We start from the raw sequence: 67879 nt of genomic DNA, 5'->3' as shown, positions 1-67879 counted from the left end.
TCGAAACAGTGTATGGCCTTCTTTAAGTAACAATTGTTTTGTAGACTAAATCTTATACGCTTTTTTCTTACTTTGTATTTACCAGCTCATTGAATTTATTATGGTCTGTGTGGTGATTTTTCTACCAATGCATTTATAATTTCTTCTGCATATTTTAAAAGTTAGTTTATTATATGCCTTACTGTTCAGTGATATTCAGTTATTTTTATTACAGCTATTTTTATTACTGTTATCAATTAAAATGTACTGAAGAATACTTTCTACATAAAACATTAGTGTAACGCTTTCGTTTAAAATTTTGGTAGTTGCTGAAGTGTTTGCAGGAGGTCTGGACACACTTTCGAAATCCCAACGTATCTGTAATTTTTTCTTAATTTTATGGCAACTTTTAAAAAATTTAATAACATTACTATTATTACAATTATTATTATTATTACTAGAGATTTGTGAATTTATAAGTTCACCCTGTTCCAAAGAAGTTAAGCATATTCTATATTTTTGTCTATAGTACCTCGCACAACTCGGAATACGTGTCCCTGTATCCATACCAGCTCCCGCCCAGTGCACATTATGCAATAAAAACAAAATGTGTGTAGGTTTTGTCGGGGTTCTGTTTCACCCACATTCTTTAATCCGCATTTTCTTTCGTTCTCATCCATGACGTATCCTTCAGCTTAGTCGACATAACCATGGAACCTAAAACTTAGAAACATAATTTCTCTTCCGGCTCTTGTGAGTTTAATAGACGTAACTTCTACATGAAATTCGACATGAATTTTTTTTGTTTGGCATTTAGATAGTTATAGGGAGGAAGCAGCGGATATGCCCTGTTGGTCCGGACACTTCTCTTCAGTGCCGACTATTTTGTAACTTTTGCCTAATGTTAGGAGTAACTTTACAGATATTAGTACAATCTGTCCTCACACGGAATTTGTGCTCTATATTATCAGTATTATTATTATTATCCCTGAAGATTTGAGACCACAATATTCCCTCTTAATGCAATGTAAATAAGCATACTGCCTTTGATAGGAAAAGAAGAAGAAAGGATAAGGGATACTTTAGTATGATTAGTGTGCGAAAAGAAACGAGGGGGAGGAAAAAGATGTCAACTTCTGGACAATATGAATATCGGAATTTCGGATGCGTTAACAGAAACTCCGGAATATACTTGAACCTGCACACACAAAGTAGGGTGATGTATATGTTTCTTGAAATCTTGGGTAAAGATAAGATCAAAACGGTTACCAAAATTGAGGAGGTCTCATGCATTCCACATGAGGGCAGCACATTACTCATTTTCATTAAAATCTTTAAGCGTGTCCATAAAGTAAATTGCAAAAGCACAAAATCTGAAACGCTGAGACAGATATGAACAGAGAAAAGCATGTATGTCATCATTTCAAAACTACAACGTATCAAAGTAAAATAAATTGTCCCAGGATCACCCTCTGGGTCCAAGATTTGGTCCAACTGAAAATATTTAAATGGAAAGGGGTCCCACTTGCATATCGTATTAAAGTTGGAGTTAAATGAAAGAAGATAAATCAAGTTTCGACTCTCTACAATACACCTGTGTAAAATAGCAGTGGGTCAAAATATCAACACAATTCTCATTACAAATGTCTTTGCCCACTCCTATAAATCTGAAACGGTTATATGAGTGTAAAAATAAAACACGGATATGTCATTGTTTCAAAAGTGTAATGATTTAAAGTAAAATAGTGTTTCAGGGTTCCTTGCAGGGTCTCAGACGGGGTCCAATTCAAAATGTTGAAATGGGAAAGGGATAAAGCTGAGCTTCCACATGATGTGTTTATGTGCTCCCATTCGCATTTGAAATTTTTTAGTTGGACGCCGTCTGGAATTCTGTGGGTGACCCTGGGACATTTCTTTTTACTTTCCTATATTCTAGTTTTTTTTGTTTTTTCGTTTCTTTTTCGTTTGTTTCAAATTAATAGGAGTGGTCGTAGACTTTTCCATGGCGCTTGTGTTGAAGCAATTTGACAAAGCTTATCATCAGGATTCGAGACTTCATTCATCTTCTTTCAGTTCACATCAGTTTTCATACGATACTCAACTTGAAACCCTTTCTCATTTCAACATTTTGAGTCGGACCGAGTCTGGTGCACTGCGTGGGATAATGGGACAATTTATTTTACTTTGACACGTTGCATGTTTGAAATGAAGAAATACATGTTTTCCTCATTTCATATCAGTCTCACCGTTTCAGATTTTTTACTTTTCCAACCGACGTTATGGACAGGATTTAAGATTTTAGTAACAATGGTGAAGTGTTGCATCCAAGTGGAATACATGAGACCTTTCCAATTTAGTACCCGGTTTTGATCTTAACTTGACCAAAGCTTTCAGGAAATACATTCATCACACCCACTTTCTGGGTTCAGGTTCAAGTACCTCATTGTTAAGTAGGACATTTCGTCATACGATGCATAGTAACACACTTTATTTGGATAAAATACTTTGGAGTATGTATGCGTTATATTGATATTTCAACACGTACTAATATAAAAATAGTTCCTATTTACAAATTTTGGTTAAATGGATATATGGAACCTGATACAACTGGCGAAAGAAAATATTATTTCTAGCAGTACGAGTAATACACAAAGACGTTCGGAATAATTCCTACGAAACAGTATCATTTTAGACACATTTATGTCTCCTACTAGGCCTTATGGATGGCCAGTATGTGTTAAAGAATTATGTGTTAAACTTATCACTTTCTCAGAAAGTACGAATCAAGGTTTTTACAGACATGTTACATCACGTTGTTAGTATTTCCCCTGTGAAGAAAGCCGTTTCGACTCTAACTTCTAGAGTCACAGCAGCGGAGATCATACGAAACGAATGCTTACACGACTAAACAAATACTGGTCTGTTAAATAAGATTCAACAGACACTCGTGTATGTAGAAAATTTCACACGTTTACGATAATGACGAAACCACTCTTATTTGGGTCATGATAAAATACTATATTCGAGAGAATTCAAATTTAAAATATCAAGTACATAAAGAAATGGTTTTAAGATGAATTGGAACTCTTAACTCTTACCTGGTACCTCAGACCACTGTTTCTTCTGATTCTCCGAAAATATCTCCGTAAATTGGTTCCAATATATTTTGTAATACTCGTTTTACAATTATCTCCACTAACCTTCAACGACAGGGAAATGAACACAGATACATCGAGCACATACAATTTCAAAGGATTTCCCACCTGGAATCGAACACGAGAGCGCAAGCTCTGAACTGTCTGAGGCTGGAATATTGGTGGTTCGCTTCTAAGGCGAGTAAGCTTGAAGTGGATAACATTGTACTCGTGAGTTTTCTCGGGACATTCCAGTTTCCCCTCACTTTCTCCTTCCAGCAATGCTCACTTTCTCCTTCTCCTAACATAACAAGCATAAGCGTGGGATATTAAAAGCAAAGGTCTCATTTCCAATCGATTAAGCGAAACGAAACCGAACAGAAAAACAGCTGCATTTTCCGATACTCATTAAATTCTTCTCAGAAAAATATACAGAGAGAAAAACATAGGGAATCGTAATTTCAATCAAAAGTAAAAAAGCAGATTCATAATACCTTAACTAAAATCGAAACCATTACATATCGTTCGGAACTTTTCCAACATATCTGTGGATGTTTTGAAAAGTGCCAGTATAGTGTCTGTTTCCAAAGGAAACTTAACGAAATTACGCTACGGGTTCTGAAACAATCTGACACATTCTGTTTCAACCTTAAATCGAACCGAAACCAGATAACCGGGTTGCTACAAAATGAAAAAAAAACACTCATCCGTAATGTTAGTATAGTTTCTAATTTAACATTATTTTCGGTAAGCCTTCTCTTTTGGGGGCAAGTGCGTATAACGGTAGTGGATGGAGGGTTACCAAATTAACAAATTGTAGACTGTGAACGCCAGTAAGCGCCAGTTTAATCACAAATGACACAGTATTAACCCTACGATCCTCCTTGCACTTGCCAGTGACTGATACGTGGCTACAGACCTTCTTTTAAAAATCACATTAGAGATAATCATAAATACCCGTAGCAGCGAATACCAGAAGGTTTTTGCTTTCAACCAATTAATGTGAAAATGGGTGTTAGTGTAGTAGAAATGTAAATGTATTGTAATACAGAATGTTATTTTGGTAACGCACCGCCTTAGGGGAACACAAAGGCGAAGCCTACGATGGTAAATCTTTATATGGGTTACAAATTTTATTCTGGAAATCCCATTGAGCCTGAGATTAATCATAAATTTCGGAGAATTAATATTCTGATGCTTCATGCATGTGTCAGTGACTGGTATTTTGCTACGCCTCTCGTCTAAAATTCATATGAAAATTCAGTATAAATATCCTTAGCATGGACATACAAGGTATGGAGTTTTGAAATCTGGATTGCTCTTTTGGTAACGTATCGCTTTAGGAGCAATGGGTGCGCAGCATATGGTGGTGAATGTTTATAAGAAATCCAAATTTTATTTTGGAAATGAGAGTTAGCGTCAGAGTAATCACAAATGCCACAGAATTGATATTCCGGTGCTCGTTGCATGTGCCAGATACTAGTATTTAGAGTAGTAGCCTCCACCACATTTTCCAAGATATCTACCAGATGACATGAAAGAGAGTATTGTCCAGAGTGTAGAGATGATCACTCCAGATTCCTTATATGTGTCCACAATTGCTGTGCCTATAGTAAATCAAATTATTTTGTATTGCTCGTTCAGGATATCATACTGAGTAAATGTAAGTAGATTTTGTCTGTCTGATACTTACATATAACAGTTCCCAAGTGTGATATTCCGATTTTGATGAAATTTGGAAGATAGATACTACAATAAAATAAACGAATACGTATTTTTTAATTTTCTGCGGAAATACTGTTTTACGGGTCAAAAGACCCCAAACCAAAATTTTAAAAGTTCAGAAACCGAGAGTAAACAGAAATCGATACCCATTTTGTTTATAAAGATAAATATTACAAGGGTTAAAGGCACCAATCTAAATACTATAAAATACACTCTAGGTAAGAAACCGCTAGTGATAAAATAGTTTTGCTAATTGATAGATGACCTAAAAGTTAGAATCAATAAAGTGAATTAAGAGTATCTCCTGCTTCCACTCTCAAAGGTTCAAGTTCAAAGACTGAATATTGCGCCCTCTAGCTTTTTCAAAGAAACAAGCAAACAAGTAATTATTCCATAAACAAAAACACGAGTCGATTTATTTTTTAAAAAAATTGGTTTAAAGTACCAAATTTGGATCAAATCTAATGGTAATAATTGGGAAAAACGAATTGCCTTATTTTACATATACAATATCCACAAACAATTTCATTTGCTTCAATCCACTTCTTCCTGCACTTCTAAGATGAAATTTAGTTTCTTCCCAGAAGGCCTTCGCCCCAAGACTGTTCTCAGCACAAACTAAATACACGCGTTCGCTTACTTTTTGCGTATTTTAACTACACAAAGTTTCGTTGCAATTCTCCACATTCTTTAGACACTTCTGACGTATACTTATTAGTGCTTTTGATAATTCGTAGCCCAAGTTTGGAAAGGTGCTCCACTCAACTGTTTTTTAAGGAAAATACTAAACACGTTTTGCCTCATTTTAAGTATACAATATCTATGCAAAATTGCATTCACTTCAGTCAACTTGTTCTTTCGTTCAGGATGTCAGTTTTCACAATTTTGGGTTGGGGCTTTTTCACTATAAAACAGTCTTGACCTCTAAAACAGAAAATAAAACAGATGTGGTCATTTACTACTTGCACATTGGCGATAAACAAAGTTTTGTTACAACTCTACATATCCCTTAGGCACTTCTGACATTCTGTTATTAGCAATTTTGAAATTTCATGATCAAAGGTTTTAGTGGAGTTTGGGCCCAACCAACTGTTTTTCCATGAAAATATGAAACTCATATTCCCTCATTTCTGGTTTAGAATACCTATGGACAATTTCGTTCGCTTCGTTCCACCTTTTGCCTTTCGAGTTTCAAATTCAGAATTTCGGTTGGAGGCTTTTGTTCTCTAAAACTGTTTCTGCAGAAAATAAAAACACGTATTCGTTTATTTGCGCATTGTCCCTGCAAAATGTTTAGTTGCAACTCTTCATGTCCTTTATTGATTTCTGTCATATTGTTTCTAGCACTTTTGATATTTCGTGATCAAAGGCCTCGAGGGGTCTCTGACCCAGCCAACCGTTTATTCCAGGAAAATACGAAACGTGTATTCCTTCACTTCTAGTCAAGAATATCTATGTACAATTTCGTTCACTTCGGTTCACTTCTGCTTGCCTTTCGAAAGTTAACTGTTTCAAACTTTGGGTGGGAGCATTTGCCCTCTAAAATAGTATTTAGGCAGATAAAAATACGTATTAGTTTATTTCATGTGTAGTATCTAACTTCCAAATTTTATCAAAACCTATATGTTACACTTGGGAAATGTTATATGTTATATATATTTTAAGTGTAACCTAAATGTTAAGTGTTATATGATAAGACAGAGCATGTTGAATACTTTTATTCAACATGCTCTCCGGAACGAGCAAGACATAAAGTAATTTGATTAACTATAGTCACAACTATTGTGAACACCAACGTATCTGAAGTGATCATCTCTACAATCTGCATCTTTGAAGTCATCTGGTAGATATTTTGAAAAACGTGATCGAGGCAACTGTCCATATTAGTAACTTGCAAATGCAAGGGGAATCGGAGTAATAATTCTGTGACATATGTGATTACTCTGAAGTAACTCTAATCTAAAAAAAAATCGAGTCTTATTAGAATGCAGCGTCTCCTGTGCACTTAGAAGATACGCTACCAACAAAAGCAATCCCAATTTCAAAAATGCATATCTCTTTTACTACAAGAGTGCCAATTTTCGCATTAATTGTCCAAAAAATTTATCATCTTTTATCCCTGCTAAAGATATTTATACCGAATTTCTATATGAATTTTGGACGGGAGGTGTAGCCCAATACGAGCCACTAACACATGCAAGAAGCATCAGAATATTAATCACCGTAATTTATCATTAAGTTGACACTCACTGTCATTTCCAGAATAAAATTTGGAAACCATATAAAGATTTACCATCATATGCTTCGCACTTTGTATTCCCCTAAGGTTGTGAGTTGCCAACGTAAAATAAACTTAGGTTTCTACTATAATAACATCGAATTTTACATTAATTGGTCCAAAACAAATACCTTTTTTGTAGCCCCTGCTATGGGTATTTATGGTGTTCTCTAATGTGATTTTTAGAGGAAGGTCTGTAGCCACCTATCAGTGACCTGCACATGCAAGGAGCATTGGAGCATTAATTCGGTGACATCTTTGATTAAAGTGACGCTTACTGGCGTTCCCAAACTACAATTTGGGATATTGGCAACACTCTACTTAGTACATTTTTAAGTCCCTTGCCCCCAAAAGAGTACCCTCACCCGAAAACAATGATCCAGACGGCTATACTAACATTCCGGATGAGAGTTTTTTTATTTCTGTATCAACCCGATTAAATGGTTTGGGTTCGGTTTAAGGTTGAAACGGAATTCGCAAGTTCATTGCAGCCCGTAATTTGGTTTTGTTTGAAAACTGACACTATACTGGCACCTTTCAGAACATACACAGATATCTTGAAAAAGGCCCGAAAGTTATGTAATGGTTTCGATTTTAGTTAAGGTATTGTGAATCTACTGTTTCACTTTTGAATGAAATTACGGTTCGTCATGTTTTTCTCTATATATATATTTGTGAGAACATGTAAAATAGCTATAGAAAATACTACTCTTTATAGGTTCAGTTTGGTTTCGTTTAATCGATTGAAAATAAAGTATTTGCTTTTCATATTCCACGATTGCGCTGGTTATGTTAAGGTGGATCACTACCGGGAAGTCAGTACATATTTTAGCTCATTCCCTTAATTACTGCGTAATGAAATGTTACATATTATAAATATTGTACTATAAGACAAAGTTATGTTTCACCTACAATACAAGTCACTGATTTATTTGGTTGTGTCTTCTGATATCGAAAAAGGTAACAAATGAAAGAAAATATTTGATTCGTTTTATAATTAGCACACAAAATGGCACTTGCTGTTACATCTTACTAGAAGTGCTCACTTTTATGAAATGTTTATTTGTATGTGTAAAGTATTTTAAAGTAACGGTCTTATTACGAAATAGATATATTGTTTGATCGTTTTTCGTGTTATGTTTCACATTTTATTTAAATATTAATTTAAATTTAAGGAAATAGATTTTGAGAAGAAACTTGTGTAGAACGCCATAATGCGTTGTTGCCAAATTTGTACGTTTACTGTGGTAGTCACAATAAGAAAATTCCTGGATTCTAGCGTTGCAGTTCGAGAAGTGGAACTTAACTGCGAATTGCGATACAGTCGAAAACTAATTTCTCCAGTAAGTATCCAAGCAAAATTCCATGATTACTTCCTTTATAAGCTGGCATCACTAAACACTGGACACTATCTGGCAACGCCGCACTATTCAAGCAGCCTTTAGCATAGCACCGAGAATACCTAGTGATCCACCTGAAAGGAAACAAAGACTAAAGCGAGTGCATGAAGATGGACGCATTGATGGGGAATAAAGTTAGAGGAAACTGGGTTGCTCCGAGAAAAACACTAGCACGATATTGCCCACTTCAAGCTAACTTGCCTTTGGAACGAACCAGGTAGTCCAGCCTCTGACAGTTCAGTTCTCGCGGTCTGGGGTTCGATTTTTGGTGGGAATTAATATGAAATTGTGTCCTCGATGTATCTGTGTTCTTGTTGCTGTCGATGAAGGTTATAGAAATAATTGTAAAACGAGTATTACAAAGTATAATAGAAACAAGTTACAGAGATGCTTTCGGAGAATAAGAAAAGAAAGTGTTTTGAGGCACTAGGTGAGAGTTAAGAGTTTGAATTCTTCTTTAAACCATTTCTTCATGTCCTTGATAATTTAAATTTGAATTCTCTCGAACATAGTATTTTATCATGACCGAAATCAGAGCGGTTCATCATTGTCGCAAACTTGTGTAATTTCCTACATAGAGTTTCTAAAAACTTTCTAAACAGACCAGTCTTTGAGTGGTGGTGTGAGCATTCGTTACGTAATTTAGTTGTTCTGGGTTTGATTCTAGCTGCAGTAATTAAGGAAATTTTCATCAACTACAATATTCATTCTTCTCATGTGTAATAAAATGAAAAATACTCAATTTCTTTCGGTCTTACAAATTAAGGACGAAACGCCTTTCTAACACACAGAAAATACTAAACTATTACATCATATGTCAGACTAAAAGCTTGATTCGTACTGTTGAGAACGTAACGAGCTATGCAAACAAATCTTAAATACATAGGGGTCATTCTTAAGGCCTAGTAGGAGTCATAAATGTGTCTGAAATGATACTGTTTCCTAGCAATTATTCCGAACGGCTTTCGCTATTTCTCCTATTGCTAGAAATAATAGTAATATTTTCGCTAGCCATTTCCATCACATTCCATATATCCATTCAACCAAAATTTTCAAATAGGAATTATTCCTTTTTAAATTCGTATGTATATTTTGCTAAAATATCAATATAACTCATACATAATCTAATGTGTTTTGTCCAAAGAAAGCGTGTTACTATGTGTCTTGATCAAGACAAATATTTCTTAGTTTCAGTTTATGCATCCGAAGTATTGATATTTATATTGGCCAGGAGCTAACACCTTTTTTCTCCCCTCTTGTTTCTTTCGGATACTAATCATTCGAGAGTATACCTTATCCTAACATTTTATTTTCCTGTCCACATCAGTATGCTTATTAACGTTGTAATAGGACCCAATATTGAGGCCTAAAATCTTCAGTAATAATAATAACAATACTAATAATATGGAAGACAAATTCCCTACGAGGACATATTGTATTACAATTTTTAAAATCACATTAGACAAAAGTTACAAAATAGTCGAGATTGGAGAGAAGTGTCCGGACCACCAGGACATATCCCCTGGCTGCGTCCCTATAACTAGCTAAATATAAACGAAAGGTTTCCCGTCAAATTTCATGTAGTAAGTAGGGCTACTGAACTGAACTGAGCCAAAAGAAAAAAGTTTTTAATTTTTACATTCGACTTTTATGTCAGCTAAGCTAAAGGAGACGACGATGATAAGAATGACAGAAATAGCTGAATAAAGAATATGACGGGAAACAGAACCCGAGAAAACCTACAAACACGTCGTTCTCGGAGCACATTGGGCGAGAGCAGGTTTGCGTATAGGAACACAAACTCCAACGTTGAGAGGGTTAAGACTAAAAGCTTCATAAAGAAAGCGCATAACCTTATTGAAACAGGGTGAACCATCAAATTCACTAAACTTCGGTAGTAATGAAAACGGTATTAAAATGTTTACAGTTACCCTAAAATTGAGCATATCTCACCGTTAAGTCCGGATTTCAGGGTGTGACCGGACCTCAAGGACAAACCTCTTCGACTAGGATATACCAAACTTTTAAACGAAAGCATTAAAATAAAGTACTCTCCCGTAGGTTCTAATTGAAAATTACTCTAAAAAACAACTTAATATCACCGAACACTAAGGCATATAATAATCTAACTTTCAAGATAGTCAGAGGTAATTATAGAAAGAAATACATTGTCCAAAGATACCTATAGAGAAAATAATAAATTGAATGAGCTACAAAGCAATTATTACTTAAAGAAAGGACATACACTATTTCGAGAATCGAGATAAGACGAGAAATATTTTAAAGTACTTTTCCTCTCGTCTCGATTCACATCTCAAATGTGAGAAGATAATTTCAGTTAGCCTTGTTCAATATCGAAATTAAAGTGCTTTGTGTACTGTGAGTAGAAGTATCCAAAGACTCCCTTTTGTCATTTCGCCAACCAACTTTTTGCCTCACTCCTGCACGAAGACAGTCTTTACGATGTGTTCTTTTTAACAAGTGAGGGCAACTTGATGGTGCTGTTCTAGCTACTCAACAAGGCGTAATTAAAAATTGACTGGGCAGGTTGGGTTGACTTTCTCACTTACTTTGTACCTCAAGAATTCATTTGGCCTTCTGTCCACGAAAAAAAGAGAAAATATTCACTGTTTGATTACTGGGTTTATCATTTAACTGTATACAACAGAGCATTTTATTTTGCATCCTTTACATTACATTATAAATATTACATTATTAACATTTCATTATTAACATTTCTTTAATTTTGCTTGAGCTACAGAACCGTTATTTCTCTCATATTGAGCAAAGGGGAGCTAACCCCTTTACCCACGTATTTAGACGTGACAATGATCATGTACCTAGAAAGATGGAACAAACGCCACTCGCAAGCTTTTGCACAACTGAACACAAACAAAAGTTGGCCTAATATTTGATGCATGAGTAGTTTTTTAGATCTAGCATGAAACATATCAAAACTTTTATTTTTTCCTGGGCAACAACCATCATAACTCGCGTGCCTTCTTCGCGTTTTTAGCATGTCCTCTTTCTTCTCATTGAGATATGTGAAATTCCCGAGGAAATCCATACCAGCGGTGTTTGTCCACTACAAGACTCACTTGATTTTAGCTAGAATGAAGCCACGGACCTCACATACCAATAGTATTTACTCTATCTCTGAGCCACCACTACCTCTACAAATATTTTATTATAAATAATTAAAATAGATAATAAAGAAATAATTTATAGCATGCAGTAGAGGTTGTCTTTAAACAATTTTTATTAATAGGGAGATAGTTTCCATACCTCTTTGCAGAATGAGATATGAGAATTGTTTGGCTATCTATTGTCATGCCATTTACGTTAAAATAAGTGGATGATTAGCTTGGTGAATAATAATGAAATTGGTATTCTATTCTATCAACGGACATGGAACCTTGGATTAAGTACAGTAAACCTAAACGTACTTGCCAGTAGACCGGTAAAGACCCTTTAACTCTTCGCCTTTGAGATCAGTTCATTGCTTCTCATATGAGATGTTCTAGTGGAGATTAAAATACGAGTGCTCGCTTTAGTGCTAGTTGTATTTTCTCCTTTTATTCAAAAATTTCAGAAATTGTTATTGTGATGGTTAGTTATCATAAATCCATCCTTCCTAGGTATTTAGATATCCGTTCGATGTAGTATCTTATAAAGACAATTATTCAGTTTCGCACACTTTGTTATTACCAAATTCAATTATCTTAATATGTTGCATAATTATCCTTTTTCACAAACTCTCCAAAAATTGTTGTAAATAGCTTCAATAAATTTTCGCCTATAAAATAACTATCCTGATTTATTATTTTACATCACAATGAAATCGGTGATTTGGCTTTGTGCGTATTCTTTGCGGAGAAATTCAATATTCGATTTGCTTAAATGGCTAATCATATTCCTCTGAGTAATATCCTCTAACATTTTCATTAAAACAACAAAAGCGTCCCTCGTACAAAATTTACAGCTCTCAAGAAAATTGTTTCTGGATAATTAGGAACAAAGGGTGCGAAATGTATGCTCTTCAAATCTCTCCGTATATTTATGGCATTCTTTGGCAGTAAATTAGTCAAGGTATGGAATAAAGGATAATAAATTCTGATTTGAAGAAAATATTGTATTACTTGTTATTAATTCCTTTCAGAATAGCATCGCATCACAGTACATATAACGATAGTACTATCAGGGCGACATCCACAATGACAACTTCCCTGGTTCGTTTCTAAACTTGGGGATGTTTGTGTGAACACAGAGAAGTTACCTTCCACCCACTATCTGAAAAGAGTGGAAACGTGATATACTACTATGCGAGAGGTAATGGTTTGGTTCATGATATTACAAGGATTTCAATATCTGAATAACAAATCAAAATTTTAATAATTAGAATAACTGTTGTATTTTCATTACTTGGTGTAAGTAAGTGTAAAGTGTCGTGTGCTAATTCGGATAATTAGAAGTTTGCCAAATCTAACATTGCATACCAAACATTGAGCTGTCGACTAATCTTTAGAAACATCACATACCTCTTGGTGTTCTGCTCTGCTACTCCTACAGGTGCTGGTCCAATGATTCCTTCCTTACGTCAAGCCACAAGCTGGGCGGTGTCTCGCTAATGGTCTCTCCACTGGATGGAACGGAGGTTCAAACTACGAACAAGCTGCGATCTATGTTGAATGCACCGAAGTTCTACCAACGGCTAGCATATTAATTATCCTTCGAAACGTATAATGAACTTTCGGAGTTCGTCTAGTGAACGTTGAATCGCGTAACTTAAGGAAAGCTGTTACTAGACATTCTATTAGATAGAATCTTTTAACTTCAATCTCCGACTCTCCGTCTCCGACTATCACGACTGACTCGATCTGACTCTCCAGTCTCTACTCTTCGTCGAACTCTCTCCGTGACCTCTGGTCCTCTCGTTTTTGTGGAATTTCCTCTGATCTGGAATCTGCCGTTTCTGCATGACGTCAGAGGCGTGTGCTCTTTCTTGTCTAGGAAACGCAGTGGTTTCCTCATTGTGGTCGACGACTGGCAATCCTTGGAATGCTTCGACTCACGATTTCTGACAATTCTAACATACCCGAGAAAGTGTCTGGTGTTCACAAACATCTTACAAATTTACTTACAATAAATTCTGCCAATTCTTTCCAATCAGACGTTAATAGGATTTTAACTTTAATTTCCTGTCATGAAAACAATTCATGAAAATAAAACAAAGAATACGAACAAAGTCAAATCACCGATCTCATTGTGATGTAAAATAATAAATCAGGATAGTTAATTCATAGCCGAAAATTTATTGAAGCTATTTACAACAATTTTTGGAGAGTTTGTGAAAAAGGATAATTATGCAAAATATTAAGATAATTGAATTTGGTAATAACAAAGTGTGCGAAACTGAATAATTGTCTGTATAAGATATTACATCGAACGGATATCTAAATACCTAGGAAGGATGGATTTATGATAACTAACCATCACAATAACAATTTCTGAAATTTTTGAATAAAAGGAGAAAATACAACTAGCACTAAAGCAAGGACTGGTATTTTAATCTCCACTAGGACATCTCATATGAGAAGCAATGAACTGATCTCAAAGGCGAAGAGTTAAAGGGTCTTTACCGGTCTACTGGCAAGTACGTTTAGGTTTACTGCACTTAATCCAGGGTTCCATGTCCGTTGGTAGAATAGAACACCAATTTCATTATTATTCACCAAGCTAATCATCCACTTATTTTAACGTAAATGGCATGACAATAGATAGCCAAACAATTCTCATATCTCATTCTGCAAAGAGGTATGGAAACTATCTCCTTATTAATAAAAATTGTTTAAAGACAACCTCTACTGCATGTTATAAATTATTTCTTTATTATCTATTTTAATTACTTATAATATTTGTAGAGGTAGTGGTGGCTCAGAGATAGAGTAAATACTATTGGTACGTGAGGTCTGTGGCTTCATTCTAGCTAAAATCAAGTGAGTCTTGTAGTGGACAAACACCGCTGGTATGGATTCCCTCGGGAATTTCACATCTCTCAATGAGAAGAAAGAGAACATGCTAAAAACGCGAAGAAGGCACGCGAGTTATGATGGTTGTTGCCCAGGAAAAAATAAAAGTTTTGATATGTTTCGTGCTAGATCTCAAAAACTACTCATGCATCAAATATTAGGCCAACTTTTGTTTGTGTTCAGTTGTGCAAAAGCTTGTTAGTGGCGTTTGTTCCATCTTTCTAGGTACATGATCATTGTCACGTCTAAATACGGGGGTAAAGGGGTTAGCTCCCGTTTGCACTCACGATAGGCATCGTTGAACTAGACCGCTGTATTAAGGCACTTAATGTATCAGCTAGGTATCATAGAAATCCAATTCCAGTTACGGAAGTTAATGTGTTAACAAGGTTGCGTTACACCTATCTATCCTACGCTGCTGAAAATAACGTATTTGTAGCAAATATTTAAAATGATTGTTGTTACCCTTCTCTTCTGTAGCATTACAGCAATAGCTTTTAGTAGCTGTAATAACAACAAGTTCTCGCAATCACATGATTTAAGCAGTGTTGCATACTTCAGCAATGCTTATTATACCTCCGGAACGGTTTGAGATGTCTAAGTGTTTTAAACGGCAAAATAATATACATATCCATTACAAATCATATAAGTAACTAGATATGATACTTATCTCAGCATTTTTCGAAATAAATGCTTAAAAAGTAAACTTTTCAAGCCCTCTTAACTTTGTTCCTGTTCATTCGAAACAAGTTATACCATTACCATGGTATCCAACACTAAGGTACATTTGAAGTGCGTTATCATGTGCATGTCCGTAATGCTGTATTTCCGTCGGAGTCTTCCGAACTTTGGCTGTTTATGATGCTATAAGATAATTAGTTTGCAACATAGAATAATGAAAGTACTATTTTAAGTTTTCGTTTGACACGTCGATTTGAAATGTGTACTAATCTGACGAAGTGCCTTTTCGAAAAATATAAATTTATATTGGGCTGGAAACACTGTTTGTCGGGTCTTTGTGTTTAATACATACAAAGAAGTCATCTTTCCTACAGTTGCTGCGTGCAAAGTTTTGCTCTTGCGGTACCCGATGCTCTTGTGATGATACCGTGTACACGTAAAACAACTTAGTAAATTTTAATCTTTATCAGCAAAGTTGCTAACAACATAAGATGAATTTTTCAGTATCTTTAATAAAACTAGCCGCATGATACAAATGAATATTTGTACACTTGTAGAGATGCACAATCAAACTAATTTCTTAATGAAAGCTTTATAAACTGACTTCACCACTGAATTAGAAGGTTGCAAAATAATAGTGAGGTAAGTGCAAAATAATAGTGAGGTCTCCAATACGTAATAAGAAATAATAAAGGAAACTTCAATTAACAAACTATCCATAAAAGAAAGACAAATCAAGTAAGAGAGTTACATTATTTTAAACTTTAAAATTAAACAGTGATAATTATATTCATACCTTAGATAGATAGATAGATAGATAGATAGATAGATAGATAGATAGATAGATAGATAGATAGATATAATGTGCACAACGTACGGTCGAAAATAAGTTTCAAATGCTGTATCTTTTCAAAGTAGCATAGATGGAGAAACTTCTATTATATATAGGAATTAATAATACAGTATAATGCATGAAACAAGAGAAACGAAATCATGATTAGGTGAACAACAAATTCTGTTCTGTAGAGAAGTAATAACGTATAATGAAAACACTGTGATGCATAATACTCCTCTGATATACAGAATGAGTTAATTTACCTTCTTAGGGCGCGTTATCATCATGGACAGTTTTGCCTGCTCTTCAATGTGCACCTATCCTGCTTATAATGTTGATAATCAATTGTATATAGGCCTATGTGGAGATTTATTACTCACCGGTGTTTCTGAAGATGTTGAGATATTAACTTCCAATCTTGAATCTACTTAGGCCAAACGTACTGTACGTTCAGAATGATCTTAGGACGACGTTATTGGTAGTATACACAAATTTGTTTTTGAAGAGGAAGGTTATTTAGAAATAAGTCGAATATATCAACTTTGTTTTGCTGCCAAGTATAGAATATTCAAGTTTTACATAAATCGGACTAGCATGTACTATTTTTCTGTTTTTCTATTATATGTGTGTTGTAAGACTTAACATTTTTTCATGCCCTATGGTAGTTTACTAGCATATTTTCAGTTTATAGCCTGATGTCTAAAACTCTTAGTACAGTAAAGATATTGAGGTATAATTGAGAGGAAAACGCATACGATAATTAATTATTGGCATCTATTTAAAAACAACAAAAAATTATCAACAACATGCTACTCAATCATTGGTTATCGATTTCTGCTACATAATTTTAGACAATATGAACATAGAAGATATACACATTTACCTGTAAACGTTGTGTCCTAAATAAATGAAATAGTACACACGGTATTGTTCCTACTATTATAGCAATATCAAATACATTGCTGCTATTGCCAGAATACACTAAAAATAATACAACCAAGCAGTTCTTTGAATAATGAACGACCTTTTATCTTAAAGATCCTACTGATCTAAGAAGAATACAATGGTCGACATTTTCTCTTCCACCAACACATCTCACCGGAAAGTGTTTGTGATTCACGTAACGTTTTACAAACTTAATGAACACTACATCATTCTGACGCCCTGTATTAGTTTGAGTGAAACAAGGTACTAAATAGAAGTGCGCCGTTGATTAGACAGCTGATCAGATATTTTCATACAGTTAATATCCAACTCATTTCCAGGAATGATTTCGGTTGTTCCTTTATTAAACCAATAATGCAGGCAAGCTTACATTCGCTTACATGATATCTTTATGGGTCTAATATAAACAATTACCAACTTCTTACAATGCATTACGAAAGAAATGGTCACTATGCCTTACTCTATTACAAATACACAAAACCTTTACTGACAAATTTCACCAAATAACAGTGATTTATTTTCTGCATTTCACAAGCGGCATAGGTATATACAAATATAAGTGTTCTGACCCCTCAGGGAATGACGTACTTGCGTGACGTTGAAGTGTACAAGCTCATATTTTTGAAAATGAAATACAACTATAGTTTTGGATATCCACTAGATCGTTTTCGCACCCATCAAATATTTAGCATTACTTCAGGAAACACTGCAATTGAAAAAGTTTGTATCTCAATTATAATTCGTTTAAAATACATGCTATTTTATGAATAACATTAATTAGTTCGACTTGGGTTTAGCGTCCCTTTCAGCAGGGATACAATATTCAAAGTGGTTCTAAAAGTTAGATACGAAACGCATGAACTCATGCCTTGAATAGAATATAGGTTTCCCTCGTTAAAGTGGGTACACTAACGACATAACCAGTAAGGACCTCACGAATAACAACAAATACTCATCACTGAACAAATCATCATGCAGTACCTCCTTGTGGAGAAGGATGCTTTGGTGGACAATGCAGGAATGACTGTAATATTTGTGGATGTCGCTCTGACTTTGCTATCGTTTTTTGTACTGTGATGCGATGCTATTGTGAAAGGAATTAATAACAAGTAATAATATATTTTCTTGAAATCAGAATTTATTTTCTTTTATTCCATACCTTCACTAATTTACCTGGCAAAGAATGGCATAAATATACGGAGGGATTTGAAGCAAATACATTTCTCAAACTTCGTTCCTAAATATCCAGAAGCAATTTTGATGAGAGCTGTAAGTTTTGTACGAGGGGCGCTTCTATTATTTTAATGAAAATGTTAATGGATATTACTCAGAGAAATATGATTAGCAATTTAAGCAAATTGAATATTGAGTTTCTTCGCAAAGAATACGCACAAAGACAAATCACTGATGTAAATCAGGATTGTTATTTCATAGCCTAAAATTTAATTTCGTATTGATTGAAGCTATTTACAACACTTTTTCAGGAGTTAGTGAAAAAGGATAGTTATGCAACTTATTAAGATCATTGAACTTGGTATTAACAAAATGTACAAAACTGAATATTGTCTTTATAAGATATTATATCGAGTATCTTATAAAGACAATTATTTTCTTCTTTGTACTTTATTTTTATATGCATTCCTTACATGGATAACGGGGAACAATCAATATTACATAATAGTGTATACGATTTCTTCTAGTTACTATCTGAATCCGAATTTCGTTATGATAGTCCCCTTTGTTATGTTTGAGAAAATTCTCCAAAAAGTAAGCTATTTCCTGCTTAGAAGAGTCTTTGATTCATGCACGGCATTGTAAATTAAATACTGAAATAGTCATGCCAACCACTTAGTCATGCCATCCACTTCTAGTTAATCTAATGCTGTCGCAGTATTAGGAAGATAGCTCAATTAGATGTATTTCAGTATCGTTCTCATTGCAATAAGTTAGGTGGTTATAATACAATTTCAATTTCTACGATTACAAAACTTAGATTTTTCTCAAAAACTACGCACGAACGCATAGGTGTAAGAAAATGCCAGCATTAATATTGGCATACCTGTATTTCGAAAATTAAAATGTCCACATTCATATATGTTCCGTATGTTCCTAACTTATTTACAAATGTGCTGCGAATTGATTTTACATATACGCCACGTAAATCATGTATTTCTTATTCATGTAACAGCAGTTTATATAGAATCAGACCTGCTGAAAAGTATGAAAGTTTCGTATTGAATAGAGACACTGTTAGTGCTGCATATTCGCGATATATCTGTCATAATATTTGAAAAATGAAATATAATAGTTATAGAAGGAGTTAGGCATATTTAAGTGAGCCTAAATTTGGGCAATTCAGAATGTCATAGCCCTACTATAGCACATCGTTCTGACCATCTCAATGAGATCAATGAGATTTATTGATTTGTATTTCTCTAATATTTGGAGATAGTTTTGTTAATTGCAAGTAATTTTGTTTTACAATAATTCTTAAACAAAAAAATGCGTTGAAAGGATTATTTTCATTTCATAATGGAGGGCAACATACGCAATATCCTGCTATATGTCACGCTTACTAAGCAAAACATCAGATGTTTGCATAAAATGCAAACATTTTTCATTGTGTTATCTACAATCGAAGAAACTAAACCACTTCTTGATCAAAACCAGAATAAGTAACAATATTTATTTGTTACTGACAACAATCGTGCTATTAACGTTGCATATATTGTTCACGGAATATAATATAGAAACACAATTTTCTGTACAATCAAATCTTATGCAAAACATTGAACAATGGAAAGATGGTAATGATTTTTGCTTGAAAAACTGTTACATAATAGAATAACATCTTTCTTTTCAAAGTACAATATGATAGACATTTTGTGCGTGACTCTCACAATACTTCCCTGTTTATACCCAAAATATACGGTATGAATATAATGAAATATGCTCATGTATTGGAAAGAGTTACGGTCTCTCTGAATTGTTGAATACAATTAAATACTGCCAAATAGTGAGATCATATCTTTTCTGATGGAAATATAATGTTAATATAAAACACTAGTGCTCATAACAAAATACAAAAAATCACATTTGAAAACACGAACACGTAAGTTATGCTGTTTTCTTGTATTTTCCTAGTGAACTCATGACAAAATTTGATTTCAATTTAACAGTAAGAAAAATAATATATTTGCATTTTTGACATGCAAATTTTAGCACCATGGTGACTCAGTGGTAAGGCCCTCAACACAAGTGCATGAGATCCTTGATTAGATCACAACTAACGACAAATGATTTTTTGTGTGTACACAAATATCATGTGTATTAGTTTCCTGGAGTCGCTCTTGTTACTAACACTTTCTTCATTTTCTATTTGGTTCGCGATCATTGCCTTTGCCATCTCACTTAACCTCGGAGAATGATTATTTGAAAAATGAAATGAAATGAAATCTGAGTTTTACGTCCCACGGTTATGCCGGTTAGGCTAAAGGAGACGGTGATGATGAGAGATGAGTGAAATGGTGGAATGAAGAAAGTGGGAGAACCCCGAGAAAACCCACGAGCACGATGTTTGTCCACCACAAAGTTCACTTGGCGGGGGCTGGGATCGAACCCGGGACCCCAAGCACCAGAGGTGAACGCTCTACCACTGAGCCACCGCGCCCCCCAAAATGATTATTTGAAATCAAAAGCAGGCATACTACTAGGATTAACGTTCTTGCTTTGTAATGTATTGTTAAGGAATTCGAGTTATCCATCCATTGTAGTTTAGACTCCTACTAATTTCTTTCAGCGATTTAAATAAATTTTCCCAGATGAATGTTGAGGTGCGAACTTTAAATAAATTAGTTTTTTGACACATGACGCTACACTATTGTTATCTTGTTGTCACTTATTTATAATTCGGCATTAAATTGGTCACAAAATTCATGAATAAAGCAAGGAGAAAAAAATATCAACAAACACATTTTGGTGGGATGCACTTGAAGTTATATTTATTTGTCTCTTCGTGTTTCCAAGTAATATAAATAAACAAAACATTTTATCAGGTTTCCATAAAAATGACATTACTTTAAAATATTAACTGTATGCCCCTTTCTTGTGTCTTGTAGTTTTCGCCCTCTAATTACTCAAAAGACAAATATTTTAGACAAAGAGAAAAACTTTTTTGAGTCATTCGATTGGTGGTTATGGAGACTTTATATAGTAAAGTAGCCGCTTATGTTTTACAACAACCAGTTATTGCCTTATGTGTGAATTGCATACAAATTATTCAATTGAGTTGAGTTGAGTTGATTTTAGTTTAGCGTCCCTTTCAGCAGCGAGGCTATATGAGACGTGGACCTACTGATTAACGTGGAATCCGAACCACATGAGCTCCCGCCGGGAATCGAACCCGGGTCTCCCACGCCAAAGGCGCGTACGCTAACCGCTTAGCCACGGAGGAGCTCGCAACAAATTATTCAAGTCTTACAATTGACAAGGTATTCATAGCCCAATTACTAAGGTTACAAATTATAGAACAGCAAAGTTTGTGTGCTCAGCTAAATACATAAAGAAGTGTACACTGTGTTTTTAAAATAATAAAATGTAGGTACGTATATTTGCAATATTCAGATGTGGACAAGAGCGCCATGTTGTGGTTTACAGGAATGGGCAACAATAAGCGACGTTTAAAAAATAGTTTCAAATGTTGCTGTAGCTAATGTAAAAATTCTATTGAATTTTCGATATTCTTAAGTACAATTTCCTCTAGGCGTTTGAGAGCCTCACCTTGCCTCCCCTGATGGGCGCCCTTGGACGTGGATAGTTCAAGTAGTAAAAGGAGTTTCAAATATATATTAGAACTGAACCCAATAGCATTCCAGAAATGTGCTGCCTATGACACAAAGGGTCCAAATCCGCAATTGGTCACTTTAGACATATTTAATCTATATATGTCTAAAGTGACCAATAGTTTACTTGGATCCTTTGTGCCCTGGGCAGCTCATTTCTGGAATGCTATTGGGTTCAGTTTTAAACATGTGATGACTTTGAAAACGTGATAATTCTAATACGACTTATAAAATGTTGGGAATTAAATATGTGTGTGAAATTTAAGAGTGTTAGAGCTGGTAGAATTAGTAGCAAAATTTAACCGATGCTAACAGAGAGACCGTCAGTATGAGTTTATTAAAACATTGAGAATGAACAAATGACACGTATTTTATAGACCACTCGATTTAATCATCATTTTGTATTTAACGTCATAATAATATAGTAGTTTTCTCTTATGAGTACTTCTAAAACATTAAATTTATTTTTGAAGTATTCTATCCAATGAATCACCTCATTCAGAAGAAACAAGGTTCAAAACGTGAAGCTTTGTATCCGTTGAAAACGTCTCACACAAGTTAGATCTGGAACACACAGATGAACCTTTTCTATGTTCAAAAGATGATATTTCCATCGAAAGACGCAATAGAATGATTTATTAATGACTAGAAGCTACTAAGATTCAAATAAATAATCATTTGTGGTTTCACGTTGAAAGTTAATACCTTTCAGTAGGTAATTACTACAATAACAACAAGAATCATTGAGGAAATAATTCCTAGTACCCACATAATATCATCATCATAGTTATTTTACCATTACTGGCTGGTCACTTGCTGCAACTGAGAAGCTTCAATGCTGCACTAACTTTCGCTAATCTCTTCGTCTTCACGTAGACTTTTATGTTTTGATATTGTCCCTTAATTGTAATCTCCTTCGCCCCATCCCTGTCTTTCCTGCTACTATAAACTCAAGTCCCTCATGATACAGTTTCTTCTAGTTCGATGTCCCAATCAGTTTCTCTTTCAATTTCATATTTAAAATTGTTCTTTTCTTCCTCATCATTCATTTCCTTCTCTAACAATTCAGGGTGTACACGAAAAGATGCATATGATAAGTCTCCAAAATACACAGTATTTTATTGTAAAATATAATAGTTGACTTTAAAATTATGTTTTAAAATATCTGGACCTGAGAAAGATTGTGGTCTAACAAACCATTTTCTAAATGAGAAACAAATGACTAAACTTTTTTATTCACAGCAATTCTCAAAATTACTTTCCAGATATCATATTTAGCAATTGTATAATTGAGGTTACAAAATGAATACTACACTGTATATATACACATTTTTATTATGTTTTTCTAAAATTAATGAAATGTAATTTTTTCTAACTTATCAATAAAATTTCTTCCAACATGTTCTTAATAAACTGTTAAAGAACACATATTTTATTTTTAATTCTATTTTATTCTCTTTCCGACAAAGGGCGAAATCCATTATCATTAACTCATCATTTTATAACAATAAATACTCTGTGGAGTTCCACAGACAACGACAAAAGTTATTTCCTTTTATGAAATTAGCTTCGTTAATAACTTAAGAATGTTTGGGCAATTTGGGTACAGTTTCGAGTAAATTAAAAATAATTTAATTTTCTGCACGTTCCAGCCATGTTACTCTTATTCCCAAAATGAATTTCACGAACACGAAAGAACTTTTATTGCTAACTGCACGTGGTGCAAGGTGACGATCTTCGGGTAACCAATGTGTCCTTTATTTTCTAAACGTTGTTTGTAGTACTAGAATTAAATATGTGCGTCCAGGTAAGAGATCTTCGTTTTTTGGAGATTTGGCTTTACTATATTGGTTATACTGTTTGGATATAGGGTCAATATGAGCACATCTCTTTGAAGTATCTTATTCATGGGGAAAGGTCTATCGTCCACATGAGTTCAAGAACTCTAAGAAAAACAGTGCTAATATTTTAAAAACACATAGCATACTGCCTGATTAGTTCCTCCCAAATCAACTTGGATTAATTTAATCTTAACATGCATCAAACCCATTTATATAAGTTAATTTCGTTGCTGTGTTTTTGTGGCTTTCTTCTTTATCTTTTCTCCTTCTTCATTTGATTTCACTAAGATCTACTAAACCTATCAGGAATGAATTTTGCGCTGTACTGTACTTTTACAATTCACATAGCCGTTGATTTCAATTAGCAGTTTTGTTCAAATTTCTCTTCTCCCTTTGTCAGGTAGCAAATTCTGCATTTCCCTTTTTCCAATGTTTCGCACTAATTTCCCAGGATTCAGGGTAAAACTTTAGGATTCTCTAACGATCTAGTAGCTTTCTCAGCTATGTTAATAACTAGCCTATGTTTCTTTAATGCACGTTTTTCGGGTTTCGATTTTCGATGAGAGATTTTTGAAATTTGAATAAGTTACTGTGTTTCAAATTCTAGCGTATACTGCATTTACACACCTCATATATAAAAATGACCAAGAAAGTTCTGTCGTTTTTCGTGCGTTCAATTGGCCCTCACAACGTGAGTTGAATGCGAAGGAGATACATTGTTGCGAAGGTCAGCTGTTGGTATGGGTACGGTATGGTATGAATTGGTATGTGTATCAAATATACTACATGGTTGGGGTAGTTCAGGTACACCGTAAACTTGCTTAAGGACTAAGTGAAAATGGGACCTCCACAGAGCGTCATAACAGCGCGTATACTGTACGAGTTCAAACTGAGGTCAATCGGCGCTGCAGCAGGGCGAAAGATATGAGAGGCCTTCGGTGACGGTGCCGTGACTACTCGGAAAGTGCAGCGGTGGTTCAACAATTTTTAGGACGGTGACGAAACACTCGAAAAACGAACGAACGAACGAACCACGTGGCGAAAGACCAACGTATGTACAAAACGAATATGCTGAGGCAGCAATTGAGATGAACAGTAGCCATACATGTAAGGAACTAAGACTACAGTTCAGTGTGAGTGAAGAAACCATTCAACTTTGAAAGCACTACAAGTTGGGTTGATGGGTCCAACATGATTGGACTACGAGCCAGAAGACATTGCGAGCAGGTATATGTGTTTCCTTGCTGTCTCATTTGATGAAGGAGCCAGTTAATGCATGTAATGAAATTTGGGTCTTATATTTTCAATATCATTTAACTAATACTTCTTGTCTTACATGTATCAGACATTAGAGCATAAAATATATATTTCCTTCAACATATAAAATAAAATATGTAAAATACTTTATAATCACATTGAGGTTGATTAGAATACCATGCTAATAATGAAATTGATGCTGAATGCAGCCTAACATTTCGGCAGTCACAGAACATGAAATAATGCTTTACTTCTATGTGTATTTATATATTAAAATATTTAATTTCATGTATTGTATAATTTGATGTTTAATACACAAGATCCTTTCTTTATCCATACATGATGTAGTATGGTATTATTATTATTATTATTATTATTATTATTATTATTATTATTATTATTATTATTATTATTACTTTAGTCTTTACTAAGAAATTTGTTCCATTTTCTAGTCACCAAATTGATCTGACTGCAGCAAAGTTTTATCACATGAAGTTGAAATGCATATGGATTCTCCTTTTCATTATTTCTGTTGGATTCTCTTCCCTTTTCGATGATTGTAAGTACTTAAGAGTTATCTTCATATTTCTTCGTATATGCATTAACATCAAAGTTGTATGTACAAATGATATAATTAGAGCGTGCTCATCAGAAAGAATTAAGGCAACTTAGCTACAAGTTTAAACACAATATTTCTTTTTAATGAATTAAAAAATATAAAATGTCACTTTGGCATATAAATTTTGTAAGAAAATAAAACAAAAATGAATATCTTCGATTTTATAATAAATGAGAAATGAAACGTTTGGCTTTTGGTTTCCTCGGTTATGCTCTGTAGGCTAAAGGACATGGACAATTAAAGTGAACGGTTATTAAATAAATGAAATTAAATTAAATTTTTCGGTTTTACGTCCAACGAGTATGCCGTCTAGGCTAAAGGAGACGGTACTGATGAGTAATCAATGAAATGGTGGAATGAAGAAAGTGGGAGGAAAGGGGAGAACCCCGAGGAAACTCAGATGGTGTAAAATTATTCTACACTTCGTTTCGTTTAGTGTCAGATACGACTGGGCTAGCTGCAAATAATTTAGAGGTGTGTCTTTCGCAATGTATATACATATTTTGGGCACGTATCGTATATTCGTTTACTTCAGAATAACTGATGTTTAATAAATATGAGTTTGTGAAGTGATAATCAGTTTAGATGAAGAAAATTAATTAATTCAAGTAATGATCATGTCATTGTAAGATTTGACAAAGTATATATGAATGGGCTAACTAGCTAAAATTTTATTGTGCACCTGAAGCCACTGAAGGCAGCCTGTATTCCTGTTTTGCTGTTTTTTCCAACGCATTCCATCATCATTCTGTTGACTTAATTATCGTCTCCCTTAGCCTAAGGGGCATAATATTATTGCCTTAAACTGAAGTATTTTATTTCCAACATTTCCAAGTAGTGCACCTGTTGTACTCTGGAAAATTAATTTACATTATCAAAATCTGTTGACTTTCCACAAACTGTGTAATACGTTAGTTTGAACTCGCGTACATATAAGAAATTTAGTAAATGTTTTTTTTAATATTTCTCTTTTAATTTTGTTAATATTTACAGCTAAACTGTGTTACTCCATCATTAAAATTAATTTTTGTTTACGTTTTTATTACAGTTCCTTCTTGTGATACCGGTTGTGAAAATGGTCTTTGTACACAATCTTGCAATATATGCACTTGTGGAGAGGCTGGCAATAAATGTACTGACATTGGATGTAGTTATAAGGATATTGAACAAGAAATAAATAAGAATATTGAACAAGAAATAAATAAGTTACTATGAATCACGTTGCTCTATTATTTACCTAATAACACTATCAATGTGAGTGTGAACAATGTAAATTTTGATAGAAGAATTGTAAAGAAATGGGCTATGAAATGCATTCAAATATTCGTTCAATTGGAATAGTTGAAATATATTTTATTGACGAACGCGGGAGTTGCAATCTAATAAGAGTTAATGTTTGAGAATGAGAAAGTGATAACGAAAAATAACTAAAGACCGAATTCGATTGTAAGGAAAATAATCACTTAATGAAATACATAAATACAAGAAAAAGAGTGGAGCCTTTCTCACAGTTAGTGCATTACATTAAAACCAACTTGCTATTTAAGTTCGTAAAATTGGTATGGTACTTCTATTCTCACAGATTTGTGAAACAGTGTGTGAAGTTGAGTCAAGTTTACCGATGTTGAAACATCATCACGTGTAAATTGGAAACTTCTCAAGAACCAATAACTTGCATCATTATCACATAAGTAAGGCAACTGGATAGTAATCGAAATAAGGGATAACGATTTCAATTGTAATAACTGAGGGAGTGGAAAATTTCTTAAACGAAGAAATAAGAAAATACTCGATTTAAGAAATACAAAAATCAGTTAATTTAATAACAATAGAAGGAACATCAAGTGGCACGCTGAGTGGCTAATATTGTCAGTTATCCTGCTCCGAATAGCATGACAATTGACACTTGTGAATATTTAGGAGGAGTCTGTAGTATCCTGTGGCATAGGCAGAATTCACAAAAATATAAACAACACAATAATATAAATGGTAAGTATAACAGTTCTAATACATGCAAACTTAATAACACAGCCATACACATAGACATACACACAATAAAAGTCCAGTGCACCGGATCCCAAGGTACGGATTCGTTTTTTTTTTTTTTGTTACAGACAATCCAAATTTCGAAATAGCAGGACGTTCGATCCTGTCGTTTTTATCTGCGAAAAACTTTAGCGATTTTTGATAGGGAAGATACAATTAACACAGCCAAACAAAAAAAAATATATGCAGCATACCAAAGATTATGATTCGATGTGCTTTCGTATAGAGAATCAAAATTTGTATCCCAAGGTATAGATTAGATTTTTTTGTTACAGAGAATCCAAACTTCGAAATCCCATTACGATCGACTATGTTAATTTGGTTTTTCGCCAATAAAAGATTTACAAGGTCCATCGTCTTGCGATTTCGTAGTTTGGATTAAGTGTACCAAATACATCGAATTCATATACTGGGGTTCACGGCCATATTTTATTTTCTTGTACGGCTGCCTTACTTGTATTCTAGCTATGCAAAACCGCTTAAGCTTTCCGTCCATAAAATATTGACATGGTCAATTGTCGTGGGGTTTTGAAATTTGGATTCTGCATAACAAAGTACATCAAATCCATGCCCCGGGAGCCGGTGCACACAGCTTCTAATTTTTATGTAGCTATGTATTAAAAATATCTGGAAAACAGCTAACTGGCTTCTTTGTGAGGCAAGGGTCAGCCACTGATCAAAACTTCAACATAAACTCAATATATTATGCCACATGTTTATGCATGCAAAGGATTGTAAATGTGATACTGATTGTGTCGATCACTTCATTAACACATAAAATTACGTTCAATGTCTTCTAAAGTTAAATTAAAATGTTCCATATACAAGTGGAATATTTGTGTTATTCAGTTTGAAACTTATCCTTAATGAGTTTAGATTTGTCACCGATTCACTTAACTAAGACTGTGTTTTAAAGTTTATGCACTTTCTGCTTTACGTAGCAACGTTGATTTTAGTAATTAGAAAATTGTTATTTAACATAAACACATATACTTTTGAAGTTTCTTAATATAATTTTTAAAATTTCTTTAGTGTTTGTGAAGTAGGCAATTTTCTTTTAAGTTCGTTTAATTTCTCCATTTTCTGTTACTCCATTAGTTTAGATAAGCTAGTTTCCTATAAAATACGTCGGTCCATAAAACGTATATAAACTTTTTTCTTCAAATGAGTATGTCGATTACGGAATCATATGTGAACATACATGTAGTATCAATACTCACAAGTGTTGAGTAGTTACATGGTCTCACCTCCAAAAACTATACAATTTACAGGTCCCAATAACATTTATACGGAACAAAGTGAGAAAGTATAATTTTAAGAGCCGAAACCAATCATTAAAATCGGTAATTTTGTGTGTATGATAATATGTGAGCATAGACGTATTGAGCACATTGAAGTCGGCTTTCATATTGGTACCATGGAGGTGCGTGATAGTCTGGAAACTATAATTATATTTAGATGAAATTTATAATAAGATATAAAAACGGATATACTTATGTTGAAATTAGAGTTAAATACACACAATGAAAAAATGATTAATATATACACATGAAAGGCTCGGAAGACAATAATGGTGAGCGTCACTTCCAGCGAAATTGTACCTGCATACCTAGTATAAACATGTTTACTGCGTATCAATGCACTGCATTTCATGAAATTGTTTTTTTCCTTTGCAGTTCATTCGAACATTTGAAATTTCCGTGTACTGTTGTTTTCACCGAGCCACGGTGTTTGTTGCCCACTAAATCCAGGTGCCGCGAGATGAAATTAAACCAGGGGCCCCACTCTACTCTTTAGAAGTGAGTGTTCCACTACTCAGCCACTGCGGCTCGAACATATATCTATATCTATCTATCTATCTATCTATCTATCTATCTATCTATCTATCTATCTATATATATATATATATATATATATATATATATATATATATATATATATATATATATATATATATATATATATAAACAGGTAAACTTGAAAACAATCCCCTTAGAAGCAGGTTAAAAAACTAATAGTTACAAGGTTGTACTGTAAAACTCATACTCTTTAAGCACATTTTATTTGTAATTATTAAGAAACCTTGAAATACGAAAATATTAGGTACTCTCAAAATGTATTCAAATTTTAAACACGTACAATACCACTCAGTACCAAAGAAAAATAAATTGAGTTAGAATTTAATACAAACAACTTACGTAGTTACATCCAAGAGATTTTTAATAACATTAATAACATTCGTAGAGCCTAATTATCAACTCTGTCCCTCAGAAACTTATATATTTCGAATTTGCCATGTCAAAAAATCCTTACAAAATTTTCAACTCTAAAACCTTAAGGTAAACTTCTGTTTCACTCATTTAATTTAACTCTCTTCTGTTTACAAAGAACATCCAGTTGGTATAAAGCTTGAATTATAAACGTATTATCAAAACAATATTCTTTTAAAATAATAAAATAACTTATAAATTAACGTGTTTTATAATTTATTATTATCTTTTTTCTGGTAGGTGTGGTATTGTTTTCTATTTCTAATCACACGATTGTAATGTTATTTATACTACATAAAGGAGAAAGTTTTAACGACTTTCTTTTTACAAATCCAACCAGATCAGCATATTAATTTGGCAACCGATAAAAATTAAATACCTCATGATTTGTTAAAAATAAATGTAAAATGTAGGAGAAGTTTACTTTTTCGTAATCATTTTTCCAGAATATAGCAATATAATGAGAAAGATTAATGAGTTTATTACAGTCATGAAAACAACTTTTCTCATCTGTGAATGTGTGTACCTAACGTTACGTTATCACATCACGAGCATAGTATAATTGTAAGAGATTAACTTGCAATATACAGCTACTCAATTTCATAGTACATAACTCGTTCTAAAGATGTAAGTGTTAAACATATAACTTTAAAGTGAAGTTCAATTTCCTTGAAAATAGCATTGTTCTTTGAAGAGAGCTATTCGTTGCTATATTTGAAATGTTGTTCCAGTTTTATGCTTCTTAGAAATTACGCAGTTTACAACGTTTTACTAAGAAAATTAACTATTTCATTACATACATCAAAATATATCGACCATATAATAATCCTCTTATAAAAATCGAAGGTACTGTGCATACTATTTATTTCAAGAATTTTACTTAGATATGCAGTTTCCAGTTTTCGATGAAAGGATAGTTTCAGAGAATTTTTAAGTTTAATTTAGCAAAGTAAAACTTTGCTTCCGAGCCAGGAATAGCAGGTGAGTAAAGACAATCACTTCATTTTTCCTTTTGTGCAAAATATTATGTCGTTTTAGCGTATGTGTAAACAATGTAGCAAAGTGCGAATACTGTTAAGAAATATAAATAACGACAAACAAGTATTATACACATATGTGAACGTGTATATTTTTTGCTACACGGTTGTAGATGTTCTTTCAAATACACGAAAAATTTACATACATATCTATGTTATGTTACTTTCTTAAGAGCCAAGCAGCTATGAGGTTCTTCTCGAATGCATGTGAACTTTCACGAACCTATATGAAAATTGTACTCATTTTTGTCCAGGAAGACGTGTAAGGATTTCTAATAGGAGTTTATCTGGTTTGTATCCAACAATAAACTGCAGGTCTAGGTCTCATATACACTCGGTGTTGAACGGAATGATAAACTCCAAACCAAACAACAATTACTACGAGAGTTCGCCTGGTTTGAGTTCCGACATGGGCACGTTCCTCTATTTATGTAGTGCATTAGTGCACACAGTTCTGCACTTTACACTATTTCCACTTTCTTTTACTGTTTCCATTCACATTTATTTTGAAATAATGCATTTCAAAGCAAATAAATGCAACAAGTATTGGGATTTTTAAAACTGATCATGTCTTAATCAATCACACCCCTTACTTGTACCCTACATCAAAAACTTTTCTCTGTTGGACACTTACCACGTAAAGTGCTACAAGTTGTCAAGAAAACAACACTTCGAATGTTACGTATCAGATTATGTTTTCTTTTAATTTATTTTGAATCTACCATTACCCCTGCCGGACACAACTCTCACTTCGCTGTATATGCACATGCACACCAGAGGAACGCTTTTCCATGAAACAGTACGGTCTAAATAATCGGTATAGTGTAAATATTGGCATGGAGAATTATTTGATACTCTCTACCATCACCAGACTAACAGTATACTCAATGAAATGAAATCAATTCTTTACGTTTCTACGTTACATTATACCATATTGAAATGAAAACTTTAACCTGAAATTTAAAATACGAGGTCAGTATTTGAATCCAGAAATGCTCCAATAAAACATAGTGCATGCAATTTTTTTTAAAGGATACTTTGTTTTGAAAATGCATATATAGTAAGAATGGATTGTAATAATGTAGATGGTTTCCAGTGAATGTAAAAACTTAAGTGTAGTCTACAAAAATATTATATATCATATGACTCCACAATGAGGATGAAAATACTGTAAAATATGAAGTATCATGGAAAATTGTGAAACAAATACGGTTGTTACTTGTTTGTACACATTTGTGGCAATAGAACTTTTATATTTGTAATTACAAGTTATCGCAAAGGTATAATTTTAAATGGAGTTGGAAAATTTACTAATTGCATAATATTTGACTTAGTTACGGGAAAACTCGTCCTAAGAATGGTCAAATTTTTATCCCGTATTATCTTTGTTCCAAATTACTCGATATAGCCATACATGGTATTTCACATAAGATGACTGTAGATGTCAATTTCCCTTCCTTTTCACTTCTGTTATTACCTGTGCTGTTCTCGAGATTTTAAAAATGTGGATGATTGTAACCCAGTATCGTTCTTATTTTGCAGTATTGAGGACTGAGTGTGCTGTTTACGTTTAACACAAAGATTGGAAATGCATAAGATTTTGCAAAAGCAGAATTTCAAAAAAAAAATGTTGTGGTGGTAGTCTAACGGTTCTATAGTGCTTAAAATCTTTCAGGTTATCTTATTTTGAGTAGCGAGGCTAAATGAGGCGTCCATGTAGCTCAGTGTTTTATCCGAACGCCATGTGATTCCACCGGTTATTGAATCCGGGTGTCTCGGAGGCTTTCCACATAAGCACGGAGAAGCTCGATTTTCTTATGTATAAGATTGAATATATTTACATAAATTGAACATAACTTCTCTAATGCAAAGAAGAGTGAATTTCAACACACTAATGTAAACATTTCTAAAAAAAAGTCTCCGTTTTGTAAGGTCATACAACAAAGATATATCATACAAATATTGAATTGGTCTTAAGACACTGACCGTTTATAAGTTATTCAACGAACTACTCCCAAGTAAGCCAAGGGGAAAAGTATACCCTGTTGTAAAACAATTTCAGAAAACTAAGAACAGTTAAATATCTAGAGCTAATTTCGTAAACAAGAAATTAACTGTAGATAATATTAGTAACAAAATGCTACCCATGCGACATGAGTATTATCTAATGATTTTGTGTTGAAAATAAAATTCTACATTCACCTTAATAATGTCTTTCTTCTTATGTACAAATAGCGTCAAATGTTCTGTAAGATAACCAGTAGTATATATACTAAGAGCTTTTACCCTACTATAATATATGTTTAATATCGACCATAGCAAACTAGGATGATAGTGATTGTAGGAGACTAGTTGCGATCAATACCATCAATCTTTTTAACAATATTCTTAAACTTTTAATGACCTTAAAGGTTATGGCATATTCGTAGATAGTGTATAAACTGAGCTTCCGCTAGCATAGTGTAAGATAACAAATGCGTATATACGGTATCTTAGTATATACTAATGGGTGCGCAAGGCATTACTAATGATGTCATAAATGTTTTTTGTCACACACTAGCCATATTCTTTAGAATTATGACCTAAAAAGAGCGGATATGCAGCATATTGTCTTCCATATTAGAGTTCCAAATGGTATATGTCGGCTATGAGCAAAACAGTGTATTTTTCTTGGAATGTATGTGCTATGGCAAGGTGAAAACTGTCGCTGAGACTTAGACTAAAAAGGCTCTTCGAGAAATACGTCAATGTAAAATAAACCTTGTTAGAATTTCTTCGGCGAAACACAATACAAAAGTTCTTTAGTGATAATAAGGCGTAAGTGTAAATGTATGACTGAAATTATAAAATGAATGTTCGTACAAAAGACGATAATTTATTGATTCTACGTAGAGACGTCTGCTACGATTGATCACGTTATACTGATGGCTGCTCTGTCAGTTGCTGCAGAGAAATTATCAGTTTGTTCATTCACTTCTTTCTGTTCGAGAGAGAATGTTTTATCGCTGTCTAATTTTAGGTTTGAGCTTTTTTACTGTTCACGTAACAAACACATCTGTGTGTAAGGGAGCATGCAATAAACATCTTCTACGAGTAGTTTGATATGAATATCTAGAAAACATTGCCGAGGAATGCATGTAATAATATGAGGAGCGTTTTTTTTTTTCAAAACTCGGTAGAGCACAAAACACTTTTTTTTTTTTTTTTTTTTTTTTACAAGAATTGCATATTTGTTCATATTGTACATAACCTCTGCTGAGTTCTCACAAAACATTCATGATTTAGTATTCTATACACATGTCAAATTCCGATGTCACAGCTCGATTGGTAGTATGAAAGGCATACCTCCGTTTCTCAAAATTTCGTCTTTCGAGTTATATATACCGGGTGATTCAATAAGAACGTACCAGGCCGATATCGCAGCTAATGCTGCACGTGGAGCCTTCAAACAAAAAAATGCATTACCAAATCGTATGTGTAGAATGTAACAAAATTCGTAGCGAGACCAGTGGCGTCTCGTGAATACCTCCAACGCGCGGGGGGGGGGCAACTTCAAAATTTGAAATGGAAAGTGTTGGAATCGTTCGAAATGACATTAAATGTAAGATAACTTTCAAAGGACAAACTTTGTCATACCCTTTCCCATTTAGCCGCTAGAGGCGTTGTTGCATACTTGTATGTGACTACCCGTAGCAGGACTTTATCTCGGCTAATAATTCACATAGAACCGTCAAACAAACAATTGAACTACCAAATCGTATGTATAGAATGTAATAAAAATAGTACCGACACCAGTGGCGTATCGTGAATATCTCCAACGGGAATTATCTGCCAAATTTGACATAGAAACAAGGGTTGGTTTTGTCTCCATTGAAACAAGCGCACAATGGGAGAAACGCCAAGAGATAACACCTTGGCATATTTCTTCCTCGTTCGCACCAACACGGTCACAATACCAGGTGAAAGTCAGATGGTGCGAGGATGTTTCCTCTTGAGGTTTCTCTCATTGTGTGCTTGACTCAATGGAGGAACAACCAATCCCTGTTCCCATGTCAAATTTTGCAAACGATCCCCGTTGGAGATATTCACGATACGCCACTGGTGTCGCTAGTATTTTTATTGAATTCTACGCATCCGATTTGGTAGTTCAATTGTTTGTTTGATGGCTCTATGTGCATTATTAGCTGAGATAAAGGCCTGCAACAGGTAGTCAAATACAAGTCTACAACAACGCCTCTAGTGGCTAAATGGGTAATGATATGACAAAGTTTGTCCTCTAAAAGTTGCATGACATTTAATGTATTTTCGAACGATTCAAACAGTTATGCCACTTTCCGTTGCAAATTTTCAAAATGCCCCTCGTTGGAGGTATTCACGAGACGCCACTGGTCTCACTACGAATTTTGTTACATTCTACACATACGATTTGTAAATGCATTTTTTGTTTGAAGGCTCTACGTGCAGTATTAGGTGCGATATATATATATATATATATATATATATATATATATATATATATATATATATATATATATATATATATATATATCAAAAACTTAACATGAGACTAGATGCATAATCTGTTGTTTGAATTGAGTTTAGTCACAATGCTTTCGCTGAGATGCATCTTGTGTTGGTTTAAAGAGTTTACCGAAGTATGAGAATTTGTCATGAGTTAGGATGACTGAGTAATATGGTTTTATGTTGGCATAACTTTATACCAGAATTGAAAAAGAAACTAATGTTGTTAGAAGACATAAGCAATTTCTTTCAAAAATATGAAAACAGAAACAAACAGTAGAAATGGCCTAATATTGAGAACTTAATTACAATATTCGGTACCATACGCAAAGTCAATTACGTAATTCATCTACTATAATATATTTTGCATAGTGTATAGTCCAAGTTTTCTTTAGAAGTTAACATTGAAATCTACCTCAATTAAGATAAAATATATTTCTCGTACATTGCAATGAATTTGGATACTTTGACTATCATACATTATCCCTACACCATCTTATATTATTAGGTGAAGTTAAGTTTGTTTAAATAATAGTTCTATATTCAATACGTAGTTCTATGCAACAAATGCGATCAGAATCAGATTACAAAATAACATATTCATGATTAAACCTTTCTTCCTCGAAGATATATAATTAGAAAACGTCTTCATATATGCATCTTTGAATAGCTTATTCTCTTTCCTCTTGCATGTATTATCCAAGGTAATTCAAAAACAAATTGATTTGTCTCCAAGTATAAACCTGCATTACTATAATCAATAAAATGCGTAGATAAATATATTTTTCTAATAGTAATTTATTTCATTACGCCAACTTGTAAATGTTAAGCCATTATCCTTTTATATTCTTCTATTTCCTGTTTGTTGTCAATGCTTTGAAACACTGGAAGCAGAAAAAATAATTTGATGATTCTGTGCTTCACAATATATAAATGTTGTTACCGTTCAGGAAATAATACTATTATTAAATTGCACTTATATTGATTAGTAGTAATATGTTTTAATATATGTATTTTACTTTAGGAACTGACCATCCAATTATCTAATACTTTGACCAGAATGAATATAAGAAGCATAGTCGTTATTGTTTGTTTGACTGTATATCTTCTCGAAGGAAGTGTTGCTCACAGTGGTATGTATAATTTAATTCTACTAGAGGAACACAGTAAATGACTGTTTAGTTATCCTTTGAAGCTTAACATATTTTAGATGTTACGTATTATAGTTGAAATATCTGAGATTCACTGGATATCATGCCGCACCACATTGTGACCTTTGAGCGATGTTGTATCCAGTAGCGTAGCGTGATATTCCGAAATGGGGATGCCAAAGTTAGTCATTTGTACGATATAGTACTACTGCAAGTAGCAATACATAGCTATTCCGAATGGAAATATAGGGTTATACAAAATTTAGGAGGAAGCCCCCCTAACTGGAGGTCTAGTGGGGCATAGAGAAGTAAATGCGTGGATTACGTTAGAATTTAATTACCAATTGTTTCAGCTCCTTCTTGCCACTACCGTTGTGACGAGAAAACTAGGCCCCACTTTTGTATGAACATTGTTCCCAGTATCGTTCCCTTCATTTCTTTCTCGTGGGCGGCTTTTTTCTCCACATACCACACGTCAATCTCGTTCTTTCAATATATATATATATATATATATATATATATATATATATATATATATATATATATATATATCGCCCAGAAATTTGTCATCTTGGGGCCGGAACTCAGACGCCCGTTCGTGAATATGGGCCTGAGTGTATATATCATTTGAAGATGTAAATACAAAGCACTTAAACCAACTCTGGGGGCCTGTTTCTGTATCCAGATACTAAAGTCAAGGGCGCAAATCTGTCTTCAACGTTCGTGGGATGGGTAAGACTGTTCCCATAATCCTTTCCTTTTTTTTAACGATGTTCAAAGTGTGGAGGATTAGGGGAGCAAAGTTGTCTATAACATCGGCAGGAGGGCACATTTTAAGACTTATTGTGGGGGGAGGGAAGAAGAGACTCATATTACAGTAGATGAATCAGATTTCTGAGGTAAACCTGTTGTACTCGTATATTATATACCAAATGATGTAGATGAAATAGTGGTATATATCATTATTACAACTCAGTGCCGTGAGCACATTCTGAAATTTGAATATATGCATAATAATAATTGACATGTTTCTACTTACGCATCCACAATGATCCACATTAAAATTTTAGGACATTTGTTTTATAGCAATACAAATAATGACTTCCCCAAAACTATGAAAGAAAATCAATCAGGCCTATATTTGGCGCAACAATACTCTTATCTGAGCAAAATTATGATTACCACGATAGCATTATAGGAATTGTTACAGGAATTAAACAAATAGTTGAAAATAGACTACTAATAATTAATGACAATGAAATATTAAAGAATACAATTCTTTTTTAAAAATGAAACCAGTCAAAGGACATCAGTTTCCTTTGTGGCAGTCGGATAGAAATCATCATCATCACAATCTCAAATCGGATTATTGGTGGGGGGGACAAGATTGTAGGGAACATGTTCCCCTTATGTCCCCGAGATTTGTGCCAGTGACTGAAGGGCCCTGGCACAATCTTTGCGAGTGACGGGGAATGGTGGCTCTCTTGTCCTACCAGATCGGTGACCGTAAATCTACAGAATGCTTTAAATTTATGCCTGTGTCTGTGAGCTCCTTTACGATGAAGATTACAATTACGATGCATTTAGTTAGATTAAGGCATAACTATTTTAATACTATTATTTACATAACCGGCATGCTTCAAAAATGCGTTGAACTAACCATTTCCGTTTTGTTCTATTTCCTGTATATTAGGGTTCGTACGTTCTGTTCAGAAACTATAGCTTAGTTCAAAATATATACAGTTGGAAATACTTGAATATGCCAGCGTATATCTAAAGCAAATGTAGGGTTGCAAGGGATGAGGAGGAGTGAGAAGGGAAGTATTGCGCATACGCATTCAACAGAAAGCAGACGAAAACCCCGATGCTTTCAGTAGGCCTGGAAGCCCGAGGAAAATAGCATAAGACAGGAGGAAAGACAGAAAATGTGCATCTGAGCGACGCGCATGCGTAGGTTCCTCTTGTCAAAGTAAGTCGAGGGAGCGCGCCAGAAGATTGCAGTGGAAATAATTGTGATAATTACAAGCAAACAATTTATATATAATGAAATACGTACTTTTTCTTATTAACAGGGGATGCCGGGCGTACCGGCGTTCCCTTACGCTACGCCGCTGGTTGTATCTAAACTAGAAATACACTTATACTGATTTTGAATTACCATAGAAAACCTCTTTATTCTGGACCAGAGTCTGATGATTCAGTATTGATAATTGTAGATTTGAATAATATAAAATGAAAATATTACTTTTAGATGAGAGTACTAAGACGTAAGAAGTACGATTGAAAAATTTACTTAAAATCGAAGTCAATTGAAGCATATTCTTTAATGTAAACCAGAATAGCATGTTATAGCTTATATCACGTAGAATAATGTACCACAATCAAATATACTTTATTTCAAAACTAACTACCCTGATGCATCGCACTGTATTTTAATAGAAATCATTACAACCGAAATTACATTTTATTTGTAGGGTGGGTGAAATTAATTCTTTTTTGGAAATTCTTTAAACTGGTTTAATGTGTAACCATTTTTCAGCATGTTACGTTTTTTACAATGGAAGAATATTGCAACCCCCCACGAAAAACACAATTATTATCCACCAGTTTTCGTAAATGTTTGGGAATGTTTTTAACAGATGTCTGCAAATGCTCCAGCTGTACCATTGCGAAAAACTAGCGGGTTCTGCCGTTCAATTTATCAAGCATCTTTTAGTTTTGTACAATAAATTTCCACTCTCTTCTACCCCCAGTGGAATACGTAGCAAGGCACTAGGCTACGACTCCTTGCTGGTCATTTAAAGAGCAACTACATCACAAATTGCGTCGTGTAAGCTATGTGTCGATCCACGCACAAACACAACAAACCAACAATTGTATAACTGTTAGTTCCTGTAATTTTCCCAATAGGATAAAATATCTTGAGCTTAATCTCCAAGGATGAGAAAGGAGCATTTAATTGTCCAGAATAATATGTACCCGTGCATACCATTCTGCACCAGGCTTTTACTTTTGAGAACTGTTATTTCTCTAACACCCTCTCTCACTTCATTATCGTTTGGATTCTGTGTCGGATGAAACTACTTTCGTAATATGTCTGTCTTCATAATCACTAAGAACTGCGAGAGATGATTTCCTAAACGACTTGAACATTTTCTTACATCCTAGGTGTGTATTTGTGATGGTGCGACTATGTATCCTAATGTCTTCTACAGAACCTGTGTCCATTAGCTTGGAATCTAAATTGCTTCCGGTCTTTCCATCTACCAAGATGCAAGGTCTTTCACTCTTAACTACAATTCCTACAATTGCCGTATGGATTGAATTACCTCGTGTCGGATACAAGTGAAGCCCACTCACACCACATCCACTAATATATATATATATATATATATATATATATATATATATATATATATATATATATATATATATATATATATATATATATATATATATATATATATACACAGAGCAAGTCAAAAGTTCCTTGTCATAGGCCAACGCAGTAACTATTGAAGATATGAAAAAATGATAAGAGAACATTTTGATTGCCAATTGTGGGTCGTCAATCTAAAATGCTGAAATTTTCGTAATCGAACCAACCATGTAAGTTCGAGACTGGTATAGGTTCCAATAATAAAAAGAATGCAACGTTGCCACATCAGTGAAGGACAAGATGAACTGGAATAATCTGGAGCGTGAAATACGTTTTGCAAAGAAGTGCCAACGAAAGTGGCATCAGCAAAACAACGGGGTAGGGGCAGAAGAGACTAAGTACACGAGGATGTCAAACAAATGAAAATAAGTTGTCTCGTTTCATGACAGGTTTACTGGACATGTTAGTGAGAAGTAATGTACATACCTCACACACACACGGAGCTTGCTTCTAGACGCAACAGACCTGGGCGCTATGCCAATACGTACTAAAGTTGGTGTCCCTCCTGCTGGTGGAACAAACGGATATGACTTAGCACACTACCACGCACACGCCGGAGTATTTTTGGTGTTATTGCTCTACACTCGTTTCGAGTATTCTCCTGCAGCTAATCCACGGCTCTGGGCCTATTCCAATACACAACGGACTTTAGATATCCCCCACAAGTAATACTTTAATGACGTAAGGTCAGGTGATCTGAGTGGACATTCCACGGGACCCCTTCGACCATTCCATCGGCCAGGAAGCACCTTGAGCCTGGGTCACACTGTGCGGCCGTAATGTGAAGGTGCTCCAACGTGCTGAAAATAAAATGCACGCTGCGATAACAAAGCCATTTCATCCAGATACGGCTCTAATGATGTGTGCAGAAGATGTAAATATTGGTCTGATTTTAACTTATCGGTCAAAAGCACGGGCCTTCATATTCCACACTACACACTACACATTCACACTACACATTCACTCGCGGATCGGCTTGATTGTCCCCTTCAACAACTATGTTTGTTTTCTCGCGAGAACAATAAACACCGTTATGTCTGACGTCTGTGCCATTGAGGTGGAAATTAGGCCCATCACTGAATAGAATTTCAGCCACTAACGTAGGATGTTGTTTTCTCGTCAAGTGAAATTACTCACACAACTCTGTTCGTCTGTCTGTTTCATCCCCATGTAACGCTCGTACCAAATGTATCGCATAAGGATGATAACACTCACGTCATAAAATTCTGGAGACCGACTTCTGAGATATGGGCGCCTCTCGTGCAATCTTCCGTGTTGGTCTTTCAGAACTACCTGCCACTTTTGCAAGCACATCAATAATCACGTCACAGGATGTTGCAGTTTGTTGCCGTTCAAGACGGAGCCTATCCGGCACGCTACCTGTGGCGTTAGAGCCTGCCATCAGTATCGAAATGAGTTGGTGGGACGGTGCTACCATTTTTGGATGACGCCTGTAATGCTCTGCTAATGCTTCCGTTGATTCATTCCAGCTGCATTAAGGAGCACCATTTCAGCTTTTTCTGCATTGAATACATCTCACATCCTCAAAACACACGTGTCATAGATGAAATCGATAAAAAAAACTACTCTCAATTCATCCTGAGAAATCGCATTAGACAGCCCACAAACGAATAGCCGCGTGGCACAGGTAGCTCAGATTGATATGTGCTAATTCCACCACTGCACTGTGATGATAACGATAAAATTCACTTAGACAAACGATCTGTGTAGGTACAGGTAGCAACCTTGCCAACTTTGTTCAAGTGCATCACAGACCACCAGTTAAGTCGATTTGATGACCCGTTGTTTCTTCTTGAGTAAACAACTACGATATACTGCTCTGGCAAAGCTTAGTGCATAGAGTTAATGTCAGCAACGCATAAACCAATGGCAAGACCCGAATCATAATTTAGATAATCATATTACTACTGCTACTACCACTACTACTCCTACTAGTAGTAGTAGTAGTAGTGCTACTACTACTGCTGCTGCTACTACTACTGCTGCTACTACTTGTACTACTACTACTGCTCCTGCTGCTGCTACCGCCGCTGCTACTACTACTACTACCACTACTACTACTACTGTTACTACTACTACTACTAATAATAATAATAATAAGAAGAAGAAGAAGAAGAAGAAATGAAATCTTTGAGTTTTACGTCCCACAGTTATGCCGGTTAGGCTAAAGGAGACGGTGATGATGAAGTAATGAATGTAATGGTGGAATGAAGAAAGTGGGAGGAAACGGGAGAACCCGAGGAAACCCACGCACACAGTGTTTCTCCATCACAAGGTTCACTTCGCAAGAGCAGAGTTTGAACCCTGGACCCATGCACCAGAGATGACCGCTCTATCACTGAGCCACCATGGCTCCCTAAGAAGAAGAAGAACCATATGGAATATATATATACACAAGCAAATGCAAGTGATAGAAATTACATGGACACAAGAAATGACACAATCCAGTCATCCCAAATGCGGTTATCCATGGTTTTCTGCAGTCCCAGCAGGCGAATGATGGGATGCTACCGTCCCTTCACTGCCCAGGGCTGCTGCCTTCCCAACTCCTCATGTTACCTAATAGGGCTGCAGTGACCTCGGCGCTTTTGTCCCCAACATACCGTTAGCTCCTTCTTTCCATACATTCTTAAATCAGTAAGTCAAGGGTATTACCCGGCCATGGAAACAAGCTACTTCAGTTGGGCTATTGGCTTTACACACTTACCTCTCACAGTAACCCTGTCAGAAAACGACACGAGTTATTTTCATTTGTTTGTCTTTCTCCTATACCTTCTCTCTCCTTTCCCAACCCCTTCAGGTGCTAACGCCACTGTCGTTGACCCTGGAATTAGGTTTGCTCCTTTGTTTTTTTTTAAATTTGCTCTCCTTCTATTCTAATTGTCCCAGGATATTTCACGCTCCAGATTCTTTCATTCCATCTCGTCCTACTTGACGTACCAACGATGCATTTTTTTTATTATTGGGTGCTATACTAGTGCCGAGCTTAAACGGTTGGTCCGATTACAAAAATTCCACCATTTTAGATTGACAACCAACAGTTGGCAATCAAAATGCTCTCTTATCATTTTTCATACCTTCATTAGTTACCGAACTGGCCTATGGCAAGGGACTTTTAATATAATGACATAAATGAAGTATGTTATAATACAATTTATCATTGTAAAAAACAAAATTCTATTTGGTTAATCAAAATTGGTTAAGTATTTCAAAAGTTTTAAATAATTGTATAAACGGTAATTTCAGCCTACTCTGTGATTGCAACTTTTAGTGTAAACCTGAAGTTCGGTTAGCGTCAACTAGATTAGTATGTATGGCTAACTTAGAAAGCATATTAATATTTTTCTTCTCATGTACGATGTAAGCAGACATGTACGATACTTCACTTTGAAAGAAAACATATCATTAGTAAATCAGCTACACATGATCTAGTTACTCTTGGAACGGTAGGATCGGGTTATCTTTGGCATTTGTCTATTTCATGAACAAAAATATTTCATGGTCTTGGGATATTAAACACGTAGTTTATTTACCTAGATACACCGTAAGTGCTGTCACAAAAGCATTCGTGTATAAAAAATGCATTAAAGCATCTGTATGGTATGTGCGCAATGTTGCAGATTAGTAATTATCTCGAAGACATGGTCATTCAGTTATTTTCAACAAGAACAAGAAGAACAATAAGACATGACCGCTTAAAGTAGTGTGGCCCCATGCCTTGAAGTTGGGAATACTGGCTGTTTCAACCATCTGGACAGTAAGTTTCTATCCTAGCTCACAGATAAAACGAACGACCTCCAGTGGTACATAAATAACGTTGTACGGCCAGTTTAATTGCACTAAAATCTCTATCCCAAGACAAAAAGAAATTGTCTCAATTTGGAAAATAATGATAAATTTTGTGAAAACACGTATTCGAAACTAAAGATAAACACATTCTAATAAGAATATGGTTATTGTTTTGTCCATCACACACTAGACAAGTGGAGGTCTGTGACTGTCTGTGGTATCTAGTTCTGAATGTACTGAGTAAGGCAAGTGCATACTTTGTTTGGTGATTTCTTGCCTATGCGTTAGGGATAGAGAAAAATTTTGAAGGAATTACATCGTAAATTCTGAGTACAGAAAATATTTCCCTCTAACTGCCGCCAATAAACATGTCCGGCACAGGAACATTTGGTAGGTCGATCACCTGCATATATTCAAACTCCACACCCAGTACATTCTCCTGATTCCGACATCTATCCATGATTTCAGCTGTTTTCGCATACAACCTTTTGATGAGTCATTTATGTACAATAAGCTCTGCATCTTCCTTGCGTTTGGCATTTTCGGTTTAATGAGGGCTTTTCAGTTTGTCTTTCAACTCCTCACACGTTGTACATGCATCAACTTGTGGCCTGACAAACAAAAGATTGAAATTTCTTTTGAAGAATTTAGTATACAATTCATAGTTCACTTTGGTATTGGGATATTTTTGCATGAATAGAGTATACATTCTTCGGACATTGATTGTTGCATATAAATAAAATGAAAATGAAATCTTTAAGTTTTATGTTCTACGATTATGCCGGTTAGGCTAAAGGAGACGGTGATGATGAGAGATGAGGGAAATGGTGGCATTATGAAAGTGGGAGGAAACGGGACAACCCCGAGAAAACAAACGAGCACTTTGTTTGCCTACCACAAAGTCCACACGGCGCGAGCTGAGATCGAACCTGGGACCCCAAGCATCGCAGGTGAACACTCTACCACTGAGTCACAAGAACCCTGCATGTAAATATTTTCGCTGCCTATTGTAATAATGCATTTCTTTCGCTGGGAATGATTCAATATGTTCCTTAATGCTCGTACAGAGCTGCGATGGTACTGTACTGCTTTTCGTATCTTGACCGGGTTTGTCTTTTGGAATTTCACTTTTAGCCAATACCTCAGCCAGCCTTTTGTCTCTCGGACACACCATGCATATTAATAAACGGTTGTTTATACACCTGTTTCCGTATGCAATTTCCACTTTTCCCATGGTGCTTGAACGATGCAGTTTTGTGTCGGGTTGTTCGTACTCGCGCTCTATTGTTTTACCTCACCGCATTTAATTAGTCATTGTAAGTAGATATCTTGTTCTTCCCGACTTTTGACCTTTCTGTAAAAGTTCACACAGATTTGATCTTGCTCTTCCTCACTAAACTGATCACAAATATATTTTTTACATTTGCAGGAATTTTCGGTTTTTTTTTCTTCCCATACGCTTTCGCTTGATGTTGTATATTCAGATCCCTCTTGACTTACTTTGTTACCCATGGTGGCTAAGTATAAATGTTGGAAGCTCTTGTGATGCTCGTCACTGTACTTATTACCCGCCATAGTAAAATTGAAGTTCAGATTAATTCCAGATAGTAATATGCAATCGGTTTTATTGTATATTTGTACGTAGTCTGTTTTCTAATATTATATTATTTTATACAGGTGCTGTTGCCTGCGCTGAAGGCTAATGGACTGAAGGTATATGGTAAGCAAGATCTTAATGTCTATTCATAACAAAATTTCAATATTAACGCTGGATCTTTTCGAAATTAAATGGTAAATTGAATAAAGAATTGCTATAGGAAGGTAACTAAAGTAAAACAAATACTACAATGAGTGTTGATGTATTAATTCTATATACAAAACTGCAATCTATTTGATCGGCAATAGCCCATCGTATATTGTGTTGTCAGATTGTGTACCCGTAAGTCAAGTAGTTCACTAATTTATCTTAGGATCAGAAATCATGCAGACATGCAGATATTGCTTCGATCGATAATTACTTCAAACTCATTATTTCACTGTAAAGACATTATACAGAAATGAATTTGTTTTCCTTTCTGCTTGCAAGCTTATGATAAATTTAGACGTTTTGTAGCATTACATCCTCAAATATTTGGAAACCAGTGCAATGAAATATGTAATTTTTCTCCTTGTGCCGTGTATCCAATTTGTAATTGAGAAGAGGTACGAAAATTTAATTTTAATTCTCAGCAACTACCTTATAGGCTAAAATCATTTGAGTAACATTAATATTTAGTGACTCTGGCAGCAATTTTCGAATGAGAATGAGAATGGAGTGAAAATATCCCCTATTGAAGCAAGTGAAATGAAGCTATGCTCTAGAAACTGAAAACCTCATATTACACCTCCGAGCACTCACAGTAAACGTGTGCCGTACAATTGATCATCATTCGTGATATACATTGCGTGCTACAAACAGAAAATAGTTTATAAGAGTGCTCTACTGATCACTGAGTCATAGTAATTATTCACATCAATATTGCCATAAAATACGTGTTAACGCAAATAATGCAATTTTAGTGACGCTTTGTAGACTAAAGTAGATATAAGTAAAAATATTAGTGAGAAATTACGGAAAAGTTGGGATGAAAATGTGGAGGAGAAAACTAGAGAACGTGAGCTTAGGAAGCCGCATGAGAAATATTTTTGATAAATCGAGCATAAACTGACATCCCAACAGGAATCCATCATAGTATTAACACTCTAATACTTATCCATCATTGTTCAAATAAGCGTTTGGAGCACCTTCTTGGCTAAGCGGTTAGCGTACGCGCTTTTGACGCGGGAGACTCGAGTTCAATACCTGGCCGGAGCTCATGTAGTTCGGATTCTACGCTAAGCTGTAGGTGAGCTGTAGCCGTCTCACATAGCCTTGCTGCGGAAATGGGACGCTAAACTGGAAATCAAATAAAGTCAATAAAATACACTTTCCCATTTTTTGAACCGAATAAGAATAGCTTTATACAAGTGGTACGTTATATGGTTCTGAAAACTGAAAAGCCAGTATTAAACTAGGTATATTTTGCATGTATTAACTATGATTTATTTTACAATATGCTGTTTCGAATATAATAACTAACACAGTCTTTCCTTCTGAATATGGGGAAAATGTTCGTTTATTGAATATATTATTTTCGAACATGTACCTACGCTAGCTATTTGTGTGTGCTTTGTTCATGTATGTCATTCTTTCTATCGTGGAGTCCTTAATATGAACTGACAACTTTCTCATAAATAAATTAATTAAACCATAAATTAGGAGTGTCAACAGTGAAGTGTTGAAGTAAAGTCAATGCAACATCACCATGTAGAACAAGAACGTTATACTACCTTCCTTTCTTCTCTCTTATCTTGTCTTCCACAATTCATATGAGACATGGATTTTACCTCATAGACACAAGTACGGAGTTGTAAGGGAACTTTAAAATACGGTATTTGTAGACTGATGTACAATTTTTCTATAAGACGTTACAGCATGTGCGAGTATCGCTGAATTATAGAAATTGAATATAGTGTTAATTCAGTTAAAAATTGAATCCGGGTTCGGTAGATGTAGGAAATTTATTCATTGTTGTCTCATAGACACCTTCTACGCTAAGACTACATTGGTCTATAAGTGATGCATTTGAAGGAAGAATAAATCTGAAACTAAATGGAAAAACTCACTTTTTATGGTTTAACTAACGTTTACTTTTCTCATTTAGGCTCATAAAACGAACTTGATATTGAAGATCGATTTGCTTACCTCACTGCGAACCGAATAGTTTATTTTGTGCCCAGAAAACTTATTTTCAGAGCCGGTTCTATGAATTTCTTAAGTGTAAGCAAACAATATTTCGGCACCCCCACCTAAATGACAATAAAAGAGTAGAAAGTTAAAATGGACAAAAATTCTTCAAATAATTGTTACCATTGCAAATACTTCAATATCACTAGTTTTCCTAAGGAAATTAACTGAAAATGGCGAAATTATATCTAATTGACTGTGGATGAATACTAAATTTCCAATTTTAATAAAATATATTTTTATTAAATAAGCACAAGACACAACTAAGATATATACATAAGATGTATTCTGGCAAGTAACACTCGTTTCATTTGTTACCGAATAGTTCATGCTGTAGACACTTTTCTGGCTTTCAATTTGCAACATCTCTTATTATTGCATCTGCATCCACTTCATTGAGTATGCCATTTTCAATGGTCATCAAAGTTGATCCATTTAATTGTTTTTGTGATATAGTTGATCTCAAAAATTTCTTTACTAATTTTAACTTAGAAAAACTCCGTTCAGCACTGGCCTCTAACATTGGGAAAATAAGAAGTGTTCTTAACCTTACAAAAAATAATTGTAAATGATACATAGCCATTTTTATGATGGAAAACAAGGCTTTGGCAGGAGATATACCGGAAGTCAGTATAGGTGCAAACATTTGATCTCGTTGAAGAGTTCATTTTCATCAGTGCCTCGTTCCCCTTCATCATTCAACATAGTTTCAAGATTCGTACATACTTTCTTTCAGGGGTGTTTTTATTCTCCCCGGCACGCTAGGCACTTCAAATTGTTACGCCCCACTATTTCCAGAGCACCATTCCTTCAGTTAATACCTTCCCAGTTTTGGTTTGGGAGAGATTTCCTCTTAACTCTCTTACTCTTTTCCCTTTCCTTGGTTTTGCTCTTTGGGGGGTCCTTTCAATATCCACCACCTAAAGACCCGCTGTCTCCCATATTCTTATTTACCAAGTAATACAAATCTCTATTTTCAATTAACACATATCAAAAATATATGTATCACATTTACATTAGCCGCCGAGACCTAGTTTGTTTGTAACCAGGTAGCTCAACTGGAACAGAAAAGACGTTTTCTGCACCAACGTATTTTATTTTTTTCTATTTTTTCGCTGTTAGTTTTTTTCCGACCACAAATTCTTTTCCCTCTAGGCACATGCCTAGCGTATCTAAGCAGAAAAGCGGCCCTGCTTTCTTCAACGCCTCCTTATTCCACATTTGTAGATGGTGTATTTTAGTATAGAAACTCAAAGCATTTTCTGTGGTTTTCCGTTTGATGGAATCTTTCTCTCCATGATGTGATTGCCGTGTCAAGCATAACATTATAAGGTAATATTGCTTCAATTCTTATCTCCCAGCGAGGTTTGCTGAGAGGTTTTACAGTCAATGTTAGTGGATGTTTAGTTAGAATGCTGCAGCGGTAATTTGACACTGAAACAAGTTGTAAACTTCCTGCATTTCACTAAAATTCTAAAAGTATATAGAAAAAAAGAAAAACGAAACAACTCAGGACAGAAACAAAAATGTTGTTGAATGATAAATGGACTCTTAGACATTAACAAAGTGACCATTAAGCAGTGATATTAGGAGCGTAAGTTACAACTTCCCTCAGAAATGATCAAAATTCCAACTATACAGACCATCTTTTGATAGTATTCGCATTCGCTCCCATCCCTGGACCAATGGATAACAAAATCCTAGTTGCTTGAACTGCGATAATGTGCATTTCATTTACGCTGAACTTTCTCAACCCTTAACTGTGGTCATTGAATCCAGGCACTACGTGAAGACAGTGTTTAAAACACTGCGAAGTACCCTTGAAGACATTTCTTTCTACTGTGATACTGCAGCTGAATCCACAAGAACATGTGCAGTTGGCTTCATTTTATTTGCTGATCTATTTCCATTTCAAACATGTATTTTGGCAATGGCTTCCTCTAGCAAGGTCGTGGAAGGGTTGTTGAGAGAGGAATGAAAAGTCTGTAACATTTATATTTTGTGCGCATGAAGAGATTGTCGAAAGAATTCCGCTGTCTTGAGTCGTACTGCCATAGTCCTTAATACAACATATATTGAGAAGCTAAATTTCCCTACATTTTATCTGTTATTCGTGGAACCTACCGCTTTCCCTCTTTAAAAATCTTTCCCAAATCTTCCTATGGCGCGGGAATTTTTTTTCTCAAACTAGCATCACTTTTGAGTGTTTAGTTGGTGCCAATTGATGTGTGTGTCAATTTCAATTTTAAAGGAGTGTTTTACAAGCAACCACACAAAAACTCGAGTTTATTGAACTTTTGATGTATTTTATCTCTATCTCAGTATGTACAATATTTCGTTTAAGCCATTTGGAAAATTTTTCATCATAACATTCCCTCTTAATAACTATTCACATTTGAAACACAAAATTAGTTTTCCACCTTAGCGCCCCTTCACCTGGCGTCTCCTACAAACACGTATTTCACAGGATTTAAGATCCGGCCCTGATTACACTACTTACTTGTACATTACAGAGCAATTAAAACTAGAAGGCAAGTAATCACGGATATCGATCGAAAGTTTGTAAATATTTGGATTGAACTAGAAGTTTTTCAATCTAATCGAACAGTCGAAAATGATAAATCTGAACCCGGTAACCTATAAGCGCGCATATAGTAGAATGATCTTTAAGTAACAGTTTCGAAGTCACACTTTCTGTAATTTGTTACTTTCCTCGGTGCTAGATCAAGATTATTTGATTAGAGTAGATGAATCTGGCTGTGCGTTCTGCGTTCCATTCCTGGTAAAAGCTCACCTGATTCAGATTACACATTTATCTAAGCGTTCGCGTCTCACATAACATAGCTTCCGAAAAGGATATTAAACTCAAAATTAATTAACCATCTACTTGCTCCATGTAATTTCCAGATTTTTTCAACTTCAAGAAAAAATGGGTTAGGTAATAACTACAAGATATCATTAAATAAACTAATAAGTTTTTACAGAGGTTTTCCTCAGTGGGGTGGTCGAGGTAACAGTTATAATTGTATGTTATGTTTTAAATTATCGTCATTACTAACATGTAGGTTTTAAATTGATGTGCCTTTTGACATAAGTCTTTACCAAAACAAACAAATAAATAAATAAAATCAAATGTAACAGCAGCAGGTTTTAATATTCCCAGAAAGTTTGTATATAGTAAGCTGAAATATTTTATTTGGAATGTATAATTGCATACCTGTAATGCTCATTGTATTACTATTACTTGTAGTATAATGCTATTTTTAATGTACATAATGTAAGGAAAAGCTTACTCAAGATCCCTAACGCTTTAATTACATGAATTCCGCATAATATTCACAGAAATGAGATATATTAGTTTTATCATACCAATATTTATGGTACTATGTATCTGAATCTGATGAGCACTGGTTGTTATATTTTATCGCAACATTTTCAAGAATATATATCTTGGAAGACATATCTATATGCCAGGAGGGTACAACCTTCCCTATCTTATAATCATGCCCGACACACAAAAAAACGTTAAATTAAAATAAGGTAACAGAATGTAGAGACTGTTTTTTCTATTCTCTTTTGTTTTCTTGTTGCAGTTCCGTAATATGGAGTGTGGCAAAACTTCACATGCATTCAAGACTGTCAATTATCCTGTTGCTTACAAGAAAAAATGTAATTGTGATAAGAAAGTCTAATAAATGTATTTAATGGAAAATAAAACTTTATTAACACAGGCATAATTATTTTGTGTTATTTATTGATTTGAAAAATTGAAATGCATTCACTTTTAGGTAGAAAATTTTTAAAAACACTTCATCTCAGTGAGCTATTTACAATTACTGTTACCTGAACTCCTCAGTGAAAAAAGGTTATTAGAAAATGTAACACTTCTGAAATATTTCATGATTTTTATGTGAAAGGAATGTTTCAAGCAAAATATGTTCAGACTCTATATTTTATACGAATATCATTAACAAATATTACAATAGGAAAATCTCTTTACTTACTTTACATCCGAAAATCTCCTTACTTAGGGGAAGCCATTTCAAAGTAAAATTAGCTTTTTTGTGTATACAGTATTTCTACGAACTATAATTGCGAGTCAGATTGTTCAAAGTCCCTTAAAATTGTGAGTTTGGTAAAAACGCACTAAAAGTAATTGGAGAAGAAATTAGAGGAAGAAGAAAAAGAGTAGTAAAATCTTCTGAACACAATTTGTTGTTTGAAATATTGAGTCCTATTCCATTACTTAATGCAACCTTTCAGATCAAGAAAGTGTTTGGCAAATGCAGAAAACGTTATTTAATTAAAAAATTATACACACTCTTTAACTCAAAAAAGTTTGTAGAAACAAAGAGACTTTGAGGAATTCTCTTGCTTAAAATACCATTGGAAGGTAGTTTTCCAGTGTCCTTCGATAGCCGCGCGTCTTTATTTCTTCCTTACTATTGGAATTTGAAACTTCTGAGTATGGTTCGAATCCCACTGGCTGTTTTTTATTTCCTATGAAACATTTTCCGCATTTCTTTGTTTCAAATTTCTAATTCATGTAATTTCTTTCTTCAACTAAAGTAATTCTTTAGAAATTCGCTAACTGATTGCTGTTTGTATCTGACGATTTATCAAACACCAAACATAAGGGTAATTTGATCACTTTTTTTCCTTTTTCCTTTTTAACGGTAGATTGATGCTATTAAATTGTTATAAAACTGGGATAAAGTGTTTATTGTTCCGTTTGTGGAAGAAAATCCAGGTGTTCAGTTTTTAACTGTAATTGTTCTATAGTAAAAGCGGTCAGAGATAGCAACAAGTGTTTTACTGGAATGAATGAAGTGTTCCTAGAATGTATTCCCTTTGCATGTTAATCGCTCTACTACAACCAGAAGTGCAAGTACTCTTCACTTTCATTATTACATCCAATTTCAACATTAACTGAGAAAATAACCACAGGAACCACTTCTTCACATGGTGGATCAAATAAGTAAATGTATGTTTTCGTTTATATACAACTGTATTGAGTAGTAGTTAATCGTGTAGAGTACGAATCAGTGGTCTTTGATGCCTTATGCACTTGTATAACATGTGATTGCTGAACATATATGGGGGAATATATCCTTCTTTGAAAAAATTGCACACGATTTGTTCGTGAATTTTCTGTCGCTTTACTCTGGTGCTCCTTCACAAGTTTCAATGGACTCAGTGAATTGTTTAATATTGCAATTACAAACTTAGAGTTAATATTTGTGGCACAAAGAAAATAGTTAATTATAGCTACTGTTCCTGTATTTTTTTAGAATTTAAGCCAATCCAACCCATACAATGCACTAGGTAGACTTATGTTCTGACTTTGGGGTAGTAGTAAAATTTTAGCTCATTTTCTAAGAACGCCGATATTCTTAATACACTGAATAAGGTTTCTGCAGAAATATCTAATACACCAAAACTGAACCAAATTTGATTTCTAGGTCACCATCAAACAAAATCGTTCGTGCTCCTTGACAAGTCACTTTTTTAGAGCTGGTTCCAAACGTAGCATGAGGTGCGTATGCTGATAATATTTTAAAAATATCCTGAAATAATGTGGACGTTTTTTTTATCACGCTAATTCGAGCAACAGCCACTCAAACGAAACACGAACGCCATCTATCAGGTATACGTTCTACTACATCCTTTAATCTCGTAGTGTCATGAAGCCTGGAACCTGTTTATCTCGAACGAAGAGTGTGGCCTGTACTTTGTACTATTGTACTTTGCAACAAGTTAGAATACTCCTCCTCCTGCTCCTATTACTACTACTACTACTTCTGCTACTACTACTACTACTACTACTACTACTACTACTAATAATAATAATAATAATAATAATAATAATAATAATAATGATAATAATAATAATAATAATAATAATAATAATGCTATATTATTTCTTCTTCTTGCCGACCTCGTGTCGTGTGGGTTGAGGCGTCAAGCCAGCAACTCAAAGGTCCCGACTTCGAGTGCCGGCTGGTGAATGGTTGTTTGTGGAGTTTTAAACCTTCATAGTAATGGTACAGGGCCGATGTTCTTCTTACTGAACGAACCAAACAATACATTTGTCTTCTTCTCATTATTATTATTTTTACTCATCATACTACTACTACTACTTCTAGTAATAGTAGTTGTAATAATGGTAATAATAATAATAATAATAATAATAATAATAATAATAATAATAATATAAAGTAATTTTTGCAATATGATTTCTAAATGTCCTTTTTCTTAACCGAGTAAATGTTTGGAACTTACGATCGCATATCATGTTCCACTTGACATCGATTCGCATCAATGACGTACCAGAGATCACAATCGCTACCAACTGTTATCATCTCGAGTTTGCAACATTTATTTTCGTTAGAAGACAAGTTCCAGTGTAGTGGTTAGCGTACGCGTCTTTGCCGTGGGAGACCCGGGTTCGACTCTCGGCGGGAGCTCATGTGCTCCAGATTCCACGTTAACCAGTAGGTCCACGTCTCATGTAGCCTCGCTGCTGAAAGGGACGCTAAACTAAAGTCAACTGAACTCAAGTTCCAGTGTATCAGATGTATATCCCATCCAAAGCATGTAGGAATATAATACATAACTTCCAGGAGATGACCATTGTAATGGAAACGATCATTGTATTTGGCGTTCGGCGACGTTGCGAATCGTCGGAGTAAGCCTGTTTCCATCTTTTTCTACATGTCCTTCCACTTATGCAAGTTTTAATGATATACTCGTCGAGGAGTTGTTTAGCTTCATTTGTTAGTAAAATTCGTAATAGAAGATATGACTTACATATGCCACTTCGAACCTGAGATAAAACAAGATTGAAAGCAGTAGAAACCATATCTCATCTTCACTTCCAAAATATTCGTGCGAAAAAGTTCGGGTATGGTCGGTGCTTTATGGAACTCTGAGAACATTTCCTGATAGACACTCTAGCAAACAATTTACACGCGAGTGAGTATACTATTGAGAATTATTAAGGCGTTTAAGTGAAAGAAAATGTAAGTTATGATTGAAAACATTTCTAAATTTGTTTTCCAAGAAGCTCCAAGATGCTCTAAGACAAACACTTATCCATAAGTGCATAGACGTAACAGCAAACAACGAAGAAAGAAAATGTCTCTGCAAATTTAACACTCTCAAACCATTCTTTTAACTCATACTTAATAATAATAATAATAATAATAATAATAATAATAATAATAATAATAATAATAATAATAATAATAATAATAATAATAATAATAATGTAACATTGTATTTATAATGGAATTTAACTTTCGGATTCTGTTTGAAGTAGCTACTACTAGCACTGTTTCTTGTAGTGTGTTTTTAGGTAACAACTAGACGTTACGTGTGTAAGACACATGACCGGAATAGTAGATGTTTATAGGATGGCCTAGGAGAAGAAATGAGCATTTTTGTATAAGAACTGGAGCTTACTTTTAAAATATGAAAGATGGCGCAGTTAAAATGAGCGTTAAAATGTAGTTAGAAAAGTATAAAGTTCTTCATGTTAAGTTTTGGATCTGAGTGGCTATTAATCCATGGTAACGTTGGACTTAGTATTGTATAATTTTCCTATTCAACATAACATTGTGAATGTGGTGAAGCGATCTATCTATCTATATCTATATCTATCTATCTATATATACGTATTAAAAAGCAACTAATTACTCACTAGACAATTATTTTCGTGAGTGTTTGACTCTGCATCGGATATATCTTAGGTGCCGATTACGTAACACTATCTTTGACCAATCTTTATACGCTCCCTCCCCTTGTCGCACTTCGTAAGGCAAAACCTAACTTCTTCCCAACCACCCCCTTTTGACTAGTAACGTTTTCTAAATTTTCTTTTCACCATTCTTCTTATTTTGGATGCCATTGAAATAAAAAAAACTAATTTTAATAAATTAATAATAACTTTTCATTACGAAATGCTTGTTTCCTGAATATATTTTTTACTATTTTCAAGATTGATAGTTCTGTAATACTTTAATAATGTATGGCCTAGTAATATATTTAAATAATGCATATGTCTACACTACGAAATGTAGTTGCTATGGATTATGCAGTGAAAATAGTCTGTATCGAATTGGAAGCGGAACAAGATTGGTTGGTAAATTCAGATTACATTGTATTACTTTTATAGATTTGGAAATTACGTCACAAATGTGGTAATATACATGTGTGAAGTAGCTAATATAGTATTCAAGTTGTAAATAGCATTTAAGAAACTTGGATACATACATATATAATCATAAAATTATTTCCTTTTATATGTATTTATTTTCTTACATTTGGTACAGTTGATCAAATAACCTACGTCCCATATAGATAGTTGATCGTGGATGGATTTTCGTGGAATATTTTTAAAGATGCAAAAATTTTGGTCAGTTTTTTTTCTGTTGTATTGGAAATCAGTTATTAGTAAATGAGTCTTATTGAGTCCTTAAGGGGTCTCTTCTGCAGTTATTTTTAATAATCGAAAATTTGGAAGGATTATAGGAATGTTGAATTGTTGGATTCTTAAGGAATATTTGAGAATCAGAAGTTGGAAAGAGTATAAATAACGTAGGAAGATTTGGAAATAGAAACTATAACAATTTTAGGAGTATCCATGTATGCATGTGTGATACGTATACTCTGTGCCTCCAATATTCAGTATGATATAATGCATAGGTGAATCGCTCCACATCTCCAAATGTAAGAATCCCTATTCTTTATTAGGCCTAAGCAATACTATAAAGACAGATACAATCACACACTTTGTTACAGACAAGTTTATCAAATATAATTCCCCATTTCAATAATTTGATAACTTCTTCACACATCTGTGTTACTTAATTACTTCCTTTTCAAATCTAGAAAAACAACATAATATAATCTGAATTCAGAAACGCATCTTGTTCTGCTTACAATTTTAAACAAACTATTTGCACAGCATAATTCCTAGCAATTCAATATCATACTATAGGCATATGAATTGTACTCTTCAGGCCTCATTCCACATTAATCTCACTTCCAACCCTCTCCCGGCTGTACATAAATAGGATTGCCCATATAGAAAACAACTAATGATACATTCAACAAATCACCTTATAGGAAAAGTCAGGGGACTCTCGATTCATGTTCTCTGCTCTCATTTCTGCCAGGATGTTTTGCTGTCGGTGACGTTAAGCAGAGGTAAAATAAAAGATCTGCCCAGTAATGAAAATTTTACGGAAAATTTTGAAACGGAAAATTTTCCAGAAAATTTCCGATTCATACAAACATACTCCACTTATTCCTACATCGCTGTTTAACCATGATTTGAGATGGAAAATTTTCGTCTATATTTTTCCGGAAAATTTTCCGTTCTTGACAAATATCAGTATCAAGTAACAATTCCTCAATATTCATAAAATTGATTTAATTCATGTATAGAAATGTTAAAAAGTGAAAGATCATTTAAAGAATCTAAAACTTTTCATGGGTTATACAGTTTTCAGTACTCAGTAGGAACAAGAGCAGCAATTTTTCATGAATCGAAAATTGTCTGTCCTGTACAGTGATGAAAACTTTCCGGAATTTTTTGAAACGGAAAATTTTACGATTTATAAAATCAGACTCCACTTATTCCTACATCGTTGTTTAGCCGTGATGTGAGGTTGAAAATTTTCTTCTATATTTTTCCGGAAAATTTTCCGTTCTTAATAAATATCAGTGATCAAATAATAGTTCCTCATTATACATAAAATTGATTGAAATCATGTATAGAAATGTTAAAAAGTGAAAGATCGTTTAAAGAATCTGAAAATTTTCATGAGTCAGACAATTTTCAGTACTATGTAGTAACAAGAGAAATAATTTGTAATTAATCGAAATATTTTCTGTCTTGTATGGAGAAATTGAAGAACTTTTTATCAGTCGGAAAACTTTTAACATTTTGAAGCAATGAGAAAAACAACTTTTTGTGAATCGGAAAATTTTATTGCTATGTAGAAACAAATGAAAGAAATTTTCTTGAATCAGAAAATTTTCATCACATTGTAGACACAAGTGAAAAAACTTTTCATAATCCGGAAAATTTTGGATATTATGTATAGTGATGTTTGGTGCAAAATTTTCCACTATATTTAACTGCACATTCAGCTATAAAATTCAAGTCCTGTAGAGAAAAGATAGAAAGCAACAAATTATCATTTTCCAATTAGCAATCGGAAACCAGAAAATTTTCTAATATTTCAAGTTTAGAAGTAAAAATATACAATATTTTTTCTGTCTCTATCTCTCTCTCTCTCTCTCTGTGCGTGTAACGTGTAGGCAACATACATCGAGTTCGTAGAGAACAAATATCTCATTCCAATATTTAAAATGCAACAAGAAATTGAAAAGAAACCTTTGTCAATTTATCAATTTCAGAAACAGAAATTTTCATTATTTCTTCACATGTAGGCCTGCATATGTAATGAAATAACTACATAAACGTTCATTGTGAAGATTATTTTTGTAACGGAAAAAGATAAAAATGATTTTATTGTGTTTAACACCTGTAAATCATAATTTCAATATTGGAATTTTGTATAATCAACATCTTAGAGCAGATATTTGTACTATAAAACTGCCATTATTATGTATAAAAATATATTAGAAATAATGATGATTTGATAGAACAAGTACACACACACACACACACATACACACACACATACACACACACACACACACACACACACACATATATATATATATATATATATATATATATATATATATATATGACATCTTTCTAGTTTTGTAAATTAAAATGAAATTACTTGTTGCTTTTAGAACGCAGCGCTAATAGTACAGCTTTTTATGTTTCTTTTATTATTTTATTGGAAGAAGAACTACACAAATCAGCTTCGTTATTAGTTATATTTCACTTTCTCTTCTGAATGAATATATGAATAAATAAATGTTTATTTCCAGAAAATGGTCACTATTTTCTTTCATTAGTTACTTAAACGCGAATTTTAGGCAGTCAAAACTTTACAGTAGGTACTTTATATTATATCTACTTATTTATAGATGTTGCAGAATGTAAATCTATAAAAGTAGTAAAGCTATGAGAAAACCGCCTTACGCGTATCAAACTGACGAAATGTAATATTGTAAGATCAAAGGTGGACTCTGAGGGAAGAATGCATTGAAGTTTTTGAAACATTCTTGAAGTGAAGAATCGTTAAATTTTCACTTCATCAAACTTTTTAAGACATTATATGTTACCAATAAATCTTACGGCTAAACAACGATGTGAGAATAAGTGGAGTATATTTTTATGAATCGCAAAATATTCATCACTTTTAATAAATTGAAAATTTAAATAATAGAATAGAATATTTGTGCTCTACGAGCTCGATGTATGTTCTCTGCATTTTGCATACACATACACACACACACACAAAGAGAGAGAGAGAGAGAGAGAGAGAGAGAGAGAGAGAGGAGTTGAATTGAATTGATTTTGAGTTTAACGTACCTTTCAGCAGCGAGACTATATAAGACGGGACCAGCTGATTAACGTGGAACCCGAACTACATGAGCTCCCACTGGGAGTCGAAGCCAGGTCTTCCATGCCAAGGCGAGTATGCTAACCACTTAGCAACAAAGGAGCTCGCAGAGAAAGAGAGAGAGAGAGAGAGAGAGAGAGAGAAACACTCTATATGTTTACTTCCAAACTTGAAATATTAGAAAATTTTCCGGTTCCCCAAAGCTAATTAGAAAATTGTTATTTGTTTCTGACTAACTTTTCTTTACAGAAATTCAATGTTGTACCTCTATGTGTAGTTAAATATAGTGGAAAATTTTCCACCTAACATCACTATGCATAATATCCAAAATTGTCCGGCTTATGAAAAAAAAAATTTCCACTTGTTTCTACATCGGGATGAAAATTTTCCGATCAATGAAAATTCCTTTCACTTGTTTCTACAGAGAAATAAAACTTTCCGATTCACAAACAGTTGTTTTACTTTTTGCTTCAAAATGATGAAGATTTTCCGACTCATAAAAAGTTCTTTAATTTTTCCAGGTAAGACTGACAATATTATAATTTGTTGCTGACTAACTTTCCTCTACAGAAATTCAATGTTGTACCTCTATGTGTAGTTAAATATAGTGGAAAATTTTCCACCTAACATCACAATGCGTAATATCGAAAATTGTGCGGCTTGTGAAAAGTTTTTTTTCTACTTGTTTCTACATCGTGATGAAAATTTTCCGATCTATGAAAATTCCTTTTACTTGTTTCTACACAGCAATAAAACTTTCCAATTCACAAACAGTAGTTTTACTTTTTGCTTCAAAATGATGAAGATTTTCCGACTCATAAAAAGTTCTTTAATTTTTCCAGGTAAGACTGACAATATTATAATTTGTTGCTGACTAACTTTCCCCTACAGAAATTCAATGTTGTACCTCTATGTGTAGTTAAATATAGTGGAAAATTTTCCACCTAACATCACAATGCATAATATCCAAAATTGTCCGGCTTGTGAAAAGTTTTTTTTTCTACTTGTTTCTACATCGAGATTAAAATTTCCCGATCTATGAAAAATTGTTTAACTTGTTCCCACATAGTGCTGAAAATTTTCTGAGCCTTGAAAATGTTCAGATTCCTTAAACGATCTTTCACTTTTTAACATTTCTATACATGCATTCAACCAATTTTATGATTGCTTACGAATTGTTACTTAATTACAGATTTTTTTTAGATCGGAAAATTTTCCGGAAAAATATAGCGGAAAATTTTCCATCTCACATCAGTAGATCTACCAATACCACAAAATCGTGAAGCCATACGTCGCAGCTATACCTGCATCATGTATCCATTGTATATTATAAATCTGAAGCAACAACGCGAGTAGAAATAAATGATAGACACAGTAGATATCAACATATGAAAACCGCAATGTTTTGAGTCAACTACGAAGCGTTCATTTAGTTACCTAATAGGATGAAAACACATATGGGAAAATCCTATATTTTATAACATCCTTGGTTATCTCGAGATATTGTTGAAGCGAACAAGTGAAATACAGCATACGCAATTTCGCTAATTCCTATACTGTTTCAAGATGGGCAAAAGTTCCTCCAGAAGACGTCAGTGACAGGGAGCCAATGAGAACGCTAAACGCAAACTGGGGCTAAATGTTATTTTCTATACCTTGAGAAAAACTAACAAAATCTAAATCCAGCTACAATTGATAAACCGAAATAAGCAAACCAACTTTCCCATTAATGTGAATTATTATCTCCTAATACTAATTTCTTGTTAACAAATACTATTGATTAAGCATGTTTCCCAAAAAAGCACAGATTCCACTACAATTGTCATTTCGCTTCATATTCTCATAAGCCATTAAGAAAGCTTAATCCTTTTTTCTCTTGCTGTCCATAAGCATAGCTTGATCCTTTAAATATTCAAGCTGGTGCCTCATTCATGCCAGTCTCACTCCCAACAGTCAAAAGACAATTTGAATTTAAATCTGCAGACTTTTATCCAAACAACATTTTCGGTTTAATTAATTATGCTGAGAAGTTGAAGCTAACAACAGATAAAAAATATAAAATACGCATATATGAACCAAATTCCGAATATATAGGTTACTTCTATAATGATGAGAGAAAGATGATTTCTTCCTTCTTCGGATATACGATATATGTACATTTCTATAGGTGGGGTGTAAAGGTGTGTTTATGGCTTCTTTTTACAAGTGATGAAGTGAATTGTGCCTATCACACTGATTTATTTATTTATTTATTTAGTTATATGCAATTATCAATCTACCTTGTAATTAGTTTATGGGTTAAGGGGAATTATGAGTGATTGTGTAAAGGATATGCTTAAGTCATAAATCATAAAGAAACCTATTTTTTTTTACATTATTATATACCTGAACTTCCCAGGACAATGTTCTCTATACTGTTGATACTTTCATCTTTGGGGCAGACTGTTAAATATTTTTCAAAAACTAGCACTTTAATCTTTTGCCAGTTTTTCGTAAGTGAAAAGAGATAATGAAATATAACTTATCTCAGTAATAGATAATGTTACTCTACACCCGAAAATACGAATCAGAAGAATTTTCACTGTTGCCATCCATAGAAATTACAGTGTGACCAGACTTTGAATTACGCAAAAATCTAGGTTGTGACAGCGACTAGAAAAATTAACTCAACGGCAATTGATTACTTATCACACTGTCTGTGTTCCTTGTTAACTACTTTTTAAATAATATTTGTATGTATTTTGTAATAAAGAGTACAACATAAATAATTTTTAATTATCAGTAGAATTAAAATACAAATGTTATTTAAAAAGTAGTTAACAAGGAACACGGACAGCACTGAAAATTCTTCCAATTCGTATTTTCGGGTGTAGAATAACATTATTTATATTCGCGTGTAGAATAACTGATACACCCTTTACGTGCAGAAATGATAGCAGAGCGATTGTAAGCTTAAAACTTGAGTTTAAAAAAAGGACATAGAATATGCAAGCTACCATGTTTGAATTATAAAATATAGCGTTATTTACAGAGACATGAATTATGTAATAGGTAAACCACTAACATAATGTGTAGAGAATAATTTATTATCAGTTACTACAATTGCTCTTTTGCTTATAATAAGGTAGTTCCGGACAGAAGAGTAAGGAACAAGTAGTAAAATGGGCATCCTTGTCACAATAACAAATGTTACCACAAGAATCGAGTCTGCAGAAAGACTCAGGATGGCATGGCATCTTGCAACGAGGAGCTGAAACACACAAAAAAATACAGTTTCCATTATTTTTCGAAGTATTTGATTACACTGGCTTATTAGAACTCATGAAGGCATATTTTATTGCTTGGTATAATGTTATCTATTTTCTCGAGTTAGAGACAAACTAAAGTAATTTTACTATATTATTCAGTATCCATTAAAAGCTTATGTTTGCAATAAAAAAATCTTCATGAAAGAAGTTTGCCAGAATTTTCATCCTAACTCTAATCAGGATTGTTTATCTTAATTTCAAATACTTAATTGCACTATTACATTTGAATATACATGTAATCATCCAATTATACTGGTAGGTAATAAATATTGGTAGCATTTTTTCTTACTAAGAGTTCTCAGGGTAACAACCAAATGAAGATTTTGTCACCCGACGCTATAAATCCAGAGTTCATACTCGAAATATCGAATGTTTACTATCTTCATCTTACTTATCCCAAGTATACTTACTAAAATGACATCGCTAGGAAAATTTAAATTCATTACTGTCATGTATTTATCCGTGTACGAGAAGATTGCGCAGCCACGTGATAGTAGCGTTCGAAACAGCTAACTCTGATGACCAATCCAAAGTTAAGCTAGTATCTTTATATGAAATCAATGAGCAGCTGAAAATAATTATGAAAGAAATGACACGCCAGTTTTCTGAGATATTTGGAGCTTGAAAGGAATATAATTAACAATAACCATAATTCTCGAATACAATTCACACAGCTAATGTTTTCCAAACATTCGTGTGTTTTTTGGGCATACAACGTTAGATTTCGAGCCCAAAAAAATCTACGTTTACATGAAAGGTGTTCAAACTGGAGATAAAATCGATAAACATGTAGTATATTACGGCCAGTTAAACCAGAACAACTATAATAGTGAAGTCATCAATTACAATAATATTAATTATTTAAATTTATATTACGGAATTTGAATATATTGTTTTATTATAAATGAAATTTACTATTGAATGAAATCAATTTCTTCGAAGGTTACTCTACGTCTATGGTTCTCAACCGAACTCCTATCATGACCACCATTTTATTACATCTTCTTGCCAGCGACCCCCTTATAATTTCTGATTTCTAATAAGTTTGAGTGGGATTTTTATTGCGGAGATCTCACGATGTCCATCTATTTCTATAAGAATAGAATCTATTTCATGTATATAATGGATAAAGCAATTTCTCTAAAAGCGAATGGAATAAAATGAATTTGATCAGTTTATTTATATTACAAATATCGAATCCGATCTGTCATACTGTTTCAAAATGGAGGCAGTTTGAAAAATTTTAAACTTCGTAACTCTCTTCATTTTGAATCACGTTATGAAAAACTAAAGTAATTTCTAATTACGGTTTTAGGAAAACTTGGTAAGTTGTTAAAACGTTATTGCATATTTTAATTTTCAAGAGGCCGTCACTTGCCATCCTTACCTCCTATTGTTGTGAATATGTTACATTATTGTATATGTATTCAGTATTTTCCTAAAGCCATTAAAAGTAACTTATTTTACATTTAAAGTTTAGGAAACAAATAAAATTCCACACCAAATATCTATCTTCATCGTGGTCAGCTTGCTGGGAAAAGACTATTCGTTCACACACATACGTGTACAATTCTGAAAAGAAATACAAAAGATCCTAAACAAAAGCAATTCCTTTTATTACCGACAGAGTAATTTCTCCGTTGCTGCTCTGTCAACAAATGCAACACAACTATTCCGGATTAGTATTTTGAGTCTCGATTACATAAACATGAGAGCGCTCAAAAATAATTAATTCTCATTATTTTCATATCGTCCCTCTTTCTTTAAAATTGATTTTTAGGTTGGTCTAACAGGCGGGTTTTGTCGGAAATAGTCTCAGAGGGACAATTAGGGTATCAATCGATTCAGTATGGACTACGGTGTGTTTTACATTTGGTCTTATAACTTGCTGATGAGTAGTTGCTAATACATTTAATATTTAAATGTAAGAGCGGGCTTTGTCGGAATTTGTCTGATGGGGCCTATTAAGGTGTAAATCCATTGAGTAGGGCCTAAGGAGTGTGTTAAAGTTAGTCTAGACACTTGTTGATTTTAGACTCTATGAATGAAAGAAAAGTACTTAGAAATATATTAGCTTGTTTTGAAAAGTTGAAAATAATCGCATATCAAAAAAGGACATGGAAGGGGTTTTTAAATAGCACCTCTTGAAAATAGCACCTCTACAGAAAGTCTTAGTTAGTAGGAAAAGAATTTTATTCAACAATGGTAACTGAATAAGGTCGAAAATTAGTATCAATTAAGAAGAATGTAGCCTTTATGGATCAAAGTTCTTAGACTATTTTTTCTATAAGTACAGTAAAATACGTTAGAAAATATATGGAGTGAGTTTTACACACTACAAACTGCTTAAAGTAGAAAAGTAAAATTAGACAGAACATAGAATTTGACATAGATAGACCCTTCGAAGAATTTGATAGTATTTTTACTTAGAACGGAAAGAACGGGGATAGCAATTATTAAACCAAGATATTCATATCACGGAATCCCTTAGTTTAAAAACAGAAAAATTGATATTTAGACGTTTCCTTTAAACTATGACTGACCGTTTTCCACTGTTCGACAACTCTGTGCTGGTTTCTGATGCATACGGTACGCTTTCGAACCGATTTTCACAATTTGTGTATGTGTGCCTATCCTTATGCTTTAATCTTGAATATCTCGGAAACCACACATCAGCAAGTAATGAGACTAACTTTAAAGCACTCCTTCGGCCTCACTGAATCGATTTACACGTTAATTGGTTGTCTTAGACAATTTCCTACAAACTCCACACTTACATTTTAATGTTAAATATGTTGGCAACTACTCATCAGCAAATGATGAGACCAAATTTAAAACTCCCCTTAGGCCCTACTGAATATATTAACATCTTAATTTGCCCTCTCAGACAATTTACGACAAAAACCATCATTAAAGTTTTATGTTAAATATGTTGAAAACTGCTCATCAGCAAATAATGAGACCAACCTTAAAACGCCCCTTAGGCCCTACTGAATCGATTTATATCTTAATTGTCCGTCTCAGACAATTTCCGACAAAACCCATCTGCTACCGATTTTAAACAACTCTGCACTTGTTGAAAATGTTTAGTAGAACTATTGTATGTTGTTCTTAAAAGTATTTATAAAAATAAAAATATAACCATCAAAACACAATTCAAAATATTTCCCGTTATTAAATTTTAATTATATCTATTTATTTCGTTTATGTTGGCGAACCCAATGAAACCCCTCTTGCGACCCCATAAAGTCGAGACTCCCAGGATGATTTGCTTATTTGAAATTGTTTTTTTTTTTGTTTCCTTACTTTCAGAAACAACCAGACTACTAGAAACATAATCATTAATACAAGAAAATGTAGGCCTATTGTATTATTTTAAATTTTCAGTTCCTTAAGTTCTATAATGCACTTTTTAACCTAATAGTAGCAAGAGGGACTACTTTTGGCCGATTCCTAAAAGTATTATTCTTGAAGGATAAAATATTTCCTAGGAGTACTTGACTTTTACATTGCTGGATTATGTGTAATATTTTCCTATTATAACATAATATACTGTATTTTCACAAAAGTAATTAATTTCTTCCAAAAATGTTGTCTATTTTCTTTACGGGAGTTACAACATATCTTTGATTTAACATTTCTCTAGAACATCTAGTCAAAAACTACAATGTAAAAAATAGCATTTCTGTATTTTGTACTTCTTCTTTTCACTTTAGATCAAAACCATTTTTATTATTCTTGTCGATAACCAAAATATATGTTATCACGAAGTTCAAATTTTGGGAAGACTCTACCAGACTAACATCACAATAGAGAGAACTGAGACAATGCACATTTAAGGTATCAACACACTAGATACCATGATCATGGTATGAAATACTACGATTGAATGGAAAGGAAGTTAAAGACAATTCAAAATCTGACCTTCCTCGAGAAACCTTCAGAAACAATGATTAAGTATGTATCAATTTATGTAATTGCGCAATTCTCAAAAAGAAATAAATCGTGTTGCTGTTTATCAATTTGATGTCTCAATTCCTTCCGGAGAGATTGCACATCGGATCTACGGACTTCTTGAACCGAAAATGCGCGAACTATGAAATAGATGAGCAGAAAAGGGTATACTGACTAAAAATAAATGTGATCACTTAAGATGGTGAGGGTGCAGTATGAATGAGTAGTACGACAATACCAACAGCAATAATGGCGTAAATGATTTCAAGGTATAAAACATAAATGACTGCATATTTAGCGAGATCATTTATTAAAAGACTTAATTATGAGTTAGAAATATGCCTATCCACTACTATGTGAGATCTAAATGGAGCAAAATGTATCACATATATATATACTCCTTGGCTACACAAAACGCGACTAGCTAGTCTGGGAAATAATGACAACTCGTAGCATGCTATTAGAGCAGGTGCACAACATGAGATAAGGACAGTCATATGTATATGAAACCACAAAACAGACAATAATTGTGTGATAGAAGGCTTCACAATATAATCTTACTACTCGATGAAGGTTTATACATAAATATTGCACGTTATGTACGTCTTCCGTACAGAGCGTTTGATTTGATTCATGGATTTTGGCACACCATTATGTACTTACTGATTTCCCGTCTACACAATATTGTTCCGGTGTCGCATATAACTTTACTTTTCAAACATTGACAAGAGCTGGAAATACATCAAGTATAGGATAGAGTATTAACGCTTCTGCTAATAATAAAATGTTGTCTTTTCGAGATATCAATGTTTCATATATACGATCACATTTTTACTTTGTTTTTGATGTACTAGATTATGATGTTTAAGGAAAGTAAAACTCGTTCATTGAATGTATTCCCGCATATCCTAACTTTATATACTTATACTAAGTGAGACGACTTTAACATGATTCTTTTCTTACTGAAGAACTCCTGATATTTGCAAAGTTTTTTTTTTTTTTTTACATTTTTCTATTTTCCTCATTTGCAGGAAGTCCACATTCATGAATCTTGATACACTAAGTACTTTTTCAAAATGCTAGTAACTTATTCATTTGAGTCTTATGTGAAAAGTTCACTTTGGAATGTTTAAGAGTAATCTCCAGATTCATTCGAATTTTCTAACACATGTTTTATCTTTAATTTTGATGTACGAAACAAACAAGATATAAGTCACTTGCAATATTGCAGTATGACGTCTTCAGCAACGTGATAGTAGAAGATCTGCTTAAAATATTTTGTTAAAAACATAGAAAGGCAAGTTTGGCAGGCAGCATATTCAATCTTTGTTAACTACTATTTTTAGATAGTATTGACATTATGTGCAGACATAAAGTACAGAGTATTGATTGTTTATT

General features: G+C 34.0%; 2 long non-coding RNA genes across 2 annotated transcripts; both read left to right on the top strand.

Moving 5' to 3' along the window:
* Positions 1-20049: 20049 nt before the first annotated feature.
* LOC145691741 (uncharacterized) lies at positions 20050-26737 on the top strand. Its single transcript, XR_014132519.1, has 3 exons — positions 20050-20118; positions 25398-25504; positions 26613-26737. It is a non-coding gene; the product is annotated as an uncharacterized LOC145691741 (long non-coding RNA).
* Positions 26738-30759: 4022 nt separating this feature from the next.
* On the top strand, positions 30760-51392 carry LOC145691740 (uncharacterized). The gene is made up of 4 exons (XR_014132518.1): positions 30760-30861; positions 36463-36571; positions 45516-45558; positions 51258-51392. It is a non-coding gene; the product is annotated as an uncharacterized LOC145691740 (long non-coding RNA).
* Positions 51393-67879: the final 16487 nt, after the last annotated feature.

The sequence above is a fragment of the Thermobia domestica genome, chromosome 8 (assembly GCF_964235325.1).
Source record: "Thermobia domestica chromosome 8, izTheDome1.hap1.1, whole genome shotgun sequence".
NCBI classification, from domain to species: Eukaryota; Metazoa; Arthropoda; class Insecta; order Zygentoma; family Lepismatidae; genus Thermobia; species Thermobia domestica.
Note: the sequence above shows the minus strand (reverse complement) of the source record. Positions and strands in the feature narration are given on the sequence as shown.